Source organism: Papaver somniferum, unplaced genomic scaffold (genome assembly GCF_003573695.1).
Source record: "Papaver somniferum cultivar HN1 unplaced genomic scaffold, ASM357369v1 unplaced-scaffold_3, whole genome shotgun sequence".
Lineage (NCBI taxonomy): Eukaryota > Viridiplantae > Streptophyta > Magnoliopsida > Ranunculales > Papaveraceae > Papaver > Papaver somniferum.
Window position 1 is genome coordinate 1325845 of NW_020641039.1, and position 72089 is coordinate 1397933.

The window sequence follows — 72089 nt, forward strand, 5'->3', positions numbered from 1 at the left end:
AGTATTAAGTCAAATGTAAAGGACCTACATGACTCATTCTTGTTGAATTTGTGTCTTGAATTATGGACTATAAAACACGTTCTTGTTGGAATATGGTTCGTGAACATACTAGGTTTACCTTAGTAAAACAATATTGTATACATTTTCGTAACCGAACATATAGATTGTATATTAGAATTGTCAATATAGGTTTCTGATAAGAAAAATTGGTGGTGCACTTGGTACCCACTCCTTTTCATGGTCATCAATTTTATCTTAGTTTCTCATACTTCTTGGTATTCAACAGTGAGTAAGAACAATTAAAATCACGGATTCAGAATCAACAGAGTTATTCATATAAAATATCAATCCGAAATCAATATCTTATTTATATAGAGGGCGAGAAATATAACCTCAGGGGAAGAAAAGAGGGATGGGGAATTAAGTATTTCAATGACGGAGGTGTTGGAGAAGTGGGATTTAGATTTCGTTACTATGGATATATAGATGGTTTTAAACAGTCAACATCTGCCATTTGATGGTCAGGGTGTTTGAAAACATATAAAGGTCAAATAACGGTTCACTTAACAACCTCCCTTTAGTCTACGACCCAAATGCATCAAGTGCATGTTCCACAACCCAAACTCAAATTATTTCATAAGATTAGAACCCTTTTACAAAATATATCTAGATATCAACATGTATTGTTGGATTATACTTATTGTAAGAGCATAGCTCGGTCGACCTCGCATGCGTTGCTATCTCAAGCATGTTTGTCAATGTTAGTCATCAAAACAATGAGTCTTGATTTCTAGCCTACATATCCAAGTCTCTGACTAGGATAAAAAAGTGTAGTTGAGCTCAAGGACTTCATGGCGATTCATCATACAACGACGAATATCTACTCAATGAACCATGGAACTTCATCAACAAAAAGGTATGTGGAGACTTGAACTTATCTATCACTAAAAAGTCTATCTCTTCTATCACCTACTTCTTATGAGACAAAAGTCGTATGCTATATAGACTGGATCATACACATTTGATATTTCGAGGCGAGTATATCTCGCCTATCTATATCTCGAAATCATGTGTTGGTAAAGCGTTTCGCTTTGATCAAGTTTATCTTCACCTAGTGACGAAATTCATGAAAAGTTTCAATTACTTTGAGAATTGCTCTGACGTGAAACGGTATGTGAATAACGGCAATATACGTCCTCTGAGAATGGCTCAATGATTGGAATGAGAGTTTAGATTGCATAACCATGTATTCCTTAATCTGAAGTTTTCGAACTTTGTTGATTGAGAGAAATCGGAGGAATTGGCTTTGCCAAGTCCGCGAACCCAGTCCGCAAACTCAGTCCGCGAACTGACGAAAGTTCTCGTACCGAGAATTTCTGCTGGGATTTTCCAAAAACTCATTTGCGCGTTAGTCCGCGAACCTAGTCCGCGAACTGGCGGAAGTCTCTTTGCCGAGATTTTCTGTTGAGTTTGGAAAACTCCGCCGGTTGTCTTAAGTCCGCGAACTTGTTTGTGAGCTTAAGTGGTTATGATCTAAAGATGTGCTATGAACATGAAACTTAATTACTAAGGAATGCTTTATGCAAACCGTGGCTATAAAGTTCATGAGCCGATTCAATCGAATCGAATCATCTTTGTTTCAATTGTGTCTTGTGTAGTTACATAAGATCTCATAGGAATTGAACAACTCTTTAACTAGTTCATTTGAGTCAAAGAAAAAAAGGTTAATATGAAATGCTCATGTGGTTAACCTTTTGGTTTACTATGTTGAACCAACATACACGTACATGTTTGGGCATGGTTTTCACAAATCCATTAAACGTCTACCCAAGTGTGTGTGACAAGCTAAATTTTCGATTTAACGGTTGAGAAATATTAGCTTGAATCTAAATCAGGTTTTCATCTAACGGTGAATATGGATTGCTTTGTAACTAAGGAAAAACCCTGATTTGAAGGCTATATGAAGGAGACATCTAGCATTGTGCAAACCTAATACCCACATGTCTGTGTGATACTAGTCGCTCGCTAGAGTCGATTCTCCTTTAACCTTTGGTTTTCTTCTCTAAAACCAGGTTAACGACTTAAAGACTTCATTGGGAATGTGAAGCCAGACAGAGACTACTTTTATCGTAGTTGTGTGATCTGATCTTGCATCTTCTATCGTACGAGTACAATCTATTGATTGGCTTGAGATCGTGAGAGTTCTCCGATAGGCAAGATAAAGAAGTCACAAACATCATCGTCTCACAGTTTGTGATTCCTCGACAAACCGCCTGTGTAGTCAGGAAGGATTGTATAGAGGTGATTGATTAATCTAGGCTGTTCTTCGGGAATATAAGACCGGATTATCAATTGGTTCCTGTTCACCTTGATTTCATATCTTAAGACGGAACAAAACCTAGGGTTTTCTGTGGGAGACAGATTTATCCTTTGATAGACTTTTCTGTGTGAAACAGATTTGTTTATTATCAAGTCTTCGATTTTGGGTTGCAGCAACTCTTGGTTATGGATGAGATCAGCTAAGGTAATCAAGTGCGCAGTATCCTGCTGGGATCAAAGGCGTAGGAGTACAACTATACCTTGGATCAGTGGGAGACTGATTGGGGTTCAACTATAGTCCAGTCCGAAGTTAGCTTGGAGTAGTCTAGTGTTTGTAGCGGCTTAATACAGTGTGTATTCAATCTGCACTAGGTCCCGGGGTTTTTCTGCAATTGCGGTTTCCTCGTTAACAAAATTTCTGGTGTCTGTGTTATTTGTTTTCCGCATTATTTTTTATATAATTGAAATAATACAGGTTGTGCGTTCGTGATCATCAATTGGAAATCCAACTGTTGGTTATTGATTGATATTGATTGATCCTTGGACATTGGTCTTTGGTACCGTCCAAGTATTGCTTGTGTTTGATTAGGACTCGCTGATTTCTATTAGCTTGAGTAATATCAAAACAATAGAAAGATATTAACTCCTTGAGATACTTTTATCTAGATTGAGTTTGACTGTCTAGTTGATTCTCTAGCAAAGTATTTTGGAGTTAGTCCATAAAGATTGCTAAGCGGAATATAGGGTGGTGATGTTAGACCCCCGCTTTTTCAATTGGTATCAGAGCAGGCAAACACGGTAAACCTAATAAGATTGTCTTTGTTCGTTGCATATAAATTTCACTATGGGAAATTACTTTGGAAAACTTGTTCCTGGCATCTGTAACGCACGCCAGAATTTCTTAAAGATTGTTCAGAGATTGTTATGGTTAAAACCTCTGGGTTATCATGATAATTTTACTTCATTTAAAAGGGGAGATTTATATGTTAAAAAGAAATCAGAGGAAAAAATAAAAAGAAGGAAAAATTGGGAAAACGTTCAATACGCTCAAGGATATGGAACCTCACTAGATTAACTCTTGATCTCTATGAGGAATACTATCGTGATGGATCAATTGATAAAGATCTGTTTAAAGAGTTCGAAGGCATTTTTAAATTCTTAGAAAAACTTAATTCTGTTAAGTCTAAGAATCTTTCTGGAAAGGGTGTTGGTCGTGTTAAAAACGTTAATACTGAACAACCCAGAAATTGGAAATATCCTTCTTCTAGCCCGAACCAACGAAGGATAGAAAGCTCCAGCTTCCCTGACTATCATCATTATTTTGATTATACTACAGGGACTGTTCACACTTATCAACCAAACGTGGCACATGAGAACTCCTCTGCGCATTATGCCTCTTGGTAACAAGACTAGGTTTTCCCCATTTGTACATATCTTGAAGTGGGGCAAGAAGTGGCTTAAGTTCTGTACAACTATGTTGTTGTTTGGTTAAATTTCTATTGTTTCTGTTATCTTCCACATATATGTTGATTGTATACCTCTTATGTGGAAAGGGCAAAGAAAATACCTTAAGTCTTGTGGGTCACGGTTAGTGTACAGCCCAAGCCCATGAATGAGGGATATATATATATATTGGTGGTCCGCGAACCTTCTCCTTTCTCATCTTCCGTCCGCGTACGTGAACTAGGGTTTGTGTTTCTCCACCATTAAAGCTTCTTTGAAGAAATCAAAAGGAAGGGTGTTTGAGGTTCTCTTCAATTAAGTAATTTCCTCTTGTGTATCTCTTTATGATGATTTCTAGAAGCATGAAAAGGAGTTCTAAAAGCTCAAAATCCTCTAGCTTGAATCCTCCTTGTGATCAAAATTCTCTTAGAATTAGGTTTGTGAATGATTCTTGTGATAGAACTTTTGATAGGATTGCTTCCAAAGGTTTTATTCTAGAAAAGAAATTGGAAACCCTTAGTGGACATGAAGAGGATTTAGCTTGCTTCAAAAAGTTCAATCTGGGAATATCTTTAATGGCCTTGGTGAAGGTTTTGATTCAATAACAAGGATTTTCTATGTGAACATTCATGATGTTGATTTTAAGAAGATGGATTTAAAATCCATGATAAATAGAGAAAGGTTTCTTGTTAATATAGAGTTAATTTCAAGGGTCACCGAAATACCGTTGGGCAACGTACGGATGAACGTCCATCATATGATGATATCTCTATTGGACTTTGTGGAAAGAAGGTTGTTTGGAGTCAAGGAAAGTTTCCCACTAATGATCTTAGTATTTCTTTAATGGCGTTTGGAAAAATCGGTATCTCTAACCTTTGTCCCTCCACAATTGAGAATTCTTGGTGGAGTTATGATTTTGCGGAATTGGTCTTCTTCCTTGCATCCGGTAATACAAATCTTGATATTTGTGGTTTTATCATCTTTTAAATGATGAAAATGACTTCTCACATCAAGATGTTAGGCTATCCTTGTTTGATTAGCCAAATTTGCCGTAATCGTGGACTTGATTTTATTAGAAATTCTCTTGGGGTTCCCAAACTTGTTCGTCCATGTACCTTTCGGCGTATAAGGGAAAATGTTGGCAAGCGACAAAGAGGTACTCCTCTTGATGTTGAAGATCCTACCACCTTGAGGCTTATTCAAAAAGTTTACAAGGGTGTGTGCAAGGTAAATGCAAGAGTAAACTGCTTAAAATATCCAGTGCCTTTAATCGGAACCAAGTGTCTCGAGCTCAAGGAAGAGTTGGGTTCAATTCAAGCTACTTGGAAATTGTCTGATGATGAAGGTGATGAGTAATGCATCTTCTTATATTCCTAGTACGTCTTCCTTTTGGATTTGTTGGAATAATAACTAGTGCTTAGAATAGCAAAGATTGTGACTACACATAGATATTTTTGTTTTCATCTTCTTATGTTATTTTTTAGGTTTATTGGTTTTTAAATTCTAAAAAATATTTGGTTGATGATGTTATTGCAGTAATTATCTTTATGATTTTGTAATATTGCAATTTGATTATGGGATAAGTATTGTTTGCGTCAGTGAACTTGAAGGTCCCATATTATGTCAAAATTAAAGTCTTCATAAATTGGTATTCGTATTGATGAAAGGACGAATGGACTTTTGACAATTACAAAAGTTATGCCTTAGAAAAGGATTTAAAATAAGCAGTTCTGGACCACTCCATAAATTTCATGTTGAAATGTGAGTTTCATGGTCAGGTTACATGATATAGTGCCATATAGTATGTGGACACAAGGTCATGCTAAGTCTAATTCGTGTACACATGTTTGTGTAGTATATGGTATCAGTGATTCGTGAACAATGTAATCTAGATATTTTATCCAATTAGGGTATACTTGTAACTGTGCATAATCAATGTATAAAAGAGTTGAATTTCCTCTTTGAGTCATACACACTGTTCTATTCACTCTGTCTTGATTTCCACATGGTATCGGAGCACAAGAGAGAGAAGAGAAAACCCTAGATCTATTGTAGCTTCAATCTGATATTCGGATTTTATAATTTGTAAGTTGAATCATTAAGATGTTCTTGAAGAAACTTTGATTGTAGTTTCCTTGTTAACAAAAGTATCATGTGTTTGTGTTATTTCTTTCCCGCATTATATTTTTTTATTTTTATAGTTGAAATATCAGGGGTTGTACGACATTTAACCTAGATAGTATTAAGTCAAATGTAAAGGACCTACATGACTCATTCTTGTTGAATTTGTGTCTTGAATTATGGACTATAAAACACGTTCTTGTTGGAATATGGTTCGTGAACATACTAGGTTTACCTTAGTAAAACAATATTGTATACATTTTCGTAACCGAACATATAGATTGTATATTAGAATTGTCAATATAGGTTTCTGATAAGAAAAATTGGTGGTGCACTTGGTACCCACTCCTTTTCATGGTCATCAATTTTATCTTAGTTTCTCATACTTCTTGGTATTCAACAGTGAGTAAGAACAATTAAAATCACGGATTCAGAATCAACAGAGTTATTCATATAAAATATCAATCCGAAATCAATATCTTATTTATATAGAGGGCGAGAAATATAACCTCAGGGGAAGAAAAGAGGGATGGGGAATTAAGTATTTCAATGACGGAGGTGTTGGAGAAGTGGGATTTAGATTTCGTTACTATGGATATATAGATGGTTTTAAACAGTCAACATCTGCCATTTGATGGTCAGGGTGTTTGAAAACATATAAAGGTCAAATAACGGTTCACTTAACAACCTCCCTTTAGTCTACGACCCAAATGCATCAAGTGCATGTTCCACAACCCAAACTCAAATTATTTCATAAGATTAGAACCCTTTTACAAAATATATCTAGATATCAACATGTATTGTTGGATTATACTTATTGTAAGAGCATAGCTCGGTCGACCTCGCATGCGTTGCTATCTCAAGCATGTTTGTCAATGTTAGTCATCAAAACAATGAGTCTTGATTTCTAGCCTACATATCCAAGTCTCTGACTAGGATAAAAAAGTGTAGTTGAGCTCAAGGACTTCATGGCGATTCATCATACAACGACGAATATCTACTCAATGAACCATGGAACTTCATCAACAAAAAGGTATGTGGAGACTTGAACTTATCTATCACTAAAAAGTCTATCTCTTCTATCACCTACTTCTTATGAGACAAAAGTCGTATGCTATATAGACTGGATCATACACATTTGATATTTCGAGGCGAGTATATCTCGCCTATCTATATCTCGAAATCATGTGTTGGTAAAGCGTTTCGCTTTGATCAAGTTTATCTTCACCTAGTGACGAAATTCATGAAAAGTTTCAATTACTTTGAGAATTGCTCTGACGTGAAACGGTATGTGAATAACGGCAATATACGTCCTCTGAGAATGGCTCAATGATTGGAATGAGAGTTTAGATTGCATAACCATGTATTCCTTAATCTGAAGTTTTCGAACTTTGTTGATTGAGAGAAATCGGAGGAATTGGCTTTGCCAAGTCCGCGAACCCAGTCCGCAAACTCAGTCCGCGAACTGACGAAAGTTCTCGTACCGAGAATTTCTGCTGGGATTTTCCAAAAACTCATTTGCGCGTTAGTCCGCGAACCTAGTCCGCGAACTGGCGGAAGTCTCTTTGCCGAGATTTTCTGTTGAGTTTGGAAAACTCCGCCGGTTGTCTTAAGTCCGCGAACTTGTTTGTGAGCTTAAGTGGTTATGATCTAAAGATGTGCTATGAACATGAAACTTAATTACTAAGGAATGCTTTATGCAAACCGTGGCTATAAAGTTCATGAGCCGATTCAATCGAATCGAATCATCTTTGTTTCAATTGTGTCTTGTGTAGTTACATAAGATCTCATAGGAATTGAACAACTCTTTAACTAGTTCATTTGAGTCAAAGAAAAAAAGGTTAATATGAAATGCTCATGTGGTTAACCTTTTGGTTTACTATGTTGAACCAACATACACGTACATGTTTGGGCATGGTTTTCACAAATCCATTAAACGTCTACCCAAGTGTGTGTGACAAGCTAAATTTTCGATTTAACGGTTGAGAAATATTAGCTTGAATCTAAATCAGGTTTTCATCTAACGGTGAATATGGATTGCTTTGTAACTAAGGAAAAACCCTGATTTGAAGGCTATATGAAGGAGACATCTAGCATTGTGCAAACCTAATACCCACATGTCTGTGTGATACTAGTCGCTCGCTAGAGTCGATTCTCCTTTAACCTTTGGTTTTCTTCTCTAAAACCAGGTTAACGACTTAAAGACTTCATTGGGAATGTGAAGCCAGACAGAGACTACTTTTATCGTAGTTGTGTGATCTGATCTTGCATCTTCTATCGTACGAGTACAATCTATTGATTGGCTTGAGATCGTGAGAGTTCTCCGATAGGCAAGATAAAGAAGTCACAAACATCATCGTCTCACAGTTTGTGATTCCTCGACAAACCGCCTGTGTAGTCAGGAAGGATTGTATAGAGGTGATTGATTAATCTAGGCTGTTCTTCGGGAATATAAGACCGGATTATCAATTGGTTCCTGTTCACCTTGATTTCATATCTTAAGACGGAACAAAACCTAGGGTTTTCTGTGGGAGACAGATTTATCCTTTGATAGACTTTTCTGTGTGAAACAGATTTGTTTATTATCAAGTCTTCGATTTTGGGTTGCAGCAACTCTTGGTTATGGATGAGATCAGCTAAGGTAATCAAGTGCGCAGTATCCTGCTGGGATCAAAGGCGTAGGAGTACAACTATACCTTGGATCAGTGGGAGACTGATTGGGGTTCAACTATAGTCCAGTCCGAAGTTAGCTTGGAGTAGTCTAGTGTTTGTAGCGGCTTAATACAGTGTGTATTCAATCTGCACTAGGTCCCGGGGTTTTTCTGCAATTGCGGTTTCCTCGTTAACAAAATTTCTGGTGTCTGTGTTATTTGTTTTCCGCATTATTTTTTATATAATTGAAATAATACAGGTTGTGCGTTCGTGATCATCAATTGGAAATCCAACTGTTGGTTATTGATTGATATTGATTGATCCTTGGACATTGGTCTTTGGTACCGTCCAAGTATTGCTTGTGTTTGATTAGGACTCGCTGATTTCTATTAGCTTGAGTAATATCAAAACAATAGAAAGATATTAACTCCTTGAGATACTTTTATCTAGATTGAGTTTGACTGTCTAGTTGATTCTCTAGCAAAGTATTTTGGAGTTAGTCCATAAAGATTGCTAAGCGGAATATAGGGTGGTGATGTTAGACCCCCGCTTTTTCAATTGGTATCAGAGCAGGCAAACACGGTAAACCTAATAAGATTGTCTTTGTTCGTTGCATATAAATTAACAATAGAAAGATATTAACTCCTTGAGATACTTTTATCTAGATTGAGTTTGACTGTCTAGTTGATTCTCTAGCAAAGTATTTTGGAGTTAGTCCATAAAGATTGCTAAGCGGAATATAGGGTGGTGATGTTAGACCCCCGCTTTTTCAATTGGTATCAGAGCAGGCAAACACGGTAAACCTAATAAGATTGTCTTTGTTCGTTGCATATAAATTTCCCTATGGGAAATTTCTTTGGAAAACTTGTTCCTGGCATCTGTAACGCACGCCAGAATTTCTTAAAGATTGTTCAGAGATTGTTATGGTTAAAACCTCTGGGTTATCATGATAATTTTACTTCATTTAAAAGGGGAGATTTATATGTTAAAAAGAAATCAGAGGAAAAAATAAAAAGAAGGAAAAATTGGGAAAACGTTCAATACGCTCAAGGATATGGAACCTCACTAGATTAACTCTTGATGTCTATGAGGAATACTATCGTGATGGATCAATTGATAAAGATCTGTTTAAAGCGTTCGAAGGCATTTTTAAATTCTTAGAAAAACTTAATTCTGTTAAGTCTAAGAATCTTTCTGGAAAGGGTGTTGGTCGTGTTAAAAACGTTAATACTGAACAACCCAGAAATTGGAAATATCCTTCTTCTAGCCCGAACCAACGAAGGATAGAAAGCTCCAGCTTCCCTGACTATCATCATTATTTTGATTATACTACAGGGACTGTTCACACTTATCAACCAAACGTGGCACATGAGAACTCCTCTGCGCATTATGCCTCTTGGTAACAAGACTAGGTTTTCCCCATTTGTACATATCTTGAAGTGGGGCAAGAAGTGGCTTAAGTTCTGTACAACTATGTTGTTGTTTGGTTAAATTTCTATTGTTTCTGTTATCTTCCACATATATGTTGATTGTATACCTCTTATGTGGAAAGGGCAAAGAAAATACCTTAAGTCTTGTGGGTCACGGTTAGTGTACAGCCCAAGCCCATGAATGAGGGATATATATATATATTGGTGGTCCGCGAACCTTCTCCTTTCTCATCTTCCGTCCGCGTACGTGAACTAGGGTTTGTGTTTCTCCACCATTAAAGCTTCTTTGAAGAAATCAAAAGGAAGGGTGTTTGAGGTTCTCTTCAATTAAGTAATTTCCTCTTGTGTATCTCTTTATGATGATTTCTAGAAGCATGAAAAGGAGTTCTAAAAGCTCAAAATCCTCTAGCTTGAATCCTCCTTGTGATCAAAATTCTCTTAGAATTAGGTTTGTGAATGATTCTTGTGATAGAACTTTTGATAGGATTGCTTCCAAAGGTTTTATTCTAGAAAAGAAATTGGAAACCCTTAGTGGACATGAAGAGGATTTAGCTTGCTTCAAAAAGTTCAATCTGGGAATATCTTTAATGGCCTTGGTGAAGGTTTTGATTCAATAACAAGGATTTTCTATGTGAACATTCATGATGTTGATTTTAAGAAGATGGATTTAAAATCCATGATAAATAGAGAAAGGTTTCTTGTTAATATAGAGTTAATTTCAAGGGTCACCGAAATACCGTTGGGCAACGTACGGATGAACGTCCATCATATGATGATATCTCTATTGGACTTTGTGGAAAGAAGGTTGTTTGGAGTCAAGGAAAGTTTCCCACTAATGATCTTAGTATTTCTTTAATGGCGTTTGGAAAAATCGGTATCTCTAACCTTTGTCCCTCCACAATTGAGAATTCTTGGTGGAGTTATGATTTTGCGGAATTGGTCTTCTTCCTTGCATCCGGTAATACAAATCTTGATATTTGTGGTTTTATCATCTTTTAAATGATGAAAATGACTTCTCACATCAAGATGTTAGGCTATCCTTGTTTGATTAGCCAAATTTGCCGTAATCGTGGACTTGATTTTATTAGAAATTCTCTTGGGGTTCCCAAACTTGTTCGTCCATGTACCTTTCGGCGTATAAGGGAAAATGTTGGCAAGCGACAAAGAGGTACTCCTCTTGATGTTGAAGATCCTACCACCTTGAGGCTTATTCAAAAAGTTTACAAGGGTGTGTGCAAGGTAAATGCAAGAGTAAACTGCTTAAAATATCCAGTGCCTTTAATCGGAACCAAGTGTCTCGAGCTCAAGGAAGAGTTGGGTTCAATTCAAGCTACTTGGAAATTGTCTGATGATGAAGGTGATGAGTAATGCATCTTCTTATATTCCTAGTACGTCTTCCTTTTGGATTTGTTGGAATAATAACTAGTGCTTAGAATAGCAAAGATTGTGACTACACATAGATATTTTTGTTTTCATCTTCTTATGTTATTTTTTAGGTTTATTGGTTTTTAAATTCTAAAAAATATTTGGTTGATGATGTTATTGCAGTAATTATCTTTATGATTTTGTAATATTGCAATTTGATTATGGGATAAGTATTGTTTGCGTCAGTGAACTTGAAGGTCCCATATTATGTCAAAATTAAAGTCTTCATAAATTGGTATTCGTATTGATGAAAGGACGAATGGACTTTTGACAATTACAAAAGTTATGCCTATGCAGTCATTTATTTGATGGAAAATAGGATGAAATCTTTTGTTTGACAAGGATAAAGTCTATTATGTCGTTATGATGGAAAATAGAATAGATCTTTGTATGTTATCCACGGTATTGATCTTCATTGATCCATTTTGTTATGTTTTACCGTGAAGGCTCCATTGTGTATCTTATGTTGAGCACGATATAACTAAGTCGATTATTCTTATTGGGTTTATTGGTTGTTCCATAAGATGCTATATGTTGAGCATTATGAACTAAATTAATCATCTTGGTTGGTTATTTAGTTATTTGCTTCGAAAGTATTATTTTGCCGAGCAAATATTTTGACAATTAAATTTATTACTTTTGTGATTAGTTTGGTTGTTTGATTTCCAATTAGATTAATTATAAGTTCTCTTGTAATTAGTCTAGTTGAGTTTTCATATATTCCACAAATTCTTGTGTTGAGTATATGAAGGGATATACAAATCATGTTCTATTGGTTAATGTAGTCGTATATTCCGTAAGGTTTTTCCTTATGTTGAGTATGTGAACGATTAAGTTAGTCATCTCCGTATGATTACCTTAGTCGTTGCTCCGTAAGTTTACTTATGTTGAGCACTTTCAATTAATTTGATCACTTTTGTGGTTTGATTTAGTTGCGTATTCCAATTAAATTAATCATGGGTTTACTTGTGATTAATTTGGTTGAGTTTTGGATATAGAAAATCATTTCTATGGTTTTTGGTGTCCATTTAAAAAATCCTTATTTTCTTTCGAAATTAAGGTCGCTCCGGGAATGACATCAAATGGGGGAGAGTTCTTTTAAACTTGTGCTTAATGGTAATATCTTGCGGGGTGTGCGGCTGTGGAATTTTATAGGGGTTATCTTGTATCTTAAAACTCCTTGATGAATGCATTTAGCTTCAACTTTATGATTGCATCTAAATTAAGTTGGTGTGTATTTTTTATTTAGTCTATGAAACGTCTCTTCTCGGAAATTTCATTAGGATCCCGTTCTTGCACCTTTGCCAATTTTATTGACAAAAAGGGGGAGAATTAATGTGTAGTTCTAGTACATATACATATGGTTTTCGGATCATTGTGTGAGGGGGAGTGTTTTCCACGTGAGATGGAGTATTGACTAAGGGGGAGTGATACATATCACCGTAGTATTATCGTTAAAGTCGTGATGCAATTGGACTTTGATGTTACATAATAATACTATGTCATTGTATAATGATGATTGAGAATCTCAATTTCTCTCATTGTTATAGCTACGGATCTTCAACAACGGTGATGCTAAACTTACAACCTTTGGGATCATTGGAGTACTTGGAAGGAAGAAGATTTCAGGGAACGTTGAAGATTAGACTATGGACCACTAAAGTTTATCCTTTTTGTATTCCATATGTATTAATAGTTTTTCACTAAAATTGAAAAATTGGGAGATTGTTAGAGCATAGCTCGTCCGACCTCGCATGCGTTGCTATCTCAAGCATGTTTGTCAATGTTAGTGATCGAAATTATGAGTCTTGCTTTCTAGCCTACATAGCTAAGTCTTGGACTAGGATAGAAAAGTGTAGTTGAGCTCAAGGACTTCATGGCGATTCATCATACAACGACGAATATCTACTCAAGGAACCGTGTAACTTCATCAACAAAAAGGTATGTGGAGACTTGAACTTATCTATCACTTAAAAGTCTATCACTTCTATCTCCTACTTCTTATGAGTAAAAATCCTATGCTATATAAACTGGATCATACACATTTGATATTTCGAGCCGAGTATATCTCTCCTATCTATATCTCGAAATCATGTGTTGGTAAAGCGTTTCGCTTTGATCAAGTTTATCTTCACCTAGTGAAAGTCATGAAAAGTATCAATTACTTTGAGAATTGCTCTGACGTAAAACGATCTGTGAATAACGGCTATATAACGTCGTATGAGAATGTCTCAATGATTGGAATGAGAGTTTAGATTACATAACCATGTATTCCTTAATCCGAAGTTTTCGAACTTTGTTGATTGAGAGAAACCGGAGGAATTGGCTTTGCCAAGTCGGCGAACCCAGTCCGCGAACTCATTCCGCTCACTGACGGAAGTTCTCGTCCCGAGAATTTCTGCTGGGATTTTCCAAAAACTCGTTTGCGTGTTAGTCCGCGAACTAGCGGAAGTCTCTTTGCCGAGATTTTCTGCTGAGTTTGGAAAACTCCGCCGGTTGTCTTAAGTCCGCGAACTTTTTTGTGAGCTTAGGTGGTTATGATCTAAAGATTTTCTCTGAACATGAAACTTAAATTACTAAGGAATGCTTTATGCAAATCGTGGCTATAAAGTTCATGAGCCGATTCAATCTAATCGAATCATCTTTGTTTCAATTGTGTCTTGTGTAGTTACATAAGATCTCATAGCAATTGAACAACTCTTTAAATAGTTCATTTGAGTCAATTGAACTAGTTATGGTGAAGAAGAACAAGGTTAATATGAAATGCTCATGTGTTTAACCTTTTGGGTTACTATGTTGAACCAACATACACGTACACGTTTGGGCATGGTTTTCACAAACCCAGTAAACGTCTACCCAAGTGTGTGTGACAAGATAAATTTTCGATTTAACGGTTGAGAAATATTAGCTTGAATCTAAATTAGGTTTTCATCTAACGGTGAATATGGATTGCATTGTAACTAAGGCAAAACCCTGATTTGAAGGCTATATGAAGGAGACATCTAGCATTGTGCAAAACTAATACTCACATGTTTGTGTGATACTAGTCGCTCTCTAGAGTCGATTCTCCTTTAACCTTTGGTTTTCTTCTCTAAAACCAGGTTAACGACTTAAATACTTCATTGGGAATGTGAAGCCAGACCGATACTACTTTTATCATAGTTGTGTGATCTGATCTTGCATCTTCTATCGTACGAGTACAATCTATTGATTGGCTTGAGATCGTGAGAGTTCCCCGATAGGAAAGATAAATAAGTCACAAACATCTTCGTCTCACTGTTTGTGATTCCTCGACAAACCTCCTGTGTACTCAGGAAGGATTGTAGAGAGGTGATTGATTAATCTAGGTTGTTCTTCGGGAATATAAGATCGAATTATCAATTGGTTCCTGTTCACCTTGATTTCATATCTTAAGACGGAACAAAACCCAAGGTTTTCCTGTGGGAGACATATTTATCCTTTGATAGACTTTTCTGTGTGAAACAGATTTGTTTGTTATCAAGTCTGCGATTTTGGGTTGCAGCAACTCTTGGTTGTGGGTGAGATCAGCTAAGGGAATCAAGTGCGCAGTATCTTGCTGGGATCAGAGGCGTAGGAGTACAACTGTATCTTGGATCGGTGGGAGACTGATTGGGGTTCAACTATAGTCCAGTACGAAGTTAGCTTGGAGTATGCTAGTGTCTGTAGCGGCTTACTACAGTGTGTATTCAATCTGGACTAGGTCCCGGGGTTTTTATGCATTTACGGTTTCCTTGTTAACAAAATTTCTGATGTTTGTGTTATTTCTTTTCCGCATTATATTTTATATAATTGAAATAATACAGGTTGTGCGTTCGTGATCATCAATTGGAAATCCAACCTTTGGTTGTTGATTGATATTGATTTATCCTTGGACATTGGTCTTTGGTACCGTCCAAGTATTCCTTGTGTTTGATTAGGACTCGTTGATTTCTATTAGCTTGAGTAATATCAAAACAAGAGAGAGATATTAACTACTTGAGATACTTTTATCTAGATTGAGTCTGACTGTCTAGTTGATTCTCTAGCAAAGTATTTCGGAGTTAGTCCATAAAGATTGCTAAGCCAAATATTGGGTGGTGTTGTTAGACCCCCGCTTTTTCACTTATCAATATGTAAATCAGGATCATACGCGTTTCCCTTTAATACATATCAATATGTAGCGTGGGATTATACACTTTTTGCTTCAAAACATATCAATATGTATTGTGGAATCATAGAATTTTTCCTTCAATATGTATTGTTGGATCATTTAGTTACTTACTTACTGAATGCTCTCTTGTTCTATCATATTTTTGAGTATTCTTTATACTCTTCAATCTTGTTCTCCTCGGTATTTTCCCAAGTAAGGGTTTTCGACAATTTTGTATTTTTGTATGATTTCTTAGTTGTAGATCTAGGTTTTCATCATTTTAGTTTTTGTTATTCATTCTTTTGATCGATCAGTAGAAGAAACCTAGGTTTTGTTGATTTTTTTTTTTGCATTCTCCTTGTACCCGTCCATTGGATTTCTCCCATATGTCAAATGGGACGTTAGGATAACGCGCACGGTAAGAGCCAAGGACTGTTTTTTCTATGTTTTAAATGAAATTTGGAAATGATATTTCCCATTCTACCCTAGGATAACTACTTAGTTAGGTTTTGGACCAATCAACAAATTTCCCGTTTAGAAAAATTAACCGAAACCTTGTATAGTGCTTGGATCCAAAAATTTGGAAATATGTATATATTCCAAGATACACATGCTTTTAACGCCCAACCACATGCATAATGCTAAATGAAATCAAAATTGTACCTAGTCCATATAGTGATTCCCCCTTCCTACTATTAGTTTTGGCTCAGCCGTCGATCTATCATACCCAGTCAGATAATAGAGACTATTAATGAAGAACTAGGCACAAATCAAGATATAGGTTCAGTAACATCGAAGGGTATTCATAAGATTGATTTAACATTTAGAAAAGTTCAAAAAAAACACAACATTTAATTCATTGTTCTCGGAAAAGATGCAACTAAACAAAGCATAAGAGAAAAAATAAATAGTTGTATATCCCTAAGGAAGTATTGAAAATCATCGTTGTACGTAATCGTGTTATTTGGTTGGTTTGATCATCATTTTCTTTTGATTTATATTTCATTTAATCATCAATTTTTATTTGATTTACTTATTGATATATGCAGATACCTTTACCTAGTACATATTCACATATACGTATTAATGGATCATAATATGAATATGTATTGTTGGATAATATCCCTTTTCATGCAGTACACATCTGAGATATTTTGTAAAATGTTCGTAAGTTTTTAATGCCTAGTTAGGGTCTGGGTCGTAGAAAAAGCAGTTGATGCATTAGGATCGTGGACTGGCTTTGACAATGTTTTTTTTTATTTATTTATCAAAATACACTTATGAAATACTTAAACACATATTATCCTAACACTAGTCAAAAACTTGGCGTGATTTAACTGATCCCTAATAAGTTAAATTCAGAAAACCAAACAAAAGCTCAAACAAACACGGCGTAAGAACTCAAATAACAATTAATCCATGAAATCAATTAATCAAGATAAAAAAATTAAAATTACAAGAATGCATAACCAAATTGAAACACTTAATTTTTTAAAATAAATATCCCCAATCTCACCAACAACACAAATTCCCTATTGTAGTTACCTAAAAATGGTGAGATAGCAGAAATGGTATTTTAGGGTTTTAGGATGCACAATGGATGCTCAAAGGCTGCTTCAGTAACAGTAGGAGGTAGAGCTGGTCTTAGGGATGGAAACTTCAGAGATAGAGAGAGTCATAGTATTCTAAGTTTTGCAGAAGAATTGCTCTGAGTTGTTGAGAGAAATTTCTGTTAGCTTGCAAAAATAAAGAACCTATTTATAGTTGAGTTCTCTGATCTCTAGTTGGTGAAAATAAGGTTTGCTTGTTGTGAATAACTAAGGATAAGTGAAAACATCCTTATCTTAGATTACTTTGACATACTTTACTCTCTTTCATGTGATAAGAAAATATTCGGGTATTTCTCGTACGTGTCGTAGACCGCCATACCAAAACCCTTATTAATACCCCCTATTTGTTTATGACTAAAATATCCTTTGTGGTGACGTGTTTGACAAGGTAAGATATTCTTTGTAACTAACATGAGTCAAGATAGAAAATACTTATAAGTATGACTAGGATGAGTCACGTACTGGGATGAGAATGCCTTAAAAATCGTGTGTTAAACATGAAAAGAGTTGACACTGAGATCTATCTTTGTGTGGCCCGCCACATGTAACTTGTGAAACTCAAATACTTTTTTGTGGGTCCCTTAGATAGGTGTGTGGAGCTCCAGGGATCTCATCCACGTTTTTGGATAAACATGCATGATCAGACTCGATTCGCTAACCGCAAGCGTGTTTGAGGAGATGAAAAAGAAGCATGTGCTTTAGGTGAGGTTTATGCCCAAGTCTTGTGACTGCATAAACCCTAAAATGAGCTTGTAATGCTCATAGATGGTGGTGCCGGTTGGGGCTTTGTTTTATAGAGTTTGAATCTCTTTCAATTTGGTGGACTGATAGCGAGGATAATAATATCTTTGGTCCTAATAGGACTCTCTCAATAGTACCTACGAAAAATTTATCTTTGACCATCGTATCTCTCTTGGATATGCTAGGAGTCAATAATGATTTTTGTCCATATCATGGGGAAGACAAGACAAGTGTATCTCAAAAGGATGTTCTAGGAGTTTGTCATGAGGTATAGGGGCATAATGGTCACTATATCTCGCAGGTATGTTCTAGGAACAACCCATGAGGCCCAGGTGAGATAAGTCGTGGGTTGACGAATGTCATACTTACCAGAGACACTAAGTCTCTGCTCATGCTCATGAGTCAGTCGTGAAAGTTTGACGAGTCTTTAGAGTCTGCACGACCAACGTGTCTCGCTTGGATGTGTGCTAGGAATCGTGGCATCATGACCAGCGTGTCTCGCGGAGATGTTTGCTAGAAATAACGTCCGAGTCTCTCGTGAGAGTTGATTTATTCCATGAAGACTTTTGTGTCTTCTTGAACGAGGCTGAAACTAAGGTTGAGCTTGTATTTAGGTCACCGGGACTGAGGTGAAGGCAGAACTCGTCTTTTAGCAATCAGGGATGAAATCAATGTTGAACTTTGTATTATCATGAAGAGGGTTGAAGTCAGGGATAAGCTTGTCTTTTGATGACGAGGGCTGTGGTCAGGGCTGAACTTGACTTTTAGGAATCGAGGGTTGTAATCAGGGATAGACTTGGTCAAGTGACAGCGAGAGCCGAGGGAAAGGACGAGCTTCGTGTTTTGGCGATTACGGCTGAGGTCGAGATCGAACTTCGTCTTTTAGCAACGAGAGATTTATCAATTCTTCAAAACCTTCCTTATGTGCCGAGCCTCATCTTTTGAACTCCATTTTTCCGTCGACATTGAGGGAGCACCCGAATAACCGTTTGTGCCCCTGATGTATAAAATAATCATTTTACCCTTGGTCTCAGAACTTACCCGAAATAAAAATTTACCCTTCGCTCAAATTTCACCATCTACATTTAATCCCCTACTCATAGTACAACCTTGATTGTTCTATAATGAGTATACAAATGGTGCGATATTGTTCTGGTAATGCACTTGTTATTTGTTGCTGAAATTCTCTGAATACGCCTTTAGAATTAGAATTTCGGCTGAAACGTACTTAGTCTTCCTTTGTAATTATATCTATGAGGATATTGTTGTGTGCACATTGCTGATGATATTAAATTTGATGAAGGCTCTGAGATGTTATCGAGATCATTTTCGATTTATAACTAAATATACTCCCCTATTTGAAAATTAATACCTAGTTTTTCCTTTTTCGACTCTGAACTTGGAATTCTCATGAATATTTATATGGGTAGCGTTTTATCTAGAGTATTAGAGTTTCTTCATTGTGAAATCCCTACCTTGGACGTGCAGAGTTGCAGATTAAGGTTTATCTGATGAAAAACTTTATTTTTCTCTCTGGTGCTACGAGCTTTGACCTTCGACGAACATATTATTGATGCTTTGACATGGACTATGAAGATAATTATGACTATTATGAGAGCCTTGAAAAGTTCTGATCATCTGGTCATGTTATGTTTCATGCATATGAAACCCAGGTAAAATTGTCGAACATAGACCCTATCCTGATATGATGAAACCAAAAGCCTTGGCATATTTCGTTACCAAATTGCTCCTTACGTCAAAAAGTTGTGTGTCCGAGACTTGTTTTGTCATGAAAATTGTGCATGAGGCATATGGTACCTTCTTATTGGGAAGTCCCCACTATGAAAGAGAGATAATGTTGACTCCCCAGTTCTTGAGATTAATGCAAATACCTTGACAAATTCAAAACTTGGTCACCAGTTGATGATGACGGGGGATGGTCATGGGCGGGTATGCCAATCCTAGTCACTGCCCCGTTCGTAAAAAAAATACCCATACCCGCCCCGTTACCCACATGAATTGGGGCGGGCGGGTATGGGGAATACCCGTATGGGGCGTATTTCCCATGGATTACCCGTAACACGGTGTGTAGTTGCAGGAAATCCTACACTACACCCCTCATATGATTTCATTATTGTTCAACTCATTTTTAGATTTATACTCTTAATTTTATTGATCAATCTTTGAATGTTCTTACAAGAAAAGATAAAGGAATCAAGAATGACCTATGCTCTAGACTTTCTCTCTCCTATTTACTTGTTTCTTACTCAAAAAAGGTCTCCCTTTTCTTTACAACTTGAAAGACTATTTATAGGGAAATACATAGTGGATGACAGCCCTAATCTGTCCTTTATTTTCGGATATGGTCTGCGACATTCTCGCAACCTTACAAATGTTAATCTCGCAAACTCTCTAATTTTCGGAGGACTGTCACATCTTTCTCGTGATTCTAGCTGACGTCGTTTATCATATCATTTCTAAAATTGTTCTGCGACGCTGTTGTGTTGTGTTGTTGATAATTCCGCTGAGATATTATCGTTGCGAGATTCTGATCCTACATCTTGCCTCTTCTCATATCTTCTCTGCGAAGTAGAGAATGATGTGAGAAATGCCGCAGTTGTTCATCTCTTCATATTCTGCATTTATCACACGTATTCTTTCTCCCATTTGTTTCTTGACACGTCTTCTGTAACCGCTGCTTTTCAAACGCTCACGTCTTTTCGTCTTATTGGTGTTTATTTCTTCGAGTAAAAAAAATCTCCTTTACATACTCTTCTTTCCACTTTCTTTTTACTTTCTCTTCTCTTTTTATTCTCTCATCTCTGCAACTCTGTTATTCTTTTGCAAGTTATGCTACTGTAATTTCCCCCTCCTTCAATCTTCTTACTTTTTATTCATTCTCATACTCTATATTCAAATATGCCTCCAAGTGGTCATAGACATGAGAAGAATTTAAAAGATTTCCAAAAAGATCTTGCTGAGAAAGGTTTCACACTCTCTACCATTCCTGGTGAAAGTGCCAAGTCAATTCTCTCTCTCAAACTTTTCTCTGATCAGTATTGTGATGATCAATCAATCATAATTTCTCTAGGTCAGATTCTCGCAGGCCTCCCCATTCCTCTTTATGACCCAGATATTCCTCTATTCTATGAAATTCTCGCTCACTCGGGATTTTCGCGAGCTATCTTCCAACTGAGTGGGGACTGCATCCGTATGATGCTAGAGTTTGCTAATCGTGGTGCTGATAAAGGATCTATGTAATCCAAAGAACTTAGGGATCCTAAATTCGCAGACCTAGATATAATTGCTGAGAAATACACAATAGCGAGTTTCTTTGAGAACTATGAACTGATCTCCATGAAGAAAGAGAATACTCACTGGGGTATTCGCTTAAAAAGGAAAGATAACATTGATGAAGCTAAAATTCTCATGCAAGACATTGAGTTGCATTCTGGTAAGAACACAACTCCTCGCCAATCCAAAGATGATAAATGGTGTGTTTTTCTTTTAATTCTAAAAGGACATTACATTGCTGGGTCAAATGTTCTTCCTGCGAATCTCGCTGCTTATCAACCTTGGGTTTTCTCTTTGCCCGAGAAGGAGAAGGAGGTATGTTTCTTCCCGTTTAGCTCACTTTATATTTCTTTATTTGTCTTTATTATTTTGTTCGCTAACTCTTGCGACATTCTGCAGATCCAAAAACTGAAAGATAGTTATAATAGGACTGGGAAAGCTAGTACTCTGTTAGCTCTTCGCACATACACATATGAGGTAAGAAATATTCTCTTATGATTTTAAACAGTATATTGTTCCTTCCATTTATTATTTCTATCTGTGTGTGAAGATTATTGCTGAGATAGACGAACCTGCCGATGTTGCGAAGACTGGTTGTAAAGGCAAAGGTGCTCTTCGCAGGGAAAAATCAACTGGTTCTCCTTCAAAGAAAAGGAAAGTATGTTCTTCTTCTCCTTCAAATATTCCTTCTCATGAAAATTCCGAAAGTGACAAGGATGATGAGGATAATGATGACCTTGCCGGAAGTGAAGATTTTCTTCCTGAATCTTCTATGGCTAAACTCTCTGGCCTCTTTTCTGATTCTCTACAAGGAATGGGAGATAACCAATTTGCTAATACCTGCAAAGCTCTCGCTACAATTTGCGATGTCCCTTTATTAGATGGTGATAGTTCTCTTCGTGGAGTTTCTAGATCAGTGACTTCTTGCATTCTCTTAATAATCTGGTATACTTTCATCCTTTTACTTCTTCATTGTTATAACTCAAAATTTCTTTCTATATTAATATTTTTTATATTTTCTCACAGGCTGGAAAAGCTTCTTTCGCTGTTGCCTCAGATCTAGAGAGGGGACGCGAAAATCTTAAAAAGAAGAATCTTCAATTTCGCACAAAAAATGAAGAATTGGAAGCTGAAGTTAAAGGTCTTCGCGAGAAAAATAGACAACTAGAAATTGATTCTTCTTCGTATAATAACAAATTCTCTAGTCTTCAACAAGCTAATAATCAGCTTTACGGTATGTTACTTTTCTCTTTTCCCTTCATTCATTCATCCTGTTGTTTTATCTTATTTAAATGATCTTTTTTCAGACATTTATGGTCTTTCTGATGAAGCTACCCTTCTTCGTTCATTTCCTAATGCCTTGGATAATGATACCCTTCTTGAGCGTCTCAATAATTTCTTAAATAGTTTCTCAAATGATAGAATTGCATCTCTTTCTCTGAATGATCTTAGATCTAAATTTTGCCTCTTAGAAATTGATCATAGATCTAGTTTAGGCTTAGCCAACCGATTTAAGCGTCTCTTTCTTGATTCTAAAGAGAAAACCAATGAGTTGAGAACCAGAATTAGCGGTCTCATAGATGATAAGGATCGCATCTCTGATCAAGGTGCTAAGGCTTTGGAAAAGTTCCAAGAGACTCTTCTTGAAGTTCATCTTGAACGAGATGAAGCTGATCGCAAGAACATCGAGCTCAGCGAAAGGGAAAACCAAATTCGTTCTCGTCTTCTTATAAGTAATGAGGATGAATTTGTTTGGGCTTGAAAAATCTTAGATGATGTCAGAAAAGATTTAGGTCTAAATGTTAGTCTCCAAGTTGAGCATACAACCTTGATTAGAGATATGATTTCTGAAAGAGAAGGTTACTAACTGCTCTTATTTACTAATCTTTTGCTTCTTATGAATTTTCATCAAGTTAATAATTGATTATCTCTTGCTCGCAGATTCTGAAAGTAGATATGGTGAAAAGATTGAGGAACTCGAAGCTGAAAAGGAGGAACTCGCAAAGAATCTTTCTTCTCGCAACGACAGGTATTCTAGATTAAAGAATCAAATCAAGATCACTGTTGCGAATTTTAAGAATGATGCTATGCATATTCGCAATCAAACTATCCAAATGGTTTGTGATGATCATAATATCCCTCATTCTGATTATCCTTGTCTCTTGGAAGAGATCCCACAGAATACTCCCAGTCTGATTATTTCTGATAGCGAATGTGATGATGAAGAATCTGATGGTGATGAAGGTTCTGATGTTGATGAAGATTCTGACGCAGACGAAGAAGGAAACAATTCTGATGAAGATAATGAAGGATCAACTAAGAAGTAGTCTTTGTTTGTTTCTTTGATTCTTTGTAATACTTGTACATTTATTCCTTCTTTTTGTATATTTGTGTTTCTTTCATTTTGACCTGTATTCATTAAAACAATTCTTCTTGCAATACAGTTAATCAATATAATCATTAATTTTTGAATCTTTGTGTAAATCTATCACATGGAGACAAATAACACTTTCTAATTTCATTCATTCCCATACTTGCTTCTGTTATTTGTATCCAAATGAGAGATTTTATAAATTTTTCTTATTGTATGCCTCAATTTCCCATAGCTGTTAATTATTTATAATTTCACAATCTTATGCGAAGTGAATTTTGATTCTTTTCAAAATCTCATTCCTGTGTGGTCTTATTTTGCCTTCCTAATTAAAGGTCTTATTATGCCACCTCTTTTCATTGCGACAAAATCGCAGGACGTCCTTGCACTTTCATGCAAAAAACCATTGATCTTGCCTTAACTTTTTTTTTTGTATTGTGGCCTCTTCAAGAATGTTGCGACAATATGAAAGGCCTAAATATTCTTGCGGAAATAAATCCCCATGACATTGTCGTCTTGCGACGAAATCGCAAGACGTCTTCGCACTCATGTGAAAACCCATTAATCTTGTCTTATCTTTTTCTTTTGTATTATTGCCTCTTCAGGATTGTTGCAAAAATATGACAAGCCTTAATACCCTTGCGAATAAAAAGCCTCATGACATTTGCGTCTTAAGACACTTATGAGCTCCCTAATGGAGGGTTCCGCCCTTATCTCCCCCCTGGTTTCCCCTTCAAGGAGGCGTACTTATACCATACAAGGTTAGCTCCTCCCATCCAGTCTTAACAACAACCAGTTGTTTTTGTAGCCTTTTATCCCTTTTACCTATAGGGCTTATGGTTACGAGACTGCACCCTAAGTGGGGTTTTCTTCAGGCCGAGTGCAGTATAAGCCAAGACTTGTCAAGAATGGCAAAGTACGCTTCAAACGTCCCTGGCACTCTTGACTCAACCGTGTACCTCGGCGCCTTGATCAGATATTCACTCCTTGGGAGAGTCCTTATTACCTTATTCGCCCAACCTAAGTCATATGCTTAAGCTGAGAATCCAAGGTGCCTCTCCCGGATGGGTTTATTGACCCCAAATCTCCATGACTCAGGTTCCGGTGGCGGTGTAGCCTTTCCCTGAGCCATGCAACAGGTACCCCCTTATATGACGTACTTTAGGTCTTGCATTTGCCTCTTGCGAAATTGTATTCGCGAACTAGGGTGTACTCCATAAAGGTTCACCTTTTATCTTTTGTCATTTTTCTCTGATTATCTTCTTGTGAAATTCATTATCTCTGCGAGAGTCTCGCACATCATCATATTGTATTTACATTTCACAATCTCAATTTTGTCATTCAATAAAATGTATTCTTGAGAATTGTTCTTATTGCGAGAGTGTCGCAACAACTTAATAATTCATACATTTCCTGTTTTTATTACCTTTGCCATCCTCTGCTTCTTTATTATTTTCTAATATTGCTTCCTTGGTAGTGACATATTCATCATTTTTATTCTGAGCTAGCATTAGTTTCGCAACATCTATTCTTCTTTTCTTTCGATTGCATCCACCATCAACCTCTCACTTCTCAGCGTATCTTTGATTTTGTGTCGCCAGTTTTCCTTCTTGTTTGCTCTTCCTTCGCAAGATTCTATCTCAGTTTCGTAACACCTCTCTCCTTCAACCTAATCTCCCTTTATGATTCTTACACCACTGTGGTGAGGGAATTTGATGCACTGGTGGAAAGTTGAAGCTACCTAGAATCCCATGTAGCCAAGGTCGACCAATTAACGCATTGTAAGGTGATTCTACATCAACGACACAAAATATGATTTCAGAAGATATTCCCCTCAATGGAATTCGCATAGTAACCTCCCCTTTAGGCTTGTTAGCAGTACCATTAAAACCATATATCTTATATGTTGATGTTATAAGATCATCATCTCTTCCTCTCATAGTTTTATAAGTATGATAAAATAAGATGTTCACAGAGCTTCCAGTAACGATTAGAATTCTATTAATTTCCCATGAATCTTCAGCTTCATCATCCTCATCTTCTTTCGGTTTTGGATTAATTTCTAATTTTACTACCAATGGATTATCATGCACCTCTTCACCTTCGGGAATCTCTTATGCGGTAAAAGAAATGATCTGTTTCTACCATTCCTCTAGTGGTGAGATTTTCGCAATATTCATAATTTCTCTTCCATCGTTATCTCTTGCGAACACTCTACTCAAAGCATTGTCATGAAAATATTCGATTGTCTTATATGAATGTATAGAGTGACAGAATAGATTCTTTCCCTTTGCACCAACTTCTATGAAGAATGTTTCCTTCTTTTTCATCGTGTTTACTTCGTGATTCTCTGGTGGTGGTGGCAATGGTTGAGATTGTGGGTGCCCTACCAAAAAGTGGTTTAGTTTTTCTTGATATATCATTCTCAAAAATTCTTTTTACATTTCTACAATCATTTGTTGTATGTCCATGAAAATGATGATAAGAACAAAACTCGTGGCTTCTATGGTTTGGAGGTGGTTCCGTTCCCATGTTCCATGGTGTTGGTATATTCTCCATCAAAATTATAGCTTCCCATATTTTCTCCACACTTGCGTTTAGAGGTGGCATCTTGATTTCTTCACATACTACCTTGTGACCTCCTTATCCTCTATTATAGTTTTGTCTTTGACCTCCATAAGTTTCTTGTGGTTGATCGAGTCTTTGAATCTTGTTATTTCCACCACGATTGTAGAAATTTATTTCTCTTTCATACTCCTCTTGATCTCGGCTTCCCATAGCCACCAATTTCTGTTGATTGTTACCCGTCATCTTCTCTTGTTGTACTTGCGAAGTATTCGCTACTGTGTTTATTAGCTTGGGTAATAAGCTTTCATTCGCTGTTTGTGAGCTGGTTTTCGCAACTGGATATGATTTCATTTCATTTTTCCTTTCCTCTAGAGCAATGTATTCTTCTAGAAGTTCTCGCAATTCAGGCATTGTGATCGTATTCTTGACTCTGAAAATCTGGACATACAATAGGTTTGTTGCAAATATAGTATTGATAAATGATAATATAAGATATCTCTCATCTACACGGCCAGCCATTTCGCTATACATAGTTCTCCATCTTTTAGTCAGGTGCTTCAAACTTTCGCCAATCCTCTGTTTTAATCCAAACACATCTTCTATACCAGGTCGCGAAGAATTATTACTTATATATGCCCCTAGGAATGTAGTCTGCAAATGATTGAAGGATGTTATTGTATTCTTTGGTAAACCTTCAAACCATTTTAACGCCTCTCTTGTTAAGCTGGATGCGAAATATTTGCACAATACGTCATCATGATTTTCCCATTGGAACAAGCACCTCACGTAGGATTTAATGTGTTGAATTTCACAAGTTGTTCCATCAAAAATGCTGGTTAATGCGGGCAAATTGCATTTCGGCGGTATTCCTCCTAATTGTACTTCCCTTGTAAATGGAGTTTTCGCAGCTTCTTCTATAGCGTCATCTAATTGTCTTCTGCCTACTTCTCCTCTATTATTTAGCATTCGTCTCATTTCTTCTAACTCTTTCAAGATTTGTTTATTTACACCTGAATTATGATCCATTGGTCTTTTTAATTTCGCCTCTCTTCTTCTGCGTTCATGTCTTTCTTCTCTCGCGAAATTTTGCATTTCTTGTTCATTATCCTCATCTCGTCTTCTTCTGCGAGTTTCTTCTTCATCTCTGTCTTGAATTCGCATATGATGATGCTTTTCATTTTCCCCTCCATGATCTTATTCATTTCTTATCAATTCCATTCGCTGTCTTTCAGCCATCCTCTGTACTCTATCATACTCTTCATTGAGATTACCGTTATTCCGGTTTTGTGTACGCCTTCTTTCTCGATTATCGTGATTGTTCTGGCGAATTGTCTCTTGAATCTCTTGTTCTTCCATTTCCGCTCTCAATCTTTCACGTTCGCAAATTAAACGTGCTTGTTCAGCATAATGTCTTTCAATTTCTTCTTCAATCGTCTGTTGATTTCTTTGAGTTTCTCTTTCATGTAAAATTCTTCTTCCTTCCTCTAGATTTCCTTCGCCATCTTGGTAATTTTGTCCCTGACGTTTTCCGTTCTCTTGATTTCTACCATTTTGCCCATCATCCAAAGTTTCATTTTGTGGAACGTATCGATCATCAACTCTTTCTCTATTTTCGCGATATTCTTCATTAGGATTTGATATTTCTTCTTGAATATTAATTGTGGGTGAGTTTCGCCTCATTTCTCTTCTAATCGATAATGAATATGATTTTGTAATACTTCTCGATCTTCTATTATGTAGTCTTATATTTTCCATCCTCAATTCGTGATTTTGCCTTGTTAGATTTGCACGTTCTTCTGCCTCAGCTCTTCTTTCTTCATGTATTCTTCGTCTCAACGTTTCTAACGCTCCAATTTCCTCATCTCCATGAATTATTCCTTTTCATCCGCTTCTTGATTTCTCTCTACCTGTCTATGGTTTCTGGTTTGTTGCTCTTCTTCTACTTCTTCTTCCGAATTTGATTGCCAAGTGTGTATACTTACCCTATCATAATCTGTATTCCTCCCTTGTACTAGTGTTTGTTGAATTGGTGGTTGAATTTGATTTTCTCTATTACTTCTCATTCTAGTAGATTCTCACATTTCACTTCTTTCTCTCCCAGCAATTCTCTTGCTTCTTCTAATAGTAGTCGGTTGTTCGGATGTATTTCTTTTTCTAGCCATTTCTTCAATGTTAACAAATTGCAAGAAATTATGTAAAATTCTTAATAAATCACTCTAAACCTTCACAAATCTCAATATTAATCTTCAATTTTTTCTAGAATAATCTTCAATATCGTCCCTGTTTCTAGCGCCATTATGTAGTTGCAGGAAATCCTATACTACACCCCTCATATGATTTCATTATTAATCAACTCATTTTTAGATTTACACTCTTAATTTTATTGATCAATCTTTGAATTTTCTTATAAGAAAACATAAAGGAATCAAGAATGACCTCTGCTCTAGACTTTCTCTCTCCTATTTACTTGTTTCTTACTCAAAAAAGGTCTCCCTTTCTTTACAACTTGAACGATTATTATAGGGAAATACATAGTGGATGACAGCTAATCTGTCCTTTATTTTCGGATATGGTCTGCGACATTCTCTCAACCTTACAAATGTTAATCTCTCAAGCTCTCTAATTTTCGCAGGACAAACACATCTTTCTCGTGATTCTAGCTGACGTCGTTTATCGTATCATTTCTAAAATTGTTCTGCGACGCTGTTGTGTTGTGTTGTTGATAATTTTGCTGAGATATTATCGTTGCGATATTCTGATCCTACACGGTGTTAATACATAAATTTATTTGTAATTAAAACTTAAATATGAATCAAACAAAAATAATAACATAAGAATAATGCATTCTAAGATTTTAGATACAAACAATAATAATACGTCGAAACTATGAATTAGGATTTGGTGGACCAATATTGTTTTCCGACTCTGTTGATTGTTTCTTGCATAAAATTTGCATTTGTAGAGAATGCTTGAACCGAGCTTTGCTGACTGTAAGCTAGTTATTGGTTTGTATGACCGTGTGAATTCCCAAGTGTGGATACATCTTTGCTCGTTTTTCATTGATTTGGATTGTGTAACTGAAAAGACGAGGGTACCCAAATATACCTCAATCTAAAACTTATCCACTTGTAAGTCCTTTCTCCTAAAGTGATTGTCTATGGACTGAGTCGAGACAATACAACTAATTCGTTCACACTTCGTGTGATCGTCTATGGATACGACATCGAGACAATACAAAAACGAAGTATGTTTACTTGATAAAAGGTTCAGACTTAACCAAACACAATAGGATTACTTATCAAGTAAATAGGAATTAAAGTTTGTGTATTTTACTTCTAATTATAATAAAAACAATTATAATTGCGGAAATAGAAAAGTAAAAGACACAACAAGAATTTTTTAATGAGGAAACCGCAAATGCAGAAAAACCCGGGACCTTTTAAGAATACTCTCATGATTAAGCCGTTATAGAAAATCAGCAACTTCGTATAGTTGAGACCAAGCAACTAAACCTATAGTTCACCTAGTTCCGTCTGTATTCCCACGCCTCCAACTTATAAATAAGTCACGTACTTGGAATAATTCCTTTGGTTCGTATTCCAAACAGTACAGGAACAACAAATCTGTTTGGTAACAACTCTTTTCAACCAAGTGATGTGAGTTCGAAAAAAGGCTCTTCTGTTTATCTCAATAAACTCCTTTGTCAGGTTCTTAGATCTATCTTATTATCAACTACCAAAGTAATTGTGTAATCAATATTCTTAATCACAAAGAATTGTATTGATGCCGATCTACACAACTAATCAGTCTAATCTACCATAAGGATAAACCAATTATAGTTGGATCCTCTTTTACCGAAACAAGTATTGTGCACACCAAATATTATGAAGCCAAATCAGAAATCTTCAAAGCCTTCTTTGTCTTCAAATCTTCTTAGATCTTCAATAAACACCTGCACACGATCAACTTGAATCTCTTGTGATCAATCACGCACAGAACGGAGTCTATTAACAATGGATTATCACAAGACGTCTTTAGATATACAAAGAGTCTAAAGATCCCCGTCCAAACTTCGATCTAGTTTCAGTGAATCTTATATTAGAAGAGGCATAAATAAACTAGGTGAAATCAAAGTTCAACCACCGTTAGTCAATCAAATCAATATAAAATAAAAGATAAAATGCAATTACCTATTTTCCAACCAACGGTACTAATAGAGCTTCTCAATCCCAAAGAAGTCTTTAAACTGAGCGGCCATAATAAATTTCTCCTAATTAGGTTACTCTCCTCTCCGAATAGGCCGCTTCACCAGTAGCAGCACAACTGAGATAGTTTTGTTGTCTCTGAGGATTAGTTTGATCGAAATTGAAACTTTCATATTTATAGACCAAGGAAGTTTGGACACCAAGGAATTTCCAAAACTGAAAATATTCTCAAGATATGCGATATACTCCAAATTCGGTTTCCATAATTCCTGGAAATGCTTTGTCAAAATAATGACCGAAAATCTCTTAGAAAATATCCAACTAGCAAATGCACATTACTAATTTTCATTTTCCAAAAATAAAATTAAGAACCTTAAATAAACGGTTCTCAATTTATCTTTCGATCTGGGATTTTCTTCCTTTAGCTATTAAGGAATAACTTTGAACAATTAAAGATAAGCGTTACTGCACATGTTCAAAGTATGTCGACATCCTTACTTTGTAAGTCCTCTTTCATACTTACAATTTTGAAACCTATTTTCTACACTTCCAAACAAGTTTAAAATTGGTTCATCTGACTTTCAAGAACTATGTGATTGATCAAGAACACTCAATCACCAAACATGGGCTTCACGATTCTACCAAAACAAGTTTTGGTTCTACCTCCATGTGAGTACTTTTCATAGTCACGCTAGTTACCAAAATTCGGTTGACTAGGTACTAATATCGGCTCCCTACATATATATGGTATCCAACTTGTACTTGCTGCACGTGTCCATAGGATCGGTTCCCCTTTGCCTAAAAACGTGTTGCACATGTCCATAGGAATGGTTTCCCTTTCTACTAAAAACATGTTGCACCTCATACAAGGATCGATTCCCCTTTGTGATAGGTTGCACCTTTTACTAGGATCGGTTCCCCTTTACCCAGAGTCGGTCATACCAATAACACTAAATCGATCATACCATCTCAGGTGATTACTTAAGATCGGTTTCACTAATAATAGTCATACCAATACAAAAGTCAGGCCTTTGTGAATATTTTTACCAAGAATATAAACAAGTCATGAGAGGTTATACTAATCACACATATTGGTAGTTCAAAAGATACGCAATGAATAACAATACCAATAATGCCTGGAGATTTCTCTTTCGATTCACAAAACAAGTTCATGAATTTACTTCCTTAAAACAAATGTAAAACATTGTTTCCTAGGATGAAATATTCACCTTATACCCAGACATAATCACAATAGCATTCAAACGATTATGTTGATGTCTTATATACAAAGTTTAAGGGTTAAGGAATAAACCTCGTATTGTATTCCTTAATACTATGTCTAACTAGAGTATAATCATTCATGCTTCGCAGTTTTGTTTTCAATATGCACGACTTGAAAGATACATTATTGAATGAAACAGTTCAAGCCATATCAGTAACCTCAAGTAGAAGGATGTTGTTGTCGTTGTAGCTCCTTACTTCTTCACTTCTTCAAGTCTTCGCAATAATTGTAATGTCTCATATCCCAATACTTTCAAGCTAACCTATACGAAGTTGACTCTAGTACATAATCAAGCGACTCTTAAAATGAGTTTTCATTCACTAAAATAGGACAACCAAACTTGACATACCAATGCTTCGTGGGTTCAACCGAGCTATGCTCTAACAGTACTCTTCTATATAAGATAAATCAACTTCTCCTAGTTTGACTAGTAAACCTAACCATGTATAACCCTTGACTTAGGCGTGCTTTTGATAGGTCCAGATTTTCTCCTATGGGGATAGATCTTAGATTCAAACTCTTGACCTTAGAGTTTCCTTTGTCAAATCTCTAATTATATTCTTTTTTGTATGCCACATAAGTATGAGGGGAATATTATCATGTGTACGATGTTAGTGGCGTGTGCGAGAAGTAACTGGGCCTTCCAATGGAGCAATAAAGTCTTGTTTTATAAAATTCTCAAACCAAGGGTAATTCAAGGCCCTAATTATTTCGTCGTAGACTTGAAGCGCCCTTGTGAGGCATGAAAGGTATTCCACATACTTATGGTTGGCATGTTTTGAGCTTATGATTGCATTCAGGTACGTGTGTAGGGGACAGGGAGACATGGTCGACGCCTTTCTTGGGGTGTGACACTAGAATTACTCATGTAGAATAGGATCTAGGGTTAATAACACCTTCTGTTTTGAGAAAATTCCCAAATATGGTTTATTTGATTAAAACTCTAATCTTTCTCTTCTGGATAAAAATTGAGCTTTGACTTTGTATATGCGTGTATTGAGGAGGATGAGAGTTGAGAGAATCCTTGGATATCTGTGAGGTTAGTGAGACATGATGAGAATAGCCGGACTCCATCCTTGAAGTTGTAGAATCTTCGTTCTAGAGAAATTTTGAATTTAAGCTTGTATTCTGCCTAAACCCTAATTATCTTTCCGTTCAACTTGGGAAGGTATGCTGAAGAGGATTTGGAGGCGTGTCCTACCCTTGGATGAGCGACGTCTTGTGTGATGAGAGCTTTCTCAACTCCTTATACTGATTAAACACCGTTTTCTAAGAAGAATACCAAAATACTGATCTAAGGGTATTTTGGTGAAAATCCGTCATGGGAAAACCTTTGAGAGGAAGTATGAACGTTTATGAACTTTTCACATCTTGTAGAGATTGGATAAACATGTCTTGGCATTACTTGAGAGAATTGATAGGCTGCTGTCTTCGAAAAATACCAAAATTTGAACTAGGGGCATTTTAGTAAAAAACCTCATAAACAAATTTTTTTCTATGTATGTGAGGAGGTACGAGCATCCCTGGTATGTCCATAATGTGTGTTAGGAGAATGGGGCGTGACTTGTCCTCGTTTTAGGAATTTAATCACCTCGGTTTCCCCTTTTGAGTCAAATTCAATTTATTTTCTCCAAAATTCTGACTTTTGAAGGCCTGGCCACCTATTCGAATTATCAGAAAAACCTTTTGGAAACATCTCAAATAATAACCAAAGGGTATTTTCTTCATTAACCACCATGGGCTCGTTTTCTTCACATATGAGAGAAAAGAAACTTGAGATACATTTATGTATGTCCGACCTTGTAAGCATGAAGAGGCTTGATCATGTTTCCAAATAGAAATCCTTTTTGTTTTAGGAAAAATGAAGTTTAGGGTTATCTTCGTCAAAACCCTAATTCAGATTATTTTTGTGCACCTAGAGAGAAACCAAGGTATGCATGACGTCTCATACACCTATAGAGTTGATCATACATTTTGGGAATGGCTTGACACGTGTTGGTTAGGATTTGAAAATTGAAGAACTTAGGTTTCCTTATTTGAGTCAATTTCCCTTAATTTCCTTAATTAAAAACTTCATCATTACTCGTTTGGCTTGAATTCTTGCTTGATTCCTTCTTGAGATATAATTAGAGATGAAACTTGTTTAATATTTATTTTGGGCGTGGGATACTTGTGAAGTCGTTTCACCTCCTTGTATTACCAAAATATCCATTTTAGACCCGCTTAAAATATTGAACTAGGGGTATTTTTCATCAAAGCCCTAGTGAGCATGCTATTGATAAGAAGCATAAAGCTTGAACTTCATACGGATCTGGTAGACGTGAAGGAGAGCCTCAACACACGACTTGTACTGATTTGAGAAAGCTTGTAGATTGTTTCCTTGGTCAGGTGAGACTCTTCTTTCTATTTGAAGTAGGTTTTCTATTTCGCTTCGAAGAAAACCCGTGAGCCATCCTTTAGTGTTTGAAGTGTTTGAGTTCAGCCCTTGATTTCAGAACTTCTCCATGGAATGAATGTCTTAGAGTGGCAACTGTCTTTTTTTCGCTTAGGTGATTCAATTTTGATGTGAAATTATTAACATAAAGGTTAACCGATTGGCTGTCGGTCTTCATGTGCTTGTTATATATCCTTCCCCTTTGGTCTTCTATTGGGACATAATTGGTAAGATTTAATCTTCATCATTGGTAGGCTCAGAAACCTACAATAATAATACTGCAAGTGCACAATGTCTAACTAGTAGTAAATGGAAACTACATGTCGTTCCCACGAGGAGTGTGAAATACTGCTACTAACTAATATCAATGATAAACTAACCAAATTGAACAATTCTGAAATTTATGGATTGATAACTAAGATTACGAAACTAGACAAGCAAAATAATAAAAGATGTAACTAAGAATGAAAGTATGTTCAGAATCTGGGAATCAGTTGTCTGTAAGTCACTTGTATTCAATCGCAAAGGTCTTGAAAAAGCGGGGGTCTAACAACCACAACCAATATTTCGTTTAAGAAATCTGTATGGACAACCTCCAATATAATTCCTAGAGAATCAACTAAACAATCAGACTCAATTAAGGAAAATATATCCAAGAATTATATATTTGTTTCTCAATGTAATCAACAAACCAAACAAATAGAAATCCGCGAGCCTGATTATTATGAGAAACAACTTGAATGGTACCAAAGATCAATGTTCAAGTGTCAATCAATTTTAATGAACCACCAAAGGTTGGATGCACAACCTGTGATATTTCAATTATATAAACAAATATAAACACAGACACCAGAAGTTTTGTTAACGAGAAAACCGCAAATACAGAAAAACCCAGGGACCTAGTCCAGATTTGAACACCACACCGTATTAAGACGTTACAGACTCTAGCCTACTACAAGTTAACTTCGGACTGAAATGTAGTTTAGCCCTAACCAATCTCACACTGATTAAGGTACAGTCGCGTTCCTTACGTTTCTGAATCCCAGCAGGACTCTACGCACTTGATTCCCTTGGCTGATCTCACCTACAAATAAGAGTTGTTACGACCCAAAGTCAAAGACTTGATAAACAAACCTGTCTCTCACAGAAAAGTGTATTTTAATAGATAAATTTTTCTCCCACAAAAATACCTACGAAGTTTTGTCCCGAATTTTGATAAATAAAGGTAAACATGAACCAATTGATGATCTGGTCTTATATTCCCGAAGAACAACCTAGAAATATCAATCACCTCAGAATAACTTAACTATATGGTAGTAGAACAAGTTACTGTGGAATCACAAAGAATGAGACGAAGAGCTTTGCAATTACTTTTTATATCTTACCTATCAGAGATAAATCTCAAGCAAATCTTAGAGAAGATAGTACTCAATACGATAGAACAAGTAAGATCATAACATGCAACTAAAGAGAAAATAGTTGGGTCTGGCTTCAGAATCCAATGAAGTGTTTAAGTCGTTAACCTATAATGGTTTTAGGAAAAACCTAGGTTAAAGGAGAATCGACTCTAGTCGCAACTAGTATAAAACATGAGGTGTGCAGATTACGTTTCCCAGTTTCTAGAGTTGTCCCTTATATAGTCTTCAAATCATGGTTTGCAATATAAGTTACCTTGGTAACAAAGAATTCAATATTCACCTTTAGGTGAAAATCTAATTAGATTCAAGCTAATATCTTTCAACCGTTAGAACGAACTTAGATTGTTATACACAAATGAAATGTAACTTCATTTAGGTTTGAGTAATCGTACCTAAACGTGTACACTTAGTTGGTTCAACAATAGTTAACCAATGGTTAGCCATATTTGCACTTTCATATCAACCTTATTCATCTTCACCAGAACTAGTTCAAATGACTCAAAGGAACTAGTTAGAGAGTTTTTCAATTGCTTAGATCTCACAGAAGTATACAACACAATCGAAGCAAAATTGGTTTTGATTCACTCGAATCGATTGATGAACGTTATAGCCACGGTTTGCAAAGATTGCATTCCTTATTATATAAATGTTCTAGTTCATGGATAAACCGATTTTAGAAAGTAACCTACCTAAGTATGAGAACAGGTACGCGTACTTAAGTAATGAGTTTGTTTAATTTCAAACTACAACAGAAATATACGGACGTGAAATTTCCGCCAGTATGTGTATGGGTACGCATACTTACCCGGATTTCCTACAACCGCCAGTACGCGTACGAGTACGCATACTTTGGGTTCCCGGTTTTGGACTTTTAAACAAATGTGAGAACACACTATGTTTATATCCAAAGATGGTTAATTACATGTTCTAAACTCTCATTTCAATCATTGAAACTTTCTTAAAGGATGTTATATATTTGTTATTCACAAATTATTTTTCATCAAAGCGATTTTCAAGTTATTGAAATAACCAACATGACTTTCGTTACGAGTAAAGATGAACTTGGCCAAAGCGAATGCTTACCAACGCATATTTCGAGAAATAGACAAGCGAGATAAACTTGGCTCGAAATAGCAGATGTGTATAATCGAATTCTATATAGCAATACAACTTTTGTTTCAAGATAGGAGATAGAATAGATAAACTTTAGAGTGATAGATAAGTTCAAGTCTCCACATACCTTTTTGTCAATGAAGTTCCACCAGTTCCTTGAGTAGTTATTCGTCTTTGCATGATGAATGTCGTGGAGTCTAGAGCTCAACTATACTTATTATCCTAGTCCAAGACTTAGCTATAAGTAGACTATAAATCAAGACTTATAGTTTTGGAAACTAAACTTGACAAACAAACTTGAGATACCAACGCTTGCGAGTTCGACCGAGCAGTGCTCTAACAATTTGTCCCCCATTCCCCCATCAAAAGTTTATCCTAAATATCATATGTAAATTACAAATGAGATGTATTTGTTTCTATGTGAGTAGTAAAGCTTGCAATCACGTGCAACACTTTTTTTTTTGAGTAGTTTTGTTAGCACCTCAACAACTAAAATGGAACTAAAGGGGATAGTGAGTCCCCTTGTCTCAAGCCTTGCTTGTAACTTGTGATCAGATAATGGAGATTATTAATGAAGAACTAGACACAAATCAAGATATAGGTTAAGAAACATCTAAGGTTATTCATAACCTTAATTTAGCATTTAGCAAAGTCCTCGAAAAAAACATTTAATTTATTGTTCTTAGAGAAAGATGCAACTCAACAAAGCAGAAGAAAGAAATTACATAACTTTATATCCCGAAGGAAGTCTTAAATATCGTCGATGTCAGTTTTCGAGCTTTACGCAGATACCTTTACATCGTTGTAATCGTGTTATTTGGTTGGTTTTATCATCATATTCTTAATATGTACTATGAGATCATACATTTTTTCCTTCGATACATAAATCAGGTATGTGACGTGTATTTAAGTGTAATCTAGGTTTTACCCAGTACATATTAATATATACGTATTGATGAACCATGCATATCAACAGGTATTGTTGGATAATACCCTTTTTCATGCGGTACACATCAAAAATATTTTTTGAAATGATAGTAAGTCTTTATGCCTAATTGGTTTGGGTGGTAGAACATGCAGTTGACGCATTAGGGGCGTAGACTGGTTTTTACGGTTTTTTTTTTTTTTTTTTTTGTACTTATCAAAAAACACATATTATCCTAATACCAGTCAAAAACTTAAAACACATACTATCCTAATACCGGTCAAAATCTTGACCCGATTTAATTGATCCCTAATATTTACACCCATTATGGTTTTTCAAATTTATTAAGAGATAATGTAGTAATCTGCTGACAGTTTTACAAGGAATAATAGGATTTTCAAAGTTACAAAAAAAATGGCCTTTACATTTTCCAAGTTTTATTGGTAAGACAACATTGGAGGAGACAAACTCTGTAGCAGTTCATTCCTCTTAATGAATACAGTATCTCCTTTTGCATTAAAAAGAAAAAAAACTTGACCAGGTTTAACTGATCCGATTCGATGAATAGAAATATCCTCCATAAGTAACTTGAATCAAATATGTTTAACCCATATATTATATATATATTATATATATATATATATTTTGATCAGAACCCATATATTATATCATTGATAAGAATTAGGACGAACCACAATAACATGTTATAGATATTGGATTCATCTCGCCTGTGAATAAATATGATAGTTTCTTCTGCTAAAACAACCCCTTTACATTCAACTCCAAAATCAAGTCTGATCATATTCAAATCATAACAAGATTCAGAGATTGAAAGCATAGAAATTGAGAGCATACCCCTAAGCATTACAAGAGAAATAAAAATCGTTTCATAAAACGAAAAGAGAATCATCACATGGATGAAGGAAAATCACCACAAAAGTGAAGAAAAAATCACCAAAAAGATGAAGATTATTACTACACAGGTAACTGACTAAAGAAAACAAAACCTTGATCCGACCGTTGGACCTGAAAAATTCAGATCAAGGTTATTCAGATCAAATTGGCCAGATCAAGGTTAAAGAATAGAAATGTCTATTGTAATAAGGCTGCTGACAGTTTAGCCAGGCATAGAAGGATTTTCAAAGTTACTAAAACTTTGTCCTTTAGATTCTCCTAGTGTTATTGCTAAGACAACATTTGGCCCGGTTTAGCTGATCTGAATCGATGAATTGGGCTATAACACCAAAAGGTCCAAAACAAAAGGGACGAGCTATCGCCCCTTGCTAGGCCTGTCCCTGAAATAGAGAGTTTAAAACCTAAACCTAATTCAATACAATCAAACCATTTTCTTTTATTACAGAAAACGAATCAAATCATCGAAAATCTCTGCCTCTTTTCGCTTCTACAATAATGGGAGGAGGTAAAGCTTATAAGAACAAGAGGAAATCGTTGTATCCTAGGAGGATTTATGCTCGGCCGAGGCGGAGAGTCGCTAATCCTATTACACCGGCGATGACTGCTGCGCGCAGAAGGCGTGAAAAGGATTTATCTGTTGCCGAGAAGCATGTCAATCATGGGTACCGATTGATATACACAAGTCATACGTAAGTAATCTAATTTCAATTTCAAATATTAAATGTTTTAGGTTAGCCGTTTTATTATATACCGGACTCGGTTAAACCCTAGAAATTCAGGTTGTTGCTGGATCCAAATTTCTCCTCATTTTCAGATGAATCTCTTTCAGAAGGAGAGGTTTTATGTTTCAATCTGATGACTTATATTTTTTGAGTAGTGGGTTTTTGCTTTCAATTGCATTTGCTAAAAGGAAGGATTAATGGAAAATTGGGGATAAGTCTTTGGATGTAGTACCATTTCTTGGGTTAATGCGTCTATTCTTGATGTGCTTGCATACAGTGCCTAGCATATTCATCTAAATTCTTGCTATTATTAGACAATGCATATGAGAAATTATAGGAATCATTAGTTTCTCTTCTCTAGTCTCAACATGCTTGATTAGGTCTGGTTTTAGATCTTCTTCACTCACTCCATCAATACACCAGGTCTGGTGATTTCTTTATGAGCTTGATTGGGAAATTGAGTATTGTTATGTTTCCCAATGCCTTTTTAAGGAAGAATTACTTTGATCTTTTGCAGCAATAGGTTCAAAATCATAGCCGATGATGTCAGACGTCAGTTGGAGAAAAGATGGAGAGGTCTTCTTGTCTTCAGGTGGATATTGAAGGTATATCTTATAGCTAGCTTTCTCTTGAAATAAAATTAGAAAAAAAAATTAATCTCCGGATCTCACCTTGTATTTATTATTTATTTCTAATAGCCTGGGAGTAACATTGCATTTCAAGTCGAAGAGAGACCTTCGCTCAGTACCGCTTATAGGTTGTATAGATCACACCAGGTAACATCTCCTTTCCTTTTCTGTCTTTGAATCTCTCAAATCTGGAAAAAAAAAAGAGATCTGTCTAGTCATACTTTAGTTCCTTCATTTTTTCAGCAGGGGGACTGGGAGCTCAGTCAAATGACTACATCTAGGCACAGTAGAAGGATCTACAATGATGACCTCTCAGATGAAGTTGGCCTTCACGGAGGTATTGTTGGTACCTGAACCAGATGAAGTTTGGTCTCGTTTCTTGAAACATCATTCTTCTTCTTTTTTTTTGATCTTGCATCAGTATACTACTTACAGTGGAACTAGCATCTTTCGTTTCAATTCTAGCCTGTATTACCTTTGTCCAACTGTTGATTGTAATACCCTGCCTAGATTTCAAGGGTATTTTTCTCTTTTATCAAAACGGTATTGTCACTTCGTATAAAGGCTATTTTGATAATTCTGTTCTTCTTTGCATTGGCTTACCTACTTAGTATCTGTGGGAATATTCCTTAATTTCGTTGAATTTGTTAGCTGATTGATTGATTAGAGTTTGTGTTGTTCATCGATAGTAAATTCAGCCACCTTGGTCCACATTTGTTGGCTAGGTATTAGATTTTGTTTCTCTTTAATGTATTTAAGGAATTACCTAATTACTGTTAGGAAAGAAAGGCTAATTCTTTAGCTTGGTACCTGATTGAAAACTAGGACTGACTAGTTTTGGTAACGATAGTTAACATTAGTTAGACCTAGGTAGGAAACAGTTAGCTTCTCAATGTCAATCTTTTGCTACGCATGGTGCTGGAGGTTGAGTATTCGTGCTCGTCAATTGAAGATAGTATTGTTTTTATTGGAGCTTCAGTCTTTGCATCGGTGTTTGCTTTTTATATTGTTTTTGGATGCCATAGAGGTAGGCGACACCAACTCAAGAAACTAGAATGATGTGTTTGATATGTTGTTTCATTTGCTGTTCTAACATTGAATGGACCCTTCCCCACACCCCACTACACAAGATAGGATCTTTTCTTAGTAATGAAGATGCCTCTTATTCTCGAGAGAATGAATATCATTATGTAAGGTAAGTAGCAAGGTATATCTGCTTTACATTTTCAAGAGGATAAATGGTTACGGCAATAACAAGATTGATTTCTACCAGTCTTGAATATCAAACCAGGCGTCGTTAGATATCACTGCATCAGGACTAGTTGCATAATTGTTTTCAAGAGGTAGACATAGATGCAAAGAGCCGTTTGCTCTTGACTAGAGCAGGTCTAGCTGATTCAGAGGTTATTTCATTCTTACATGTAGATCTTATCATACTGTAGCAAGATTCCTAGGGTTTTTAAAGCTCTTCAATGGCCTTCTTGTTGAGAAGACCAAGCCAAGGATGTCAGAACGCATGATCATGATCTTCCTGCATACCCTAAAACATTGTGTCTGGATCAGAAGATGTGTAATTTGGACAAGTGCCAATAGATATACATCAAGTTGGCTGTCAAAATCATGGACTTGTGTCCGTATGACCTAATATTTTTTGGGAAAATTAGAAGCAGGCCCAAAAAGAATAATATTCTCATTGTCAGGCCCACAATTAATTTTAGGTACCGTGACACCCATAATTATATGAAATTATTAAAGATTATGCATCAGGGGTATAATTGACAATGCAACTTGGATATAACATATCTAAAAATCCACGCCTTGGAATTTTACAAATTTTATATCTTTGGAAATCTTTTTAAGAGACAAACAACAATATCAAATTTTTGTTTTTCACGAAAAAATCGGAGATGATCATCATTTTAGGCAAAATTTCAAAAACTAACTACAAAACCATTATGCAACCACCAAAAAAGATGCATAACACATTCTGCGGACGCATAATGAATCATGCAATCATTTTCTCGACTACATAACAAATTATGCATCTGCATAACAAAGTTATGCATCTATAACAAGTTGTGTAACCATTGTTTTGGTTGATTTTGGTGCATACATAAAAAATTGATGCATAATGCAGTATGCATCCATATTTACGGATGCATATCAGGTTATGCATCTATTTTCTCGATGCATAAAAGATTGTGCAACAATTTTATCGATGCATAATGCAGTCATAATTTCGGATGCATAACAGGTTATGCATCCATTTTCACGACTGCATAACATGTTATGTAGATATTATTGTAGGTGCATGACAAGTTATGCAACCTTACTTTTTGTTGGTTTCAATACTAAGAAAAAAGTAGCTGCATAATGTGTTATGCAACCGTTTTTTGGACTGCATAACAAGTTATGCAACAACTTCTATAGATGCATAACAGGTTATGCAACCATTTTCATATCTGCCCAATAGATTACTCAACTACTTCAACATTTTTTGGTGCAACTCAAACATTCGCGTGCTTTTGGAGAGAGATTAAGCTCACCTACTTTTCAGTGTTGTCTGACCAAGAAAAGGTCAGTGTTGTCTAACCAAGAAAAGGTTAAATAACATTTAAGATAATTGAGGAGATTGGGGTTAGCTCTCATCAGACTAACCCATACCGCCACCATAACTCAACCACTGATTACACCATTCGGCTGCAATTGAACGAAGAAGTTCATTCCTTCACTGCGTCCTTTCTGGACTCATAACTATCTCCCACAACTTGACTTCTAGGTCAATCTGAGCCATTCGCTAGCTGTTTTTACTGGCTCAAATTCCTTGTTACATGGTCTAGAAAATATGGAAGAAAAACCCATCATTCTTCCTGACTTTCCGATAAGAACTGAACTCCAAATATCTTGCTAACTCTAGTTCAAGAATTTTGTCAAGCACTATACGTGAGTATTGCAATCTGATGAGGGCTATGCACCGGTTGTATATTGGAGATTGCACAACTCCTTCCCTGCTCAGAATTCGAATTCACACACAACCCACATTCACAATCCATTCAAAACTCTTTAACAATTACTAATCTTCACCCTGAATCACCTCTGTTCTTCATGATTTAGCCATACAACAATGGAAGTTTACTGAACTTCTTCACTGCATTGCATTTCTTAGTTGGAATATCCTTGCCAATGAAAAATTCAGCTAGAACCCAATGTTCATGATGCCTCTATCCTCCGGTACCTGTCTAAAATCAACACAATCCAGTGCCATTTGAATTCATTTTAGTCACAGTTCAATCAACACCAACAGTCACTGCATCTGTAGCTTCTTGTACCACCAAACTCCATAATTTCTCAGGTCAACAACAGCAGTTATCTCCTCCCTGCAACCACAACATCCATTAACTCATGGTAACAACTTGTTGTTCTTCTATGCATCAGATCCCCTTCTCATATTAACAGCTGCAGAAATTTTTCCATTTCAGATCCACCACAAGCCCTATTTCGAGAACCCTTAAACTGTTTCTTGACCTCAAATCTTGTTGAAAGCAAAGGCGTTCCCTGTAATCTCGTATTTGTATTCTTTTTGAAGAATTTTGAAGATGGGAAGATAATTGAACTGATGGGTTTTGATTGAAATAGTGTTGTTTTTGTGTGTGGATTGAACAATTGATGATGAAGTTGCAGTAGCAGCAGCAGTAGCTATGATTATGGAAGCAAAGAAATGGAAAAGGTTTTAACAATAAATCTGAAAACTTCACAGCCGCAGTATGTAACTTTTAAGAACCCATAACTCGATTCAATTTCATCATCAACAGGTGCTCGATTCTTCTTCACCGATTTACTGGAAATCCAAGATTAAGATGGTGATGAAGCTGTTGAGATCAAGAGAAGAACATAGAAGTTGAGATTTGAGATGAATATGGTGATTTTAGGTTAGTTTGGAAAGAAGAAAAACGAAAACATAATTTCTCAAACTTATGGGCCTGTGCATAATTTTATCACCGAGAATGGGTGCGCGCTTGAGAATTTGTGAGCGTGGGTTTCACAGTGGGAAGAATCTGTAAAATGGGTTTGTCTGTAGTTTTCACATATTTTTTCTAGGTGTGTCAATCTTTCCCGGAAGCCCATGGCCCAGTACCAACTGCCCCGTCCCATGGAAGCCCATAGTTGCTCATGACCCTTTAAAGGCTAGCCCGGCCCATCCCAGTTAAATAACAAGACGTGCACAGGCAATGAGTTAAAAAGTCTTTCCCGGCCCTGTACCCGTCCAGTTATCCCGTCAACGTTACCCGGTTTGTTTGCCCATTTAATCTACCTATTTACCCGACCTAATTGCCCCTTTCCTCTTTCAGTTTATGGTATAATATACTCGATATATAAGTCTCCCCCGAATATCTTTTTTGCATATAATTCATTTCCCTAATTATGGTGAAAAAATATAGCTTCCTCTTAAAAGATGATCCAATCTTGGAATAATTGTGGGCCATCTTGTTTTAAATGGACAACCACACAAGTAGAAGAAGACAGACGTCTGCACATCAATTTTTTGAATCACTATGAGACATTTTCCTTTTAAATTTTATTGCTTTAGTTTTGATTTAGACATTTTGGATTTTGAACATCATTTTATCGGCTCTGTCAGGAAGTATTTATTTATATAGGTATCAAATAGTAAGTAAAATTTAGTGCATTTTTTTTCTAGTTTTAAAATATTACTGTTTCTTCAAGGACCGACCGGCCCTGCCCGCCCTAGCCCAAATTATTTAACAGGCTCGGGCAGGTCATGGATAGTTTATTTTGTAGTATAGACCTACCCGCTCGACCTTTTTAATTTGATGGGTAAGAGAAGTTCGTGCCGGCCCTGTCCCGCCCCATTTAATAATTAGGCCGGGCAGCCCGGCCCGGCCCAATTTACACCCCTAATTATTTTTTTTAAGAGGTAGAGATGCAAATAGCCGTTTGCTCTCGACTTGCAGATTTAGCTTCTGGGATGAAACTCGCTCCCTAAAAGAGGAACAAAGTAAGGTGGCGACCCGTCAGACGAGCGTTTGCCTTGTGATAATTCTGGCTGTGGAATAATATAAAAATTCTTAATATAGAAATTATCTCTGCCTGTGGAAATAAAGAAATGGGAATTAATGCTTTGGATTCCAGATCAGTGATCACCAGACCATGCCTAGAAGGATAAATGGGTATGCTATCCGTCTATCCGTGCTTCCTTTTGGAAGGGACTGGTTGAAAGATTTTGCTTCAGCCACATTACTACTTGGCTAACTTGAGAAGCTAAAAGTCTGCTGTTTTTGAGCAAGCAATTCAGCATGGCCACTAGTATAGAAATTCGGGATCTTCTCCTTCACTAGATTTGAAATACAAAACCATCAAATTAGAAACTCAAAGTGCACCTAATGTCAGCGCCCCCCTGTGAGTGGTTTATACTTAGAATCTCGTTTCAGGACCCATGTTTATGAATTATACATGTTGGTACTTTCTAAGAATGGAATTTAAGTTGGTTTATTCAAAACAAATAATGGAATACCCATTGTACGTGAAATCAGTGAAGTAAACAATTGACAGTCACAGAACAACTTGAATTAGTTCATACCAATATCTGTGATTTAAAGATGGTACAAAGCAGGGGTGGGAAAAGAAATGCCAAACCTTCATCGATGACGTTACATGATATTTTCATGTATACGTAGAGGTAAAGATGAAGACATTGAAATGTTTGAACATTATTCTCTCCGACAAAATAGGATTGGTGAACGAAATAATAGAACTCCTAATTCCTTGCTGTTGAGTTCTGGAGCACCACAAAATTTGTGGGGAGAAGTTGTTGAATGTCACAAACAAATTATGCCGTGAAAGGAAGGAAGAGGCTCCATACGGAAAGGAGGGTAACCTTCCTATTAGTGGGGAGAAGGTTAAAATAACGATTAATTGCATTTTCTTACCAGAGAATAGTTGTGCTTACAGACTTTTAGTGCAAAATCTGAAATTTCTGATATATATGTGAACACAATTTTTGAATCAAGAAGTTCTACATTGTTTTTTTTTGAAATGTATTCCAATGTAAGAAAATTCAAAATTTGTGGTTCTACCAAGAACCTCGAAGTAGCAAGGGCACAAGAGTTTGCAAGTCTTTTGGTTCTGATTTTCCAACATATATGATAGAAAAGGAGCCCGAAATTTTTAAAGAAGCTATGTCTACCCCGCGGAGCTCCTTTTCGGAGAAAAGAAGTGGCTAACAGCGAAATTGATTTTATTTTACAGAATCATACATGGGAAATGGTAGTAGATCTTCCGCCTGGTTGTAAACCACTTGGTTACAAATAGAATGGGATTACCAAAGGAAAATGAAACCAGACGGAACTAAGATATGAAGAGAAGTTATCTTCCTTGCCTTCCACTGGCTAGGAGATCCATATTTATATTGATATAACCATTTACAGAGATTACAAGAATAGGAATAATAATGGAAATAATATAAGTGATTTCCTGATTATAGGCTAAATATCACCATGAGACTTGCGTGGAATCTTCATATAACGGCTTGCTACTCCCACAGATAAAGTCAAATCTGGTCTTGTGTGTAATAAGTATCTTAGGCATCCAACATTTCTTCTATAACTCCTTGTATCAATCTCTGCTTCTTCTTGTGCCTTTGAAACTTTAGGTCCAAACTCCATTGGTATCTTAGTTGGATTACAAGTTTCAAGTCGTGCTTCTTTCAGAATTCTCCTTGCATAAGCTTCTTGTTTAATCTGAATCCTATCTACTATTTGATGGACTTCAATGCCAAGGTAATAAGTGAATTTTCCGAGGTCTGACATCTCAAACTTTGATGACATTTCTCTCTTGAACTCATTGATCACCTTAAGGGAGTTGCCAGTCAAAAATAGATCATCTACATAGACTGCAATCACAAGAAGCGTTCCCTTTTCTTCTCTTCTGTATACAAAGGTTTCTTTAGAACACTTTATGAATCTCATTTCCTTTAAGATTTGATCTAACTTTGTATTCCAGGCTCGAGGGGCTTGTCTTAAACCATAGAGAGATTTTGTCAACTTGCAAACTATATGTTCTTGTCCCTTTACTTCGAAACCTTCTGGTTGTTCAACATACACATCTTCACTTTCTCCATGCAAGAATGTCGTCTTTACGTCTAAATGATGTATTTCCCAAGAGTTTGATGCAGCTTGTGCTATTAAGAGATGAATTGTCTTTAGTCTAGCAACTGGTGCGAAACCTTCATCAAAGTCTATGCCTGATTCTTGAACGTATCCCTTAGATACAAGTCTTGCCTTATATTTGTTAATAGTTCCATCAGCATTTCTTTTAACCTTGACGATCCACTTAAGACCAATCACTTTTACCCCACCTGGCTTATCAACTAGAAACCAAGTCTTGTTTCTGTTGATTGAAATAATTTCTTCTCTACATGCTTGTGTCCATTTAGTCGAGACCTTTGCTTCCTAAAAATTCCTTGGTTCATCATTAACATAAAGTAGCATAATCTCACATTTTTCTGTAGCTTGAAGAATATAATCCTCCAGATATTGTGGCTTTTGTATCTGTCTTGTTGATTTTCGCAGTGGTGGGATAGCTTGAGCTTCTTGGTTTTCTTCTTCTTCTTCTACATTATTCTCAATGTTTTCAATATTCTCTTCTTCTTCTTGATTAACATCATTGTTTCCATTGGTATTGATGATTATGGGTCCTTCGCCTTCATCAATTACTTGACCCCATCTCATGTGAAACATTCCTGGATCCCTACTTGGTACATCATTAGTTTCTTTCCAGTTCCAGTTTGCTTTTTCATCGAATACCACATATCGACTCACTATTACTCTTTTCGTTGTTGGATTGAATAATCTGTAAGCTTTGGATCCAGGCTCAATTCCTAAATACACAAGAGTCTGAGATCGATCATCCAGTTTCTTAAGAGTTGCAGAATCAACTTTTGTGTATGCTTTGCAACCACATAAATCAGCATGAAGAATCTCTAATGGCTTTGAGGCTGAATGTTGTTGCTTTTGGAAAACCTTGACGCGTTTGTTTCCCAACTAAACATGATTCACAGATCCTTGATTCATCGTTTATCTGTGGTAGCCCTCGAACCATCTTGTTCTGAGACATAGTTTTTAAGGTTATGAAACTTATGTGTCCCAACCTTGCGTGCCACTTCCATGTCTGATCATCCAGTCTCATATTCAGACACAATGGCCTTCCAATCATGAGACTTATCTTCTAGAGTCTATTCTGTGAGCGTGATACTCTAACTAAAAGTCTTCCACTTGGGTCATGAACTGTTAGATAATTTTGTCGCATTCTAACATCACATCCAACTTCTGTAGCTTGTCCTAAACTTAGAATGTTGCTTTGTAAGTTTGGAATGAAGTAGATGTTTATGACAAGCTTCTGTTCTCCGGTCTTGCTCTGAAATAGAATTGATCCTTTCCCTTCAATTTCTACAGAAGATCCATCCCCAAACTTCACTTGTCCTTTGATTTTCTCATTGAGTTCAGAAAAATAGTGTCTCTTACCAGGCATGTGATTGCTGGCTCCATTATCTAAATACCAGATTCCTTCTTCTCCATCCTTTGATTCGTAGTTCTTTGGTATTAGTTTAGCTTCGTTTTAGAATACAACTTCGTGCATGAAAAGAGCTATATCTTCTTCCCTTGTTTCATTGTTGTTTTCTTCTTCCATCTTTTGTATTCTTTCAGGGCATACAGAGGAGAAGTTTCCTGGTTTATCACATCTGTAACAAATAATGTTTGATATATCCTTCTTTTCTTTCCCCTGGTTTTGATCATTCTGACTTGTTGTTCTATCTTGTGAGTTAAACCTTCCTCCCCTTCCTGGGCCTTTGTTTACTCTACCACCTCTTCCACGACCTCTTCCTCTTGTCGCAGAGTTTTGTTGGTAAGAGTTTGTGTACAACAGTTTTCCTTGAGTTTCTCCATTGTTTTCTTCATCAAGGATTCTGTCTTCATATGCTTTCAATCTTCTAATTATATCTTCATAGCTAGTCTTCTTTAGATTTAAGACTTGTTCGAGAGAAGCTATGATATGAATATACTTGGATCTTGGTAAACTATTGAGACTTCTTTACCAGTTTATTTTCATCAATGGATTGTCCAAGTGACGCAGCTTTTGAGGCTATCTCTGATAGCTTTCCTGCAAAGCTATCAATAGTATCAGTGTCTTTCATCTTCATTCTTTCAAATTCAGACATTAAGGTTTGCAGACGGGCATCTTTAACTCGATCAGCTCCGAGATTATGTGCCTTTATTGCATCCCATATTTTCTTTGAAGTTTCCTGTTCACCAACTTGTAGAGCAAGACATTCTGGTATTGCTTGAAAGAGTAATCCAATGGAAACATTGTTTTTGTCTGGGTCCAATGTACCAGGATCAATTGTTTCCCAAACTTTATAGATTTTCATCAGTACCTTCATTCTCATGGCCCATATTGTGTAGTTTGTGGCGTTGAGGATTGGAACTTGTATTGATGGTGGCGTGAACTGTTTTGCACCCACAATGGTGGTTTCGTTTTCCATGGCTCGGAAACAAGCTCTGATACCAATTAATGGCAACTGCAAGATGAAACTTAGCTTATATAAAGAAAACTCTCTTTATTGATGTTTAGAAAATCTCTCAAAACTAAACACAAGCTCTAATCTTGCCCATATGATCAACCACAACTTTGGTGATTATATATATATATAGAACTATGAATTCCTTTTCCTAGTCCTATTACCTTATTACATGTCTTTCCTTTTCTTAGAACTAGATGACTTCTAATTCCCTTAGGATTACATCAATTTCCTAATCTTGTCCTAACCAGCTTGTTAGTGACTTCTATGATGAAGTTAATCCAACAAACTTCATAAAAACTAAAAACAATTTTTATACAGTAATGCTAGATCCCATATCATATTATGTAGAACAACCTATTACATCAGACATGATTATGTTTTTTCAACATTCTTTATAAGATATTCATTTGTTTGTGCTCCAATTTTCCCATAACCGAACAAAAACTTGAACATCTCGATCAGCTCAAGGATGATGATTCAACTTCTCGGTCACCTCATGTGAGCTCTGCGGATTCTTGAAGGATGTGATCAGAAAAGAAGGCCAAGAAGAAAAACTTCATTTATACCGAGCAAAAAAGAAAAAAACTTCATTTGAAAAGCAAGAAGAAAAAAAAAATTCAATTGAGAGGAAAAATCACAGTGCCAGTCCACAAAGAGGATGGATGATCTCATATAGAATCTGCATTCTATTCATAGCCTTGACTTAGAGAATCTCAATAGAAAGAGTTTGGATAGTTAGCTGACAACCAGATCTAGATTTTGAGATAGAGTGAGAAATGGAGGCTGCGGTGTTCTATTTAGTTAGGTTTGGGAGAAACGCTCAACATTTTATATGTCCATTTGTAATAATCCAAAACCCTAACAGGATAGAAGGAGTTCACAGGCCCATAATTAGTCCAAAGGGGCCTACTCTTGGTGGATTTGTTCCTGAGACCCAGGTTCTAGTAACAACTTGTGGCCATTGATTGAGGGACCTCCTGTCCCTTCTCATGTATGGATGGTGTTCATGGCTAGCAGTATCACGCATCCGTGTTTCTATTGGTCTATAGAGTCCATACCCTAATTCAGATGAGGGCCGGAGCCAAGATTTCTAAGTAGGGGGTGCACATATATACTTTGGGATGCAAAAAAGAAGAAGCAAATTTTAGGCTTGTGAATTGCCTAAAATTTATTTATGGGACTATATTAGGCTTGGAAGTTGGAAGTCAGTTTGACAAGAAGTGCAACTGCACACCCTTGTTTTAAACTGCGTCTTCCCCCTGATTCAGGCGATACTACCCTATTAGTAATATTAATTGATTCTGAACTATACGAAGGGTATTAGTATGAATATTATAATCATCTCATATCATTTTTTTTATTTTTTTTATTTTGGAGAAACAGAGGCTACAAAATCTAATTAGATAGACCCTCACCAGCAAACTCACAATTTATATGTCCAATTTTCTGAATCCGAAACCCTAACAAGCTGGGAAAAGCACATAGGCCCATAATCAGCCCATGAGTCTTCCTTGTGAATCTGTTCTAATAAGTAGGGGTGAGCATTTGGCCTGTAATCCGCGGATTTAATCGGGACCAACCGTGCTGTTGCAAATGGGTGTCCGGACCGTTCGCTAATGGGATGGATGTAAATGAAATTTTTGAAACCCAACGGATTACGGATCGGTCCCAAATTGAGCCTTGAAAATCCGTTGGACATCAAGATTTGTTTAACTAAGGTAATTTATATAGTTCTAGAAAATACGACGAATCATTTAGGAATTCTTAAGGTGCTTGCTTGGGGTGTTGTCCATAGCATTTTATATTTGTATATAGATATATATGATATGTAGGTTTTATAAAGGAGTCATTTGTGTTGGTTTTATTTTCTTTACTATAAATTACAACTAAAATAAATCAATTGGATTATCCGCATCCAATCCATTCACCCATACATCCATTGGATGCAAATCCGTTGAATTGTGGATAGGATGCGGGTGCCAAATTTGAAATCTATAATGTATTGAATTGGATGTGGAAGAGGTGACAACCAGCCCATACCGACCCATGCTCACCCCTATTAATAAGTCCTGACAAATGAATAGAAATTATGGAATTGCATTTTAAAGGAAGTGATTTTAATCTTGCCAACCAAAAGCACGCTTTGAATATGATTTATAAGCCATTTCGATTATAATTTATTTTTATATTTGTTTTATTTTTGAAATGCGAAATTAAATTCGATTGATCAGGCATTATCATGCACAATAAGTAGGAGAAAGCATTTCTATTAGTTCCAATGAAGCAATTCCCTTGTTGGAATTGGTATAAAATACCGTTTAAGCACAAAATTATTCTGCATAAGTAGCTTGGTTTCTTTTTCATTTGTATCATGTGAAAAGGGAACTGAGGCACTAGAAAACCCAACCAAGAAATAAATAGTTTCGGTGAATTTTGAAACTTGAAACTATCAACGTCTCGAAGCTGTGTAAACCATCAAATAAAGCACTAGTGCTAATTTAACTTGACTCTTGTTGTCTCGTCATAGACTCATAATAGTCATGGATGCTCCTAGTAAAGCCACCCGACAACTGCACCACCGGTACTCGCGCACAAACGTTGATCTGAACTTGGGCCATTTGGAAACATTTTGTTTTGATTAGCTTTCTCCAATAGTTCAATAACGATTTTTTGGGACCATGGTCCTATTAGGCCACATACCCTACAATGTTAAGGGATGTCCTAAAATCAGATGAGATTACTAATTTGGCCCTTATCCTAATTAAATTAACCTTAACCTAATAACTACATATAATTTAATTAAAAAAAAAACTAAATATAATCCTAATCTAACCTAGCCGCACAAAAAAAAAAAAGTTTTGAGGAAATGTTCTCCTCTTCTTCTTTCCTCTTCCCCCATTTCAACATCATCTTCATCGATCAATCGTCGATTCATAAAATTTTCATCGTCGATTAATCAATCGACTATAAGAATGGTTCTTCGAAAGAAAATCAATAGACTCCCAGGAACAGGTCCCCCATTAGGACATCTAGCAAATTAGTCAAGTGATTTTGAGATTCATAAAGAAGTGGAAGAGCCAAGTGAATCCATAATCCAATATAATAGACGCAGTAAGAAGCCTGATTCTGCCATGGGACCGATTCGCATGTATTTTCCAACAAACCCATACTTTTAATTTGATTTTGATTCGTTTAATTGAATAGAAATCATCAAAATAGGGTTCGAATGGGAACTACAGTGCGTTGTTCGGTGAGTCCACAAGGAGGATGGATGATTTGTGGATTATGTGATAGTTTCCGTATAAAACCAACATTTTATTCATGTCCAGAATTTGCAAAATCATTGTAAAGAGATAATTTCAGTGGAATGAGTTTGGATGGTGAAGAGTTAGAAGACCAGATCTAGATTTTGAAATACGCAGAGAAATGGAGGCTGCAGTGTAATGTGTTTGGAGAGAGACTCGTAGTCAAACTCACCTTTTGTATGTTATTTTTCTACAATCCGAAACCCTAACAAGCATGAGAGCTCACAGGCCCATGAGTCGTCTTGGTGAATCTGGTCTAGTGACAACACTTGATTGCTAGTTAGGATTTGTGTTTACAAGAAAACAATCTCTTTGCAAAGCAAATGAAAGGAATCGCATTTTCAAAGAAGTGATTTGAATTTTGTTCTTGCCAGCCAAAAGCTCGCTCAGAATGTGATTTATTTTAATTATGATGGGCAAATCGGATTTTATAATTCCACCTGCCTTGTGGGTTTGGTAGTAACCTGGTATTTCTTGAATGTTGGATAGTAGTAAATAATGGCTAGAGGCTTCACAGTTCACAACAAACGGCATCGAATGCAGATTCTTTGGCATCCGTAATATTTGAGCCACACGACCTAAAATCGCTACGTAGTTGAAAACAAATACAGTCATCTTTCTTCAAGAAATAATTTCATTCTAAATTAAGCATACATCTGGAACAATAAAAGAATCAGTTGGGACAAGGAAAATGTTGTTGGGATTGCACAATCGGAAACAACTTTCTTCAAGAGTGATTTCCTTCGGCTACACAAAATTTAAACTTCATATACGATACTAAAACTACGCCTTACTGCCAGTAAATAAGAGAAGGAACGTCTCATAAGAAAGCAAGTAAGGTCATTGACGAACTCTCATCATCATTCAATTCCTAGATACAAATCTTTAGCATTAAGGAGTAACGAATAGAGACGGGGGTATTTTAAAATTTGATTAGTCCAACTTTTCCTATTAGCTTGAAAAAAAAGAAGAATAAGAACTAAAAAATTTATTAACTTTGGAAAGCATAAAAAAACTAAAAACACTTGTTCAACATTAAGGGTAGATCTCATAATCTGTATAACGACATTCAATGATACATGACATGGTCATATCTTATACCAAAATGACAAGATATAGTGTAACTAAAATACTGAATTTGTTTGTGCACCAAATTTTCCATTTGTAGCAGAATTACTTGTAGCCGCAATTTGTAACTAGGACTAACACCTATACCATTTCCAAAGACAAGTAATGTTGTGTTAATAACTACTAGAAAACCTATTTAGTATTTGCATTTCCTAAAAAAAGCATCTATTGACCAAGTTCATGATTGGAATTGCATTTTTCTTAAAAGAAGAAGCAGCGGCAGACGCCATGGACTCGGAAGGAAACACGATATCGTTAGGAGAAGAAGTGACACGACAGAGGAGGTACGCCTGCGTGGACGGTGGAGGAGATCGGCGAAGAAGACAACAGAGAGAAAGTAGTGAAGAAAGAAATCTGAGAAGGACGTTGGAGGAAACAAGATGGGAAGATCAAAGACGAAGGTATGAGGAAGAAAGGAGGAACGAAGACGAAATGAGGCGAGAGGAGGAAAGGAAACACGAGATAAACTGGAGACATGAGGAAGAAATCATACATGGGGAGGGAAGGATTAGCGTGATGAGAGGCGACCATCATGAAGGAAATGGAGGAAAACTGAACCAAGAGGTCTTGAATGAGCTACGAGATATGAGGACGCTGATAAACAATTCGCGAAGAGGTGGCAGGGTGCAGCTGCAAGAGGCGATAGAGGAGGAAGATAAATCTTCATTCACCTACGAGATAATGTATGCGGACATTCCTGAGAAGTGCGTGCTACCGACATTTTCAAGCATATTCAGTTGATCGGAAAGTGTTGTGCATCACTTGAAACAGTATACTTTATCATTGATACAGTGGGGACAAAACGAAGCGGTACGCTGTAAGTATTTCCCGACGAGTTTGACCGGAGAAGCGTTGGCATGGTTCGACGGACTACCAGAAAGGTCGATTTCGTCATTCAAAGATCTGCAGAAAATATTCCTAACAACGTACATAAGTAACAACCTGCTGAGGCCAGGAATCGAGACCTTGTTCAATCTAAGGCGAAGACCAACGGAAAGTTTGCGAGGACTAGTGACGAGATAGAGGACAGTGTGTAATGAACTCGCGGGACGAGTTGACGGGAAAATTTTTATCCTAGCCTTCGTGAACGCTTTATTCCCGACCGACCTGTTGTACACCCAAATATTCATAATCCCAAACTCCTTGAAAATGATGAATTAAGGGAGTACCAAGAGGAATATATAGCGTTGGAAGAGAAGAAGAGGCAAGTCAGCGAAGTAACCCCAATTCCAGCAAAGGAAGGAAACTCAAGGCTATTACCAAGAACAGTACATGTCGTGGAGGATGATCCGAAATATGAGAAAGGGGAACCTTCAACCCTAGTTCCGGCGAAACTTGTAGCTGTGTCAAGAAGAGATTAGGAGTGGATCGATCAACAGAGGTATGAGGAGTCAAGACGAAGGAATTATGATCCACGAAGCCATAGCATAGGATATCATCATAGAAACAATCAAGGACCTAGGTTTGGAGAACGGAGACCAAATGCACCGGCCTTTGAATATGTAAAGCTTCCCAGACTCAATACAACTGTGGAGAAGGTATGGGAAGCGATAGTACTGACAGAAGAGATTCCGCCCCCACCAAATATGGGAAGAGAAGCACCTTCGAGTACTAGGAGTCATGAGTTTTGCAGGTATCATCGGTTTCACGGACATCATACGAATGACTGCTGAAACATTCGAATGATCATACTTCGTCTAGTGGAACAGGGGAAACTGGCTCATTTTCTGGAGGGATATGTACAACCGCCCCCACCCCCACCTCGTGACAATCAACAGGTGTACCGAATCAAAATAGATCGGGGAGCTCACAAACTGAATTGTAATTCTATAATACATTCAGCCAAGAGCATTCAAAACTTCCGTGATAATATACTCAAAAAAGTGTATAAGAGGGACTTCGAAGGGAATGAGATATTCAGTGTAGCGAAGAATGAGCCATTAGAATAGTGGAAAAAGAGGGAGATAACATTCTCAGCAAAGGACGTACCATAGGAAGGAGTTTCCCGCACAGAGCCATTGGTCATAACCTTAAATTTTGGGAAATACTCAAAGTGGGAGGATGACGAAGTCAAGAAAGAAAAAATCTGGGCAATAGATAGAATCCTGGTGGATACAGGGAGCTCGGTTCACATTCTCTTTTATCATGCATTTAGAACCATGGGTTACAAGGATTCAGACCTTGTACCATCAACATGTAATATATATGGGTTCAATGGGGTTGCTGAAAAAGCGGGGGTTTAACAACACCACCCAATATTTCGATCAACAATCTGTATGGACTAACTCCGAAACACTTACTAGAGAATCAACTAGACAGTCAAAATCAATCTAGATAAAAGTATCTCAAGGAGTTAATATCTTTCTCTTGTTTTGATTCACTCAAGCTAATAGAAATCAGCGAGTCTATAATCTAACACAAGGAATAACTTGGACGGTGCCAAAGACCAATGTCCAAGGATCAATCAATATCAATCAACAACCAAAGGTATGATTTCCAATTGATTGATTCAAACGCACAACCTGTATTATTTCAATTATATAAAAAAATATAATGCGGAAATAGAAATAACACAGTCACTAGAATTTTGTTAACGAGGAAACCACAAATGCAGAAAAACCCCGGGACCTAGTCCAGATTGAATACACACTGTATTAAGCCGCTACAGACACTAGCCTACTCCAAGCTAACTTCGGACTGGACTATAGTTGAACCCCAATCAGTCTCCCACTGATCCAAGGTACAGTTGTACTCCCTATGGCTCTGATCCCAGCAGGATACTGCACACTTGATTCCCTTAGCTGATCTCACCCACAACTAAAAGTTGTTACGACCCAAAATCGCAGGCTTTAACAATAACAAATTTCTCACACAAACAAGTCTATCAAAGGATCAATCTGTCTCCCATAGAAAAACCCTTAAAGTTTTTGTTCCGTCTTTTGATAATAATCAGGGTGAACAAGAACCAATTGATAATCCAGTCTTATATTCCGGAAGAACAACCTAGATTAATCAATCACCTCACAATAATCTTAATCGTATGGTAGCGACACAAGATGTCGTGGAATCACAAACGATGAGACGAAGGTGTTTGTGATTACTTTTTATATCTTTCCTATAGGAGAACTCTCACGATCTCAAGCCAATCAGATCACACAACTACGATAAAAGTAGTATCGGTTTGGCTTCACAATCCCAATGAAGTCTTTAAGTCGTTAACCTGGTTTTAGAAGAAGAAAACCAAAGGTTGAAGGAGAAACGACTCTAGCACGCAAACTAGTATCACACGTAAGGTGTGGGGATTATTTTTCACAATACTAGATGTCTCGTTTATATAGCCTTTCAAATCAGGGTTTTTCCTTAGTTTCAAAGCAATAAATATTCATCGTTAGATGAAAACCTGATTTAGATTCAAGATAATATTTCTCAACCGTTAGATCGAAAACTTAGCTTGTCATACACAAATGACTGTAAGCTTCTAGGTTTATTAACCGCACCCAAACGTGTACATTATTGGTTCAACAATAGTTTATCCAAAGAGGTTAACCATATGAGCGTTTCATACCAACCATGTTCTTCTTCACCATAACTAGTTCAATTGACTCAAATGAACTAGTTAAGAGAGTTGTTCAATTGCAAGGAAATCTTATGTAACTACGCAAGACACAATTGAAACAAAGAATAATTTGATTCACTCGAATCTGTTCATTAACTTTAATAGCCACGGTTTGCAAACGCATTCCTTAGTCTTTTAATATTGAGTTAAATCATCTTTAGATACATAACCTTCTCAAGTTCGCATACTAGGTTCGCGGACTTAAGACACCGGATAGAGTTTACAAACTCCAGCAGAAATTCTCGGGTTCCAGAACTACGACGGTTCGCGGACTGTGTTCGCGGACTTGGCTCATGTAAGTAGTTTGTCAACTCCAGCAGAAATTCTCGGGTTTGAGAACTTTGGCAGTTCGCGGACTTGGCACTTGCCATACTTCCGGTTCTCTTGATCAACAAAGTTCGAAAACTTCGGTTCAAGGAATCCATTGGTTATGCAATCTAAACTCTCATTCCAATCATTGAAACATTCTTAGAGGACGTTATATAGTTGTTACATTATTTCTCGTCAAAGCAATTTTTAAAGTGATTGAAATATTCATGACTTTCGTCACTAGGTAAAGACAATCTTGGTCGAAGCGAAAAGCTTATCAACACATATTTCGAGATATAGATAGGTGAGGTATACTCGGCTTGAAATACCAAATGTGTATGATCTAGTCTATATATATATAGCATACGACTTTTGTCTCAAAGAGTAGGAGATAGAATAGATATTCTTTTGAGTGACAGATAAGTTCAAGTCCCCACATACCTTTTTATAGAGAAGTTCCACCGGTTCCTTGAGTAGATCTTCTTCTTGTATGATGAACCTCCATGAAGTCCTTGAGCTCAACTACACTTATTATCCTAGTCCGAGACTTAGCTATAAGAGACTAAAAATCAAGACTTATAGTTTTGATCACTAACATTGACAAACATGCTTGAGATAGCAACGCATGCGAGTTTGACCGGGCAGTGCTCTAACAATCTCCCCCTTTGTCAATTTTAGTGACAAAACTATCAATTCATATGAAATCACTAGTGGAAAATGGAAGTTAAACCACTGCCAGGACAAAAAGTAATATCACTAAAATTACTGTGTCCATCAGCAGTAAAATATGAGTGATTTTTCTAAAACGACCGTGTCTGGCAAGGGTTGATTTCTTTAAAAGAACCACTGTCTTTCACAGTACATGTATAGATACTAATACACACAGTAGTTTTGATTGATGATATTTCATAAAAAAAATAATAATATTGATTCAGCTGAATCTAAAACTGATTCAACTGAATTGAAAACTAAAAGCTGAATCACAATTAAATTAATGACTTCAAAACCGAATTTCACAAAATTAAATTGACAACAACTTTAAAGCTCAATACGTATTGAAAAGTGAATTCAGTCTACAATTTCAACTAAATACTGCAAGTTCCAAGTATGAAAAAAATCTAACACTAAGTTGGAAAACCTTGAACTATGTTCCTATTACAAGATTTACAACCATAAAGTTTAAAAACATATACAACACCATTTAAGACTTCATCTTCTAACAAACTAGCTCAAATCAGGTCCATTACTCCATCCCTAAGCTGCAAACAAAACTCAAGACTACAACAATTAACAACAGTAACAAAAGAGGAAAAGAGAAAAGGACCTACTCGACACCAGCACCACCTACAACTACATGTGCAACTATCCACTCATTATAATTTAAAGAAAAAACATGAACTATAACTATTTTGCAAATGTAAAATATCCAGTCCATAACTCATGAAGAAATTGAGATCATGACCCAAAACATACACAGCGAATTGATAGAAGTCTTAGGAGAAAATCCACAAACTTAACCAATTGAGATCCTTACCCAGCAAACTTGCCAGTTGACACTCGTAGAGAGGTTCATAGCTGCATATATTACCATTTATATGATCAAACTTTAATTCCACCTGCAAAATATTCAAACAAAATGAATTCAAAACAATAACAACATAATACTTGTACATGAAAAATTCAACATGTGAGGAAAATACGAGGACTTGTCGAAAATTTGACAATTGTGTCCTCTTCCTGCTCAATTTTAAAGAAAAATACATTGAATGATAAAAATTAAAGAAGGGAATAAACCATACAATCAACGATCAAGCCAAACTTCTCTCGGTAAGATACCTGGTTGAAAGGTTGTTGTAGTTTCTCATTTGTAAAATTGATACAAAACTGCTCAAAGCTGAGGCATTGAACATATGCAAGAGAATACCATCAAATGAGCAGTCCTATGAAATAATAATATAGGCAGGTAATTCCTTTAAAGGTACAAATTAAAATTACAAGCCATGCAAAGAATAAAGGCCTTCTGCTAATGTATATGTGTAACTGTAAACATAGTACAAAAAGATTAACAATTGGATTAAGATTGTATGCTTAAGTACTTGCCCAAAAAACTAAGTTTATCCCCAATAATGTTGAACAACATAGTTTAGTCTTCTTCAATAAAAGAGGACAAGCTGAAAAAGAACTTACAGACACTAAAAAGAGGAACTGGAGTTCACATTTGAACACTAAAACAAGTGATAAATCTTCCTTGTAGAAAAAGCTATGAAAGAAAAGTAAAAATGAAAGAAAAGTCACTTTAGAGTTACATTAATGTAAAACCAAGCACACTTTAAGCAATTTATGAAAGCTAAAACCTACAGAACAAAAAATTGAAGGGTAACAGATCAAGCATACCTTATTCATATAGTTAAGAGCCTCCACCATTTTTGCGGATCTGGCGCCACACCAGGCAACTAATAATCCAAATAAACAACCATAAAGGATGAGTACCATTTGTGTTATTACAATCTAAAGGACTAGCTGCGAACATTACAAGCTTATTCTTATCATGTACACTAGCCTTTCAGGTAATACTATTGCAGCGAATTTGCACGCTATCATGGACCCTAATGAAAACATACAACATGAAACAACTTTAAGAACAATACCTAATATTAGACGCCCAAACTAAGCTAGTGAACTGAAATAGGATGGAAAAGGATTTGCTTACCCATGGAATGACCGGAAGCATGAGATTTTCTTAAATCTATACGACCCATTAATGCTAATGAATCCTTTTCCAAATTGATATCCTGTATCAACAATCCCATTACACGAATTTTCAAAACTGAAAAAGAAAATGCGTCAAAAGCACACTTTATATTTATTTAGATTTGACACGATTGTTGGCACCCAATTAATTCAGACTTCTTAGCCCTGTGGAAATTCCAGAGAGAACACACTTATGCCATAATGCTTATATGCACAACTCACAATGATTCAGTATGCTAGTAAACTACTGCAATCTCAAAGATGTTACAAATGGCTTACCAATACTCCAGTGTCATTTCTTTCAAGCGGGTTTCAAGCCTTTGAAAAATTGTAGTCCTCCCAAAATTTTGCTTGTTATGAGTTGGTTGAATAAAATTAACCTCCAAAGTACCTGCCGAAACAGATCATTGCGCGAAGTTTAAAAAGAGGAAATGGGAGCATCATAATGTGAAAGACGGCGTAAAAGATTAGCATAATTTTCTCACCTGCTACACCTCATTCTGACTGACAACATCCAAAAGCGGTTGTGTTTAGAAGAAGTGAACAGACATGTGTCATGTACCTAGAAGTATATTACGAAGCAATTAAACAAGACCGGTTGAAGTAAGAAAAATATATCATTCTTAGCATGTTCTTGTGGTAAATGCAGAATCCATGGATATTTATCTTAGGAGCATCCTTTAGGAACCCAATTGTAGTCTACTTTTCCATGGATATTTATCTGCAAAATTGTGCCGCCGAACGACTTTTCCAAGCAATATTATTCTGAAATGCTCAGGTAACCTCAAGTATAAGATGGATAAGTACTCCTGAGGTGTCGAAGTAAAAATGAAAAAAGGTTTGGCAAGTTTTAACATGCATCATCAAATGGTGAAGTACGAAACACAGACTCACACGAAGAGAATAGTGAAGCTTGTTGGTCAGATGTTATTGGCATAGAGCTTGTAAAGTAGCTTTCTTGGACATTTATGGGGCTCCAGCTAGTTGGATATCCTTCAAACAAGTAAGACATGTATACACTCAAATTTGAGAAACAAACATATGAAAAAAAACTTGTAATGGAAACGAAAGGACAATGTTACAACATCATAAACGAACCTTTACATATGATTCAAAATTGAGCTTCATTTCCCCATCGTCGGTGAACCAAAGATTGTAGATAATAACATTAATTCCATGAGTTCCCAAGTCATTGAACTGCTCAGCAAATTCAGCAAATACAAACCAATGCATCACAAAAAATACCTTTTAATCAAACTAACAACACAAAATTCCAGCATAAGAATCCTAATCTAGTAACATAAGAAAACCCATATTTATCAAACAGTATATGCATAATATTTCATAAACTGGCAGAAGTAATGATCTTACAACACAAAATCACAAATTAAATCCCATCTTTATCAAACACGAGAATGTTGTTAACCTTCTCCTTTGCTTTCCTTTGCACCACTTCTGTAGAAATCATGAAAGAAAACAACTCAGTACAAAATAAAAAACTTAAATTCAACATAAAAGAAGAACCCAATATAGATTTAATCATGAATTGATTTTTTATTTATTTTTGTTTACCACTATTAGATTTAGATGGCTTTGATGATGATGGATTGGTGCTGGAGCTTTCTACTTCGTTAGTGCCTGAATAAAAAGAAAATACACACAATCAATAAAACAAAACTAAGAAAACAAACAAATAAACAAAAGTAGGAATAAATCCACTAACTGATAACAAATCTGAAAAGAGAACTCAGATGAAATTGAAGCTTTTAGGTTTACTAAGATCTAATTTTTTTTCTACTGAAATTTCAATTTGGAGATGGATAAGTTAATCGATTGAACTAAAACGATAAATAGAGATTATACATACCTTTCGATTCAGTTTTCGTAGATTAATCTTGGTTTTCAGTTGTTGTTGATTATCATCATCACCTCTTTCTCACCGATTCAAAACAAATCTTCAAGAGCCGGTGTTGAAGAAGAGGACGCAAAACCTAATACTAAAGTTTTGATTCACAAGCATCTAATTGTTATGATACAGAAAAAAATGAAGCGAAACAGATAGAGAGAAGTGGTGGAAGAGGCTAGATGAAGTGAAACAGATAGAGAGATAAAAGAGATAAGGTTTGGTTTCTTTTTCTCTTTCCGCAGAAAAATCTAGCCCTCACAGTGGCTCTTGAATTTTGAATTATTACAAAACTACTCCTCTAAAGAACAACTGTGTCAGAGACAGGTTTATGTTTTTCTTTTTTTTTTCCAACAAAAACTATTGTGAGACACTGCACTATACATAACTACGGCCCAAGAGCAGTGGTTTTTGTAAATCCCAGGAAGTGGTTAAAAACCCATTTCCCATTAGTGAATACAAAAAAGATAATGAAACTTTAGTAGCTCCTATTCCACATATCTAATCTTCAACATTCCTCGAAATCTTCGTCACTTCCAAGTACTCCAATGATCCCAAAGGTTGTAAGTTTAGCATCACCGTTGTTGAAGATCCGTAACTATAACAATGAGAAAGCATCAGTCTCGATCATTGTTATACAATGTCATAGTATTATTACACAGTGTCAAAGTCCAATTTTATCACAACTTCAACAATAATACTATGGTGATATGTATCACTCCTCCTTAGTCAATACTCCATCTCACATGAAAACGACTCCTCCTTACACAATGATCCGAAAACCATATGTATTTGTAGTGTGAACTACATATTAATTTTCCCCCTTTTTGTCAATAAAATTGGCAAAGGTACAAGAACGAGATCATAATGAAATTTTCGTAAGAGACATTTCATAATTGAGAAAAAGAAACACACATCATCTTATTTAGATGCAATCATATAGCCGAAGCTAACAGCATTCGTCAAGGAGTTTAAAGATACAAGATAACCTTTCTAAAATTCCACAGCCGCACACCGCTCAAGATATGACCATTAAGCACAAGTTCAAAAGTACTCTCCCCCATTTGATAACATTCCCAAGGGAACAATAACGAGCGACCTTAATTTCAAGAGAAATGAAGGATTTTATTGGACACCAAAACCATGAGAATGATTTTTATATCCAACACTCAATCAAATTATTCATAAGTAAACCCATGAATAATCTAATCAGAATACATAATCAAATTAACCACAAAAGTGATCAATTTAATTCATTGTGCTCAACATAAGTAAACTTATGGAGCAACGACTAAGTTAATCATACAAGAGAGTGATTGGCTTAATCGTTCATGTACTCAACACAAGAGAAATTGTGGAGTAATAACTAAATAACCAAGAAGATGATTACTTTAGTTCTAAATGCTCAACATAACGTACCTCACGAAACAACCAACCAAGCTAATCAAGAATAATCAACTTAGTTGTATCGTGCTCAATATAAGACACATCACGGAGCCTTACGGTAATACAAAAATATGGATCAATGAAGATCAATACCGTGGAATACACAAGTATTCATTATTTTGCACAAGCATATACAATAGCAATAATCCTTGGATACAAAATATTTTAACCTATCTTCCGTCAAGGGTTGAAAATATAGGCTTAACTTTTGTATATGTCAAAAGTCTATTCATTCTTAAACCAATACATGAATACCGATCGTGAACGACTTTACTTTTGACAAAAATATGGGACAACAAAGTTCACGGACGTAAACACAAATATCCCATAACAAGTTGCAATATAACAAAATCAAAAATATTGCAAAACATCATCTTCCAAATAGTTTTAGAATTTTAAACCAAAAAACCTAAAAACAAGAAGATGAAAATAATAGCTATGTGTAGTCACAATCATCGTTATTCAAAGTACTAATTATTCTTCCAACTAAACCAAAAAGAAGACATACCAGGCAACTCAAAATTAGACTCTTATGCCAGAACCAGACATTAACAACATCAGATGGACGGTTCTGGAGGTTTGTGATTATCGAGCTTATGAGTGATAGCAACCTATGCAACCTTTGAGGTAATATCCTTTTTGGGAGGCTCCTTAACACAATTCTTCATGATTGCAAGATTACACTTTATAGTCCCTACAAGTTGCTGAGCATCAACAACCACCTTAGTTGGAATCTTATCCCCAATATCTGAGTTGGAATCTTCTCCCCAATATCTGAGTTGGAATCTTCTCCCTAATATCTGAGTTGGAAACATGAGATTGAGGAAAGGATCTTTCAACTTCAACAAGAGTTCCCTTCTCTTTATCAAACTCAAAATATATACCGTTGTCAACGAAGTATTCAGGCAAATCCCACAAACAAGAAGAAGACGCCATTGAGAAACCTAGAGTGGAATGCTTTTACTCAATAGGAAAGGTATATAAACGATTTGTGAGAATTAGGGTTTACAATATAGGTATATGAGACAAAGACCAAAACCGTGCATGTACCCTTACGAGAGCACGTAACAAAACTTGTAATTTTTGAAGGTCAAGAAGAAAAACAAGATAAAATAACAAAAACCTTAAAAAAAGATAAAATACTCATGTAAAAGTATGTGATTGATTATCCATCTAAGAACGATAAGGAATTAGATAGCTAATGAGAGTTACTTTAGAAAGAGTATACCTATTCAATTCTCACACAACTAGGATTTTTGGTGGGTGAGATATCAACCTTGTGATTAATTTTCACAAGTATGAGCATTCAGCTCATTAAATGAACGTTGTTTTTGTTTAGCCTTCCTTCTTTGATTATCACTCAGTCCAGAAAAATAAGACATAGCTTGTCCAACATATCCTTCTAAAGGCTTTCTCTGAGGACAAAATCTAGGACCTCTTGCAATTGGTTCAAGAGGATAGGAATAGATGGGAATCCATTTTCTAGATTTAGATTTACCAAAAATATTCTTATAAATACAGGGAATACTTTCATCACAAATATGAGAGTTTATTCGATTAGAATGTACCTGTGCCCTGTGATGACATCTAGAAAGAAAATCATGTTTATAAGGTTCTTGGTTTTCTGTGGGTATTCGATTCACTGCGGTATTCGACTGACTATTTGTTCCATTGACAGAGGATAGAAGCAAATTACGAAGTTTAGAAATCTGTTTCTTTCTGGCAAAACAATGGATAACATAATGATTCTTTTTCCCACAGCAGGTACAGTTTCGTGGAGGAGAAGCAACAACTGGTACTTGTTTAAACTTCATAGACATCGAAGAAGATTGTAAGTTATGAGCACTTTCCTTGACACAATCTTCATCTGGAGAAAATTTCATTATGTACAGTAACTCATGAGAATTAGTTTGTGCAGAAGAATTTTTTCTTAAGACGGAGTTTTCCTTTTCCAAGGATTTGCACTGTCCATGGGCTGGAACAAATGATGCTTCAAGTTTCTCTTTCTCAACACGAAGTCTGTCAAGATCGGATGAATGAGTCTTGATCAAACATTTTTCTCTAATTGAGCCTTCTTTGATCAGCTTTTCAAGATCACCAATCTTTTCATGTTGTAGATTATTCTCTTGAAGAAGTTTCTCAATATCCTTAGAGAATGACTCTATGATGTTATAGAGTACATGTTCACGATCAATAGAATTTTCAAATTCATCAATGAGCTGTTCATGATTATGAAAATCAACAAACTCAGTAGAATTTTTTGCAATTCTGGTGAGATCCATTTCAGCTTTTGCTATTGTGTCCAATGTCTCATTGGAGGAAGAGTGGCCAACACAAGATGGGACAATCTTCCTACCTCGGGATTCAGAAGAATCAACTAAGGAGTAATCCTTTGAGGTATTTCCGAGACACTTGACAGAGTTGAAAGCTTTAGGAGGCATTTTGGTATGCGTACGAGATTTCGTCCTCAGACTCAGATTGCTACAAACACAGACTTGTAAGGTCTTAAACGTGTTTTCCCTCTCTGATACCAATTGAAAAAGCGGTGGTCTAACAACACCGCCCAATATTTCGATTAGCAATCCGTATGGACTAACTCCGAAACACTTACTAGAGAATCAACTAGACAGTGAGACTCAATCTAGATAAAAGTATCTCAAGGAGTTAATATCTCTCTCTTGTTTTGATTTACACAAGCTAATAGAAATCAGCGAGTCTGTAATCAAACACAAGGAATAACTTGGACGGTAGCAAAGACCAATGTCCAAGGATCAATCAATATCAATCAACAACCAAAGGTCGTATTTCCAAATGATTGATTCAAACGCAAAACCTATATTATTTCAATTATATAAACAAATATAATGCGGAAATAGAAATAACACAGACACCAGTTAATGAGGAAACCGCAAATGCAGAAAGACCTCGGGACCTAGTCCAGATTGAATGCACAATTTATTAAGCCGCTATATACATTATCCTACTCCAATCTAACTTCGGACTGGACTATAGTTGAACCCCAATCAGTCTCCCGCTGATCCAAGGTAAAGTTGTACTCCCTATGCCTCTGATCCCAGCAGGATACTGCGCACTTGATTCCCTTAGATGATATCACCCACAACTAAGAGTTGCTACGACCAAAATCGCAGGCTTTAACAATAAACAAATTTGTCTCACACAGACAAGTCTATCGAAGGATCAATATGTCTTCCACAGAAAAACCCTAAAAGTTTTTGTTCCATCTTTTGATAATAATCAAGGTGAACAGGAACCAATAGATAATCCGGTCTTATATTCCTGAAGAACAGCCTAGATTAATCAATCACCTCACAACAATCTTAATTCTATGGTAGCGAAACAAGATGTCGTGGAATCACAAACGATGAGAAGAAGGTGTTTGTGATTACTTTTTGTATCTTGCCTATCAGAGAACTCTCACGATCTCAAGACAATCAATATGATTCTACTGTTACGATAGAAGATGCAAGATCAGATCACACAACTACGATAAAAGTAGTATCGGTCTGGATTCACAATCCTAATGAAGTCTTTAAGTCGTTAACATGGTTTTTGAAGAAGAAAACCAAAGGTTAAAGTAGAAACGACTCTAGCACGCACACTAGTATCACACGTAAGGTGTGGGGATTAGTTTTGCACAATACTAGATGTCTCCTGTATATAGCCTTTCAAATCAGGGTTTTGCCTTAGTTACAAAACAATCAATATTCACCGTTAGATGAAAACCTGATTTAGACTCAAGCTAATATTTCCCAACCGTTAGATCGAAAACTTAGCTTGTCATACACAAATGACTGTACGCTTCTAGGTTTGTTAACCGCACCCAAACGTGTACATTGTTGGTTCAACAATAGTCTACCCAAATAGGTTAACCATATAAGCGTCTCATACCAACCATGTTCTTCTTCACCATAACTAGTTCAATTGACTCAAATGAACTAGTTAAGAGAGTTGATCAATTGCAAGGAAATCTTATGTAACTACACAAGACACAATTGAAGCAAAGATGATTTGATTCACTCGAATAGTTTCATGAACTTTAATATCCACGGTTTGCAAATGCATTACTTAGTCTTTTAAGATTAAGTTCAGAAATCATCTTTAGATATATAACCTTCTCAAGTTCGCAGACTTAAGACACCGGATAGAGTTTACAAACTCCATCAGAAATTCTCGGGTTCGAGAACTACGCCGGTTCGCGAACTGGGTTCGCGGACTTGGCTCACGCAAGTAGTTTGTCAACTCCAGCAGAAATTCTCGGGTTTGATAACTTCGGCAGTTCGCGGACTGAGTTCACGGACTTGGCACTTGCCATGCTTCCGGTTCTCTTGATCAACAAAGTTCGAAAACTTCGGTTCAAGGAATTCATTGGTTATTTAATCTAAACTCTCATTGCAATCATTGAAACATTCTTAGAGGACGTTATATAGTTGTTACACTATTTCTCGTCAACGCAATTTTCAAAGTGACTGAAATATTCATGACTTTCGTCACTAGGTAAAGATAATCTTAGTCGAAGCGAAAAGCTTATCAACACATATTTCGAGATATAGATAGGAGAGGTATACTCGGCTCGAAATACCAAATGTGTATGATCTAGTCTATATATATATAGCATACGACTTTTGTCTCAAAGAGTAGGAGATAGAATAGATATACTTTTGAGTAGAGCTGCACATGGGCCGGTTCGGACCGGGTTTTTGTGGGAACCGGTACCTGTACACGGAGTTGACCGGTTCTTCAATTTGAGGACCTGTACCTGTACCTGGACCTGGACTTGTACCTGTCCCGGTAAGACCGGTCCGGTTCCACTCCGGTACCGGTTTTTTACCTGAATTTTAACACACACAGTAAAGTAACAACCTAAGACTAAGAGTCTAAGACTAAGTTCAACATTACAAAGTTCAAAATAACAAAGGTTTAAAACATCACAGAATAATAAGTGTATCACACTTTAAGTTCAAAGTTCAACATTAAAACATAGTACTAAAAACAACATTTCCATAAGTCTGCGACAAGAAATGAAAAGAAATCCTTGCAAAGGATGGGGGACTTCTCGAACAATTGGCACTGGCTGCACTGAGTCACTGACACGGAGTTTACATCAAGCTTCTTTTAGCAGAGAATCCCATATGGCTGCAACATGGAACAAAAAAGTAAAACAAGAAAGTAAGCAAGCAATACAAGAAAACTTGAAAAGTAAGTTCTATTAAATAGAAGAAAACCTAATATATTACCTGCCTCATCTTCAACAGCATCATCAGGTATATAGTCACATAGAAGATCAAGAGCAATGGGCTTTTGAAGAAAGCTTTGTGTACAGAGCAATGCTTCGACTGTCCTTGTAGACATAGAAGCTCTCCATGGAGTCAGCACGCGCTTCCCGGTGCTAAAAGCTGATTCAGAGGCCACTGAAGACACAGGCATGGCTAATATATCTCTTGCCATGTATGAAAGTATCTTATACCTGCTTGCATTAGCCTGCCACCAAGCCAATATGTCAAAATGGTCAGGTTGACCTATTTCACGCATTCCACCTTCAATCACATCTGTCAAATACCTGTCGAGCTCAGTTGTTCTTGCCTCTTCAACACAACTTATCAGTGATTCAGTGCAGGTAATTAACAAGACAACAAGATAGAGAAACGAGAAAGGTTTTCAATCAAAGCATCTTACAAGAAACTATATGAGAAACATTACAACATTAAGTCTACTGTCAGTGATCAAACGCCAAACAAACATTAGGTTCTACACACTGATTTCTCATGATTCTATATTTTGATTTTGAATGGTAATATTTGCTAATATGTTCAATCCAAACCTAAGTTCTATCCAAACCTAATTACAAAGACTAATTCATACAAACCCCTTCAACTGAATCCAAATCATTCACCACCCAAATCCATATCAACAGAACAACTTTATCAATTGTATTTACCAATACTAAATCTATTTCTACATAAGAACACCAACAGCAACACCCAATTCATCTTCCTCCCAAAACAATCCAATTAATTCTTAAATACAACCTAAAACCCTAGTTTCTAATTCTCCTATGCAGAACCTTAAACTATCAACCCAAATTCAATCCTAACCAATTCATCTTCTTCATCTGTGGATTCCAAAACAGTCACCCTTATTCATACGAACCCTAATTTTGGGTTTTTGGGAAAAACAGGGGAAAACCCTAACTTTCTACAAACTCAAAAATTAAACCTCATGCAAAACTCTAACTAAAAATTTACAGAAGACTCATCTTTAATCTATCAGCACAAATCAACTTCAAGGAAAGAAATCAATCAATTCAGAAACCTAAATAATCTACCCTTTTCTACTTCTTTCAGAACTCAAACAACAGCATCAGTGTCACTGCGTCAGTGCGTCACCTTATTCGTTAAGCTTATTAAGAATCTTTGTTTACTTTGTAGAAGAATCAGTAAACAAGAACCCAAGAAGATTCAGAAGAAAAACAAGGAAAGCAAATTTCTAAATTGAGAAAAAAAAAGAGAAAAAAATTGAGATTCAAGCCAGGAGTCCAGGACTAACCTTGAATCTGTGGGGGGTGAAAATTGATACGTATGAACAAAGAAATTTCACGATCTATGGTGCATGTTGTTCACTTGTTCTTGTTCTCTTCTTCAGACTCTTCAGTGAAGGAGGAGTTCAGATCGGGAAAAACGAAAAAAATAAAATGATATACCCTATGTTTGAAGATGAGACTAAACCTACAAGGGATGGCTAGGATGTAATATCCTAAAAAATATCAATGGCTCTAATTTACCGGGTATTTCGGTCCGGTACAGATCGGGAATAGGCCAGAACCAATACCTGTACCGGTCTGTTCCGGGTATCAACATTCAGAACCGGTACCTGTACTGGCTACTCCGGGTCTGGGTCGGTACAGGTCCGGGAATTATGGGTTTGGAGCGGGTCACCGGGTCTGGACCGGGTCTTGTGCAGCTCTACTTTTGAGTGACATATAAGTTCAAGTATCCACATACCTTTTTGTCTAGAAGTTCCACCGGTTCCTTGAGTAGATCTTCTTCTTGTATGATGAACCGTCATGAAGTACTTGAGCTCAACTACACTTATTATCCTAGTCCGAGACTTTGATGTAAGAGACTAGAAATCAAGACTTATAGTTTTGATCACTAACATTGACAAACATGCTTGAGATATCAACGCATGCGAGTTTGACCGAGCAGTGCTCTAACAGTTGCATCAAAACCGAAGAGAAAATTAGTCGTAAAGATTTTCGCGGGGGAGTCGGAAACAAAGGTTAATGTTTGTGTGATAGATATAGACTCATCTTATAACACTCTCATAGAACGACCGTGGATACATGGGATAAAGGGTTGCATCTACATATCATCAGCCATACGGTTTCCCATGCCAAGCATAATAGGAGAGATCAAGGGAGATCTAAAGGATGCGCGAGATTGTATCGAAAAGGATCTCCACAACTATGATGAAAAACCGAGGAGGAAGATAGAACAAAAAAGGAGGGTATGTGAAGCAAAAAGAGCGGAACAATTGATGGTGTTCACCATTGGGATTAGCGAGGAGCAGAATACAACGCAGAAAAGCATGGAGGAGGTAGACAATATGACGAGTGTCAATGAGAGGGATCGCGAGAAAACTCCGGAAAAGGAAGGCCAAGTTGAGATAAAGCAAAGTGGAAAAACGAAGAAGGGAAAAATAGCTGAAGGAACCGAAGTAGTGAGGCATGCGACAAAGACAAGGATATGGAGCAATTAAAGGAGGAACTCTACCAAGAAAGACGAAGGAAGGAAGACTTGGTAAGAGAACGAATAAGGCTAGAAAGGCAAAACGAGAATCTCTTGATTAAGAACAATCACCTAAAAAGAAAACAAATAGAACATAACACCCAATGGGGAGGAAATGCTTCGAGAAAGAAATTGGCAACTGAAGGACGACATGAGTATTGGCGAGATAGAAAGGGGAGAGGGGAACAAGATGAACGAGAAGACCTGAAAAGAGATATAGAAAGCAGCATGAGGGTTTTCAGGGAAAAGGAATATCGTATGCAGCAATTGATGGTGACAGAGAAAAGGCGCAACGAGCGATGACCCAGTGACAAGGAGAAAATCTAGAACGCGGGAAGAACTATAAATGATGAACAAATGTGCGAGAAGTGAGCCATGTAAACCAGAAATAACATCACTATTTTCGTTGAAGCAAAGGGAAACTGAAAGCTTGCGAAGTATTGTGGCAAGGTGGGATACGA

General features: G+C 36.4%; 1 protein-coding gene and 1 long non-coding RNA gene across 16 annotated transcripts; one reads left to right on the forward strand and one right to left on the reverse strand.

The window, feature by feature from the left end:
• Positions 1-38836: 38836 nt before the first annotated feature.
• LOC113341629 lies at positions 38837-40369 on the forward strand. Of its 2 annotated transcripts, none has more exons than XM_026586440.1 (4): positions 38837-39105; positions 39656-39743; positions 39837-39914; positions 40014-40369. In XM_026586440.1, exons 1-4 carry the CDS (start codon positions 38912-38914, stop codon positions 40119-40121), a joined length of 468 nt encoding a protein of 155 aa, XP_026442225.1. In that variant the 5' UTR covers positions 38837-38911; the 3' UTR covers positions 40122-40369. The 2 variants fall into 2 exon arrangements, with proteins under 2 accessions (XP_026442225.1, XP_026442224.1); XM_026586439.1 differs by having other exon boundaries at positions 38839-39105; positions 40011-40357.
• Positions 40370-58734: 18365 nt separating this feature from the next.
• LOC113341594 lies at positions 58735-62684 on the reverse strand. 14 transcript variants are annotated; one of them, XR_003356005.1, is made up of 12 exons: positions 62342-62683; positions 62047-62112; positions 61846-61929; positions 61573-61671; positions 61369-61467; positions 60960-61036; positions 60754-60865; positions 60434-60515; positions 60118-60176; positions 59911-59983; positions 59258-59617; positions 58735-58982 (listed from the first exon to the last, which is right to left on the reverse strand). It is a non-coding gene; the product is annotated as an uncharacterized LOC113341594 (long non-coding RNA). The 14 variants fall into 14 exon arrangements; XR_003356000.1 differs by having other exon boundaries at positions 59258-59663; XR_003356006.1 differs by having other exon boundaries at positions 59258-59339; positions 59560-59617; positions 59911-60176; positions 62342-62682.
• Positions 62685-72089: the final 9405 nt, after the last annotated feature.

Coding starts and splice junctions, on each gene's coding strand:
- LOC113341629 (XM_026586439.1), top strand. CDS start 38,912: ATGGGAGGAGGTAAAGCTTATAAGAACAAGAGGAAATCGTTGTATCCT. Junction 39,744..39,836: donor TCTTCAGGTGGATATTGAAG/GTATATCTTATA, acceptor TATTTCTAATAG/CCTGGGAGTAACATTGCATT. Junction 39,915..40,010: donor GGTTGTATAGATCACACCAG/GTAACATCTCCT, acceptor TCATTTTTTCAG/CAGGGGGACTGGGAGCTCAG.